Raw genomic sequence first — 60,948 nt, 5'->3', positions numbered from 1 at the left:
ACAGTTCAAATCCCTTAACATTAGCACGTACGGGGAAACTGAAAGTCAATGTAGATTCCGTACTTGAAGGCGGATTTATTTCAAACAAATTTTGTTAGAAATAGCTCTTGACGCCAAACTCCAGACCCCGATTCCGAGAATTTAAGGGCACCTGACTCCGAATCCGACAATTAATCGGACTCCGACTCCCCGACTTCGACTCTGACTAAGTAGGTTTGGCAAAAATTTATACACACGGAGGACAAATGACTGACTCCGATTCTTGGATATTCGTCTCCGACTCCTTTATCCCAAAATGAGATCGACTCCGAATCCGCAGCTATGGTTTTAACTGTGAAATAATTGCTGTTGATATCATTTGTTTTTATTTTCAAGCTAAAATTTTAATTTAGGTATTCAGTTTTCGGCGAATAAACTCGGAATCATTTATGTTACTACATAAAGCTATGCGCAGACGATTTTTTTTTTTTTTTTGACAATGAAAAGTATTTCTTTAAGTTGACATTTTATTGTTTTTATTTATTTTGGCAAGTGCATTAATTCATTGTAATAATTTTTTGGCAACAGGGGAAAAAGAAACAATTTTGTTTTTTGATATGATGTATTTATTTTAATGAGCTTATGAATTTTAATTATTATAATTTCATTTTGAAAGCTGTTAAAGAATTTTTTTAATGGAAAAAAGTGTATTAGCTGCTTTGTTTAAAAGGTGCTGCTATTTTATTTGCATCTAAATTTTTTTTTAGATGAGTGAGGAATATTTTATTCATAGAAATTAGCTTAAAATATTAAAAAATATGTTTGAAACAATTTGCGATTTCAGCTATTTTTGAGAATATTGATCAGGTACTAGAAAGTAGTATGGGTAAACGGGAAAGTAGGCTCGTATAGTTCTAGCTGGAACTTCTTGTTTTAAATTCTAATAGAAAAAAAGTTGGAAACTACTGCTAGGATTTTATCATGCAGGGCAATGAAAGAGTTTTTTTTTTTTTTTTTTCCAATTTACCCAATTGTCATGCACTTCTGAGCCTGCCTAACCATCAAAAAGACCATGTATGCACACATAGTTGATTCCTTATTCCTGAAAATAGCTAAAATAAATCAATGATTAAAAAAAAAGGTTGTGGATGCAAAACAAAAATCTTGCTTGTTTGGTCAATGCCTACTCATCCTTGATGGTCAATTTTGGCAATCTAATTTCATTAAATCATTTCATTTAAGCATAAAGCTTAATATGTTATCCTATGTATGAGTTAGTTCTTTCATACAAAATTTTTCAATGTTTTGGAGGACTTGTTATTACTGGAATCTATAAGATTTATAAATGGCAATAATGAACAAAAATGTTTGCTTAGAAGAATTTGCAACATATTAGTTCAAATAAACTATAGATACTAATTTTAGAACCCAAGTTGCTTTTTGGGTTCTAAAGTCTCAGTAAACCCAGTGCTTCCAAATAAAGAAAATAAATAAATAAAAACTATAAAATAATTTTGCATGAAGCACAGGTTCTAGCATAACATGACAAGTTGCATTACTTTGAATGCTTTTTTGTTAATGCAAAAATTAATGTTATTTAAGCACTTAAAAACATTTTTGAGTGTACTGAATTCAAATTATCTGATATAGCATTAAAAAACTCATCATACCTTTAATAGGAAATCATTTTTAAGATTGGCACTAAAGCTATGGTTTCATGAATAAAAGCATATTTTGTAAAAAATATTTCCATATACCGACAAAAGTAACCAATAATTATTGCACATAGAACATTTCATTAAAAACTAAACTATGATAAGTAGGTAAATAAATACCTTATAGAAAGTCTTAAATAGGCTTCTAACCAAGCACAATTTAAAAACACATTGTAAAACATTTGCTAACAATAAATATTTTATTGTGTCAATTTATTGTGTCTGAGATAATGTGAGAATGAGATTTTGAATAGCGTAGTAATGGAACAAAACTACATAGGATAAACAACATGTAAACATTTTCAATATGTAAATTGTTTATTCATACTTCTAAAATGATAAAAAATACTGACAATATTAACAAAAATACAAATTCTGGAATAAATGAAACCAGTGCAATAAAAACAAATACAACAATTTTAAAATTTTTCAACAAATGTTCAACATCAGTAAAATTTTGAAGCTGTCACTCTTTACAGAGTAGAGAATATTTAATAGCCTTGAACTAGATTAAGTTCAAAAGATTGTCTTAAGATTTACTGTTTACTGCCATCAAAATGTTTTAACTAACAAAATACAACCATCAATTTGGATTAATTTTCACCGTCTTGCAAAACTTTTTTCTCTGTAAAACTTTTAATATGTAAAAAAAAAAAAAAAATTGAGAACAGTTTTATTGAATATAGTTGATGTCTTAATTATACAAGTATAAACATTTAATAATTATTAAACAAACATCTAGTGCAAATTATTTTTTATACATTAAAACATGCAATAAATTTGTGCACGAAATTGTTGAAAACACAACCAGAGAAAGTATAAACAGTATGCATAGTTAAAACTAACGAAGATAAAGAGCTCAAATGCTTTATTTATATACACACATTCACTTAATAAAATACATCATATTATATACACATTTTACATGGAATGTTTGTTGCATTTGAAATATCTACAGATATATCATGCTTTAAATATAAATAATAATGATGGAATGTTTAAATTAAGCCAAAATACGTTTAAACAGAAATTTCTTTCTTGATTTAAATTAAAAAAAATTTCATTAAATGGCATTGCACAATTTTGCATTTTACAATAAGGGAATTAAATTTGCAAATAACAGCCATAATTGAAATGATCACAACAATACAATTATTAAAAAGGCTCTTAATAAAATTGAAGAATGTTAGTGAAGATATTTTGCACCAGAAGAAAGATGGAGAGACAGATCTTAAGATTGTGAATAAAAGATGAAAATGACGATTGATTGAATTTGATGACAAATCTTACATATGCAACAGCTCTAGTGTCATGCTGTGGTATGGAAGTAGAGGATGGGGAGTTGAAAAAAAATTCAGATTCTTTGACTGAAAAAGGACTTTGTAAGTAAAAAATTAAACAGTATAAAGAGAATGAATTTACAAGCAGTAATCTATAAGTTTATGATATAAAATGTTGTACCAAAGTCATATGACCAATTTATGAGCATGCATTAAGGACTTTTCATGTAAATAAGTTTCAGTCCAAGCAATTTTCTTCACCACAAAGGCTTTTGATTACTATTTCATCTATATAGAAGTAACAAACATCAAATAATGACATTATTAGCATGACATGATGACAGATAACAAGCATCAGTCCTGCTTACTTTCATATACCTGTGACCGTCTGCTGTGAAAAACGGCAGTAAATTTTATGACAGTCGACTACAGACATAAAAATTTTTGGGAGACAATCTGAATTTACATTTTAAATCAATATTATGCACAACCTAAATGTACACTTTATTTAAGATTAAAACTTCCGTTTACATTGTATTGAATGGTATTTTAGATTAATTATAATTAGGAGAGAAAGGGGAGGTGAATTTTTATTTATTTCCTAGAATTTTATTATTTAATTTTCATAAAAATTCAATGCTGTTAACTACTTTTCATGCCAGCATTTACCTTGGTCTGCAAACATGGCTTACCAATTTTATTTTGTACAGGAGTGGTACTTATTGTGTTTATGAGGTTCTTTAAACGTGTATTTGTTACTGTGGTAGTCTGAAATCAGGTAAATGTGGACATACCAAATACATCAGCGAAAGACCGATTATTTCTGGCGAGTCACCGGAAATAAGTCCGATTTTGTTCTTTTCCCGAAAACGTCCAATTAATCTTACTCATGTTTCCGTTTTTATATTTCTTAATTTTGTAATGATAAAATTTTTCTCTTAAAAAATATTAAGCAGCACATTCATTCAATTCATTTTGGTGAGTAATGTTAAAATCATTTTATTTCTTGTTTTTTCCAACAAAGCTGCATGTTACTCTCAACACAAAAATGTTCATTGTCAATTGCAAATATCACGTTTTTTTGCTGCAACAACAAACGGTTTAAAAACATGGTATATATACCATTCTAAAATTTCCAACAAAATACCAGTTTAGAGACAGGGTGAAATTCATTTGAGAAAATATACAGCACATCAACATTTGAAATTATTTAATGTAAAAACTTGTTGATTTCTGTCTTGAACCCGACGCTTGGCAAGTTGACCTTCAACTAGAAATAATGATCCAGAACCAAGTTCCAAAAGAGCACCAATAACTGCCAACCCAAAAGACCATGACAAATAGTTGTGATCAGGATCTGGCATCCAATTCCTTTCATCTCCAAAGGCTCCAAAGGTTATAACAGCAACAAGACTGAATACTCCTTTAGTAGAGAAAAGTATTAATTACAATTTAAAGATTAAAAATAAGTTAAACATTAAGTAACAATTGCAAAATGAGTTTAATTAGATATAAAATGAAACTTAACATTGCTTTAAAAAATTAAATGCAGAAAAATACGAGTATTGTTCCATTTGACTATAGTGTAACTGTCAGAGAATAGCAATGTAACTAATATTTCTTTAAAAACTAGGAAAGCAGTTTTTCATAGCTTTTGCACCATTTAAAAAAATATGTTATTTTTTGATGCTGAAAACACTCACAATCTAGAGCCACTGTAACATTAATTAGTATTTCTCTGGAAAAAATGTCTCCATTGCTATGCAAACTAACTCACCATATTTCTTGCGTAAGCTACGTGGCGCTTACGAGAAAACGTGCATAAACTGTCTAAGCGGCGGTTCATCTTCTATAGCAAATAAACAATTTAAAAAAGAAGGAAAACAAAATGTAATGAACTTGAATAAAAATGATCCGAAATGAGTCTCAGGTTTTAATTTTTTTTTATGAAAAGGTTCAATTTTTGAAATCCCAAACTTTGAACCAGAATAGTTTCTATGACGCCTTTTTTTTTAAATTAATTGTTGCTTTTAATTGAATAAAAATTAACAAAATTTTCCTGACGAGTTTCATATAGCATTATTTCCCATGCAGATTTTTTAACAAATTAATTTCTAAGCGATCAAGTATGCAAAAAAGTTATGAATTCATAATTTTGCGTTTGCTGCATTTTTGCAGGAAACCGAACATGTGGTATTATTTCTTCTTGAAAGAATCCATGTTTAAAAGAAAGCTTGTTTTTAGAGCCCAGGTTGCATCACTCAATCTGGCTGGGTTCTAAAAATAGGCACCCTCGGCAGCAACCACGGCAGCAACCACATATTCTGATAAACTATCATATGAATGACTTAAAATACAACAACCTTAGGAATTTGCAATAATTTGAATTAAGGCATTTGGCATTTTTCTTGAGCCAGTTTCTCTTGCATCAAAGGTTCCCAAACAGGGTGCCACATGAAGAGAAGAGGGGTGCCGCCCAGTAACCATAGTAAGATCAATTGTACTGGTGCTGTGGTGACCCGATCAGTAAGGCATCGAAGTAACCAGAAGGTATGGGATTCAATCCTAGCTGGTAGAAGATCCACCTACTTTGTTAATGGTAATTGGGGGGGGGGGGGGGGGGGGGATGTCAGGGTTGTAGTTTTGGCCCTGCCACTGGCAAAAGCAACCAAATCTGGATTTGTCCAACGTAGAGCTGGCCAAAAACTGTATTATGTAAAAGCACATTCATGTACACATACAGTTTGTATGTATAATGTTGCACATTCTAATACATGATTAAAAGATATAGAATAAGTATTTATGATAATTGAAGTAATTGTTAAAACTGATTTATCGATTTAATGCAACTTTTCTTATACTAACATTAAAAATTCTTCACAACAAGGACAAAGGGCACTCGTTTAGTAGGAATACTAAAAAGTCTAAGTAATATTACTTTGATTAAAATTGAAATTCATTTTGTGCACATTAAACAATGAAAAAAGTATATATTGTGCTATTTACACTGTTTGGATTGGATAGTTTTAAAAAATTATCACACATTTCTCCTATGATGTGACTATGAACATGCCATCACTTATTACTTGCATAGGGTGTTTATTTCAATAATGAACAGTGATTGATGATTTTAAATAAGGAATAGGGATTGATGTTTCATATTTCTCTTAATTATGTACTCATTAATTTTGATTTTAACTAGAGATGTACCAAGTACTCAGTAACTACTTGGTACTCGGCTAATACCGAGTAGTTGTAAAAAATGGAATATTGTTAAGACAGATTTTACAATTAATAAAAAAGTGCAACCATGTAAGATACTCCAATCATTTACAATTCAAATTTACAAGTCAAATTTAAATTTTGAGAATAATAAAGTTTGTTATGCTTCATGGAGTAAATCTTTATTTTAATGTCTCCAAAGTTAATACAACTTGTTTATTAAATATGGGGTAGTGTAAAAAATATAAAATATTTATATTATTATGGATTTGGGACTAGAACTATAATAGAATGATATAATTTGTTTCAGTTCCAACTTGATTAATCGTACCTACCAGTGGCACACACAAAGGAGGGGTCCAGGGGGTCCGACCCCTCTCATATTTGCATTTTATTTCCCCCAATTGATTACAATTCTATGCATTGTTTACGTAAAATAACTTCAAACAAAGGTAAAAATAATTTTAGTTCTAACACCTGAAAAAAATAAAATCCTCACGTTAAAATATTCTCAAAAATATTGTGCACTTTTCCATAACGAACTGCCTATAAGAAGCAGAATGTTGATTTAATAACCATGCTTTTAGTTCTGTAAATGAACAGATTAAAATGAGATTCTATGAACTTCTATAACCATAAGGGACTTTCTACAACGATAAATTTGCTTTGTCTTTTCCTTTTTTAAAATATGAGAAAACTTAATGTGTCAATTTTTTGCTTTTTGATAATTCAATTAAGTACATGTTATTAACATTTTTGCAATAAATAATACTAATTATTTATTTAAGTTTATTTTTTACTGTTTTTGTTCTCGAAAATTTATAAAATCAAGTCAATATGTTTGATGGTGTATTGGGGTATGATATGAGAGTGAGACTTTCGAACTTGAACCCCCCCCCCCTAGCAAAATCCCTGTGTGCACCACTGATACCTTTTATTTATGTGTTTATCTTGTAACCTTTGGTACTCGGTATTCGTCCAAAGTGCTACTTGGTACGTCTCTAATTTTAACAATTATTATTTCCTATATTCACGTCCAATGGCCCATACTGTACAAAACAGATTTTATCCGAGACGGTTCTAATTGGTTTTATCCATGGTTGAAACCACCACTGGCTGACACTCTTACAACCCTGTGTGAAATATGCTCACGGTCAAAGTCTTCCAAGTGAATCAATACCTCTCGTGGTATTGGAAAAGGAATTGCTTGGCTTCTGGTCTGGATAAAAAAAATCAGAGCTGTCTTCAGAGACCATTCAACCGGTTAAATCCCAAATAGTGGCAGGCACGGGGAAGCCTGGAGTGTGAAATGTGAAGGTATCGATTGTAAGTATGGTAGGTGCCATGAGAAAATTCTAATTCTTCAAAGGGCATCTCAAATTGGCAAGTCTTGGGAACTCTGACTTTGGCTATTTCAAAAACTTTTGAAATGAAAGTAGTTTTGCTTCTTCTTCTCAGGGGAAGTATTCAGGTGAACCTATCGCCCCAACAGGAAGGTGAAAAAGAAAGGTAACAAATGAAAAATCAGTAAAATAAATGTATACCTGCTGTTAAAACAAGCCCGGACAGCAACCTTAGAACAACTACATCTTTATCTGATACCAGGCACATGGTGAATACCATCAGAACAAGACAGGACAGTATTAAACACACTAACCCTAGTGTGAACAGAACTTGGACAGCAACGAAAAATGCTGGAAATAAAATTATAAGAAAATTAGACTAAGAATTTTTCGGTACAGATGTGATATACCCCCCCATTTGGCGACATTCGATTTTTTTGCACAAAATTAAAATATTTTTCTCGCCAATGAGGCGATAATTTTTTATGCATGGCATCCCTGGCCAAACTAACCTGTGTTTAGCAACCCGAAGGCAATCTTACAGATCTGTTCAAACTTGGTTACTTGGGTTGTTTGGGTTTCACGCAGGAGAGATACATGGTGTTGTTTCGTGCAATATACCTTACAGGAATGCTTATTTTGTGTTAGTTTAAGTTCAGTAGTCGTGTTTTGAAGTAAAAACATTAGAAAATGCCAGTTTCTTCAAACTTGAAGGTTAATTAAAAGTTAACTCCAACGTGGTGTGTATCTGTAACGTGCCATTGTCATATGATGTATTGTTTTAGACTGAGTGTGAATATTTATACCATATAAAAAGGTAAGTTCTTTATTTTAGAATTCAAAAAAAAAAAACCTCTCACTTCCAAAATTCTTTGTTTTTACAAATCCTTGAGGGGTTCTTGTAGTTTTTAACTTTATTTTTACTGTATGTTAATTAATTTTACAGAAATAGTACGGTTAGTTTGTTCTAAAAGTTAATTCTTATCGATGCCACGAATTATTTAGACATTCTATTAACGTGCCTCCTTTAGGTACTGAATTTTATGTTAACAATTGAAAGTTCTTTCGGTTGTACTCTTAAAAATGCTGAATTTTATTAATAAATCTGCACAATAATGGTGCATATTTCACACTTAAAACTGTGTCATTATTGTACACTGAACAGAAGGAGCCACCCTTGGGTGTCTCCATGAAAATATACATAACTGTGACCATACTCTGACTGTAATGTATATTAACAGTCGGAGGGATAACGGACCGAGCGGAGCGAGGTCCTGGCGAGCCAGAGGTCTCATAGTACTTTCGTAATGAGACCGAGGCAGGGCCGGCGAGCCGAGATCTCATTACGAAAGTACTATGAGACAGAGGGCTCGTATCCCAGAGAAATGATGAAAAAAAAAATTAATGCATTAATTTTGACTTGTAATTAATACAATAATTTATTTCATTGTATTTTAATATGTTTACAAAAAACCCCGGCCCTGTACATTTTTGAAGCATATATTCGTGATGTTTTTTGTTGTGCTTTTATGTTGTTTTTATTTATATTGTGTTCTGAAGTGCTTTGATCATGTTTTTTTATCTGATTTTTTCCTGTTGGCGCTAAGAAAGCATCGCTAAGAATGATGTATGACATATGTCGTCATACATCGTTTTCTTGGCGCCAACAGGAAAAAGTCGCCAAGGGTGGGGTATATCACATCAGTTCCAATTTTTCTTATTACAAATTTCATTTTAATGAGTAAAAAAAAATTTAAATACTCATTTTTTAATAAACTATCAATTTAGTTTAAAATTAAAAAATTAACTTTGTGATAAATTAGTGATTCTACTGTATTATTTTGATTTCAAATGAATTCTCTTTTATACAGTATGAAGCACATCATTTTGATTGTTTGATTAAATAAATTCTCTTTTATACAATAAGGTTAGCGTTGCACATTATGATGTAGAAATTCCTACATTGTCCAGACCCATCAATTTTTCTGAGGATACACTCCCAGTAATCCTTTAGAGCAATTCTTTAAGAAACAGGACATAGATAGCAAAAACTAAAATAAGTTAGATTTTTATCAAATTTTGGAGTTTTGTAGCCATACACTTTTCATTTATTAGTATTTTTTTTTTTTTTTTACATTTATGATTTTATTAATTCCAGACAGACAAGTTTAAACAGGTATCCAGAATAGTGCAGTTTATATAAATACATGTTGAGCAAGCAATTTAAGCTCATGAATTATAAAATATGCTTAAGTTTTATTTATTTGTAATCTGTTTCATACAAAAGAGATTATTTATTTTAATATTAATATTGTTAAAATTAAAAAAATATATTTTCCAATTATATTTATCAATAAATTATAGTGAAGGGAATTTATAATGTAATTTTGTTACTATAATAACATTAAAGTTTTCTTTATTCTAAGAATAATATATAGTTAAAAACTAGATATTCTGTTTTTTCTTAGTGGCACACTGAAGAATTAAAGTGATACAAAAAAATGTGTGATATGTTTTTAATTAGTGGTAAAATTAATGGTAGCAGAATTACAAAATGGGTAATGGGATTACATTGCACTTTTTTATGGCATAATTAAACTCAGGGTAATTGCTAAGGCATTATATTTATATAAACAAATTTAGATTGTTTCTTGTTGTATTTAAGTTTTTTTTTTTTAAACTGAAATAATTATTTCGATATAATGTACACTCTTTTGTTATTGTGTCTGATTATGTGTCCCACGATTAGTGATGTAAAATACCCAGATATTTTTTTTAGGGGTAAATACCCAGGGTATATACCTGGGTAAATACCCAAAATGGGTATTTATTTCAAAAATTTATATTCAAATAAAATACTTTTCTGTATGTATTCCACTATGTATATATACAGAGTGTTTTATTTTAACCTTCAAGACCTCTATTTTTGCAACCGTTAGTCCTAGATGCATACTTACAATTGCAAAAATGTTCAAAATCAGATGTAGACTTAAGATATTGAAAGTTTGAAGTAAAAATAAAAATGAGTAAAAAAATACAAATTTTAACTTTTTACACGGGCCCCAGATCCTCTGACTTATTGATATTTAGGGAAATAATCTCCATTGAAAAACAATTGCAAAAAAAGTTTGTCATTAGTATGACCAATATTCACTCAGATATGAAACGCAGCGTTTTGTAACTTACACCATGTTACACTCGCCGACAGTAACATCTTTTGGGGGAAAATATAGCAGTAAATGAGTGTTTATATAAAATTATATGTGTGCAGAGTGATTTTTCAAATTGTTCAAGGTTTTCCAGCGTGTTTTGCATATCACGGCATAACATTTGCATGAATTTTTGAGTAGAAATGAAAAATGTAATACCTTGTGTTTTTTACTTTGCCAACCAGTCATTATTTTGAAAGGGTAATAAGTTCTAATCTCATCTTCTGCATGGTCCCTTAAAACTTTCAAATGGAATATCTCCTTGAGTTTTCATTGCACAAATGTCAAGTTTTTTTGTGTCAGTAAGTTTTAAATACAGATCATTTCTCTAAATATAAGTTAGGGGACCTAGAGCCGTATAAAAAGTTCAATTTTGTAGTTTTTGACTCATTTTTATTTTTGCTTCAAACTTCCAATATATTTACTCTGCATCTGAATATCTTTGCAATTGGAAGTAAGCATCTAGGACTAACTGTTGCAAAAATAAAGGTCTTGCAGGTTAAAACGAAACACCTTGTATAACCAACTATATACAAAACAATAAATTTTTCCCTAAAATTTGTATTTTGATCACATATTTAAAGAATTATTGTGTGAAACAACTCAGCAATCTAATATGATATTCACATTAAATGTGTTGCATATGCCTAATCAATGTTGATAGCCAAATTTCACATATAAAAAGCAATTCTACAAAAAGTAAAAAGCTTAACTGGTTACAAAAAAAAAAAAGCAAACATCTTCTTCAATTATGGCATTGAAAAGAAAGATTCTTTGGTTCGTGATATGTTTCTTTCATAGTTTCATTAAGTCTTTCGATAAAAAATATTACAAACTGTGTAATACATATGTATGTATCAGTTTTACCAATTATTTCATATTTAGATTTAAAAAAAAATTCTCATTCACTTTTTGTATTTTTTTGTAAAATACCCAGTTTTTGGGTATTTACCCAGGCCTTGGGTAAATACCCAGGTAAATACCCAAAAAATATTTACCTACCCACTGGGTATTTACCGGATCCACATCACTACCCACGATAAATATGCTGTAATAATATTTTTGAAAATAATAAGTCAGGAACTAGAAGCTAGACATAAGCAATATGATGAGATAGTATTTTTTCCAATGGAGCATCAAGCCAATTTAAACATAAGTACTTGCTTTGTGCTCTTATCCAGTTGAAAAGAAATATCACTTGGGAGTTTTTCGCCACAAGCCATGGTAAGGGTGCGGCGGTCAATGGGATTGGTGGGATGGCTAAAAGAGCTTTGTCAACAGTCCAGTATTGTCCAAAGAAGAGCAAATACAAAATGCTGCAGATTTTTTTTTTTGTGTGGCCAAAACCAAAATATGAAAAAAATACCGTATATTATACTGTGACAGAAAAGAAATAGAAAAAATATTCAAGATTATAATAAAATATGGGAAAATATTTCACCCATTCCTTATATGCATTATGCTAAAGTTACGAGCAAAGATTTATTGGAAATAAAAAGTATGTCTCTTTCAAGTCACTTGTCACAATTTCAATCCCAATCCTTTCTGTGAGCCTATAAATGAACTCAAGTTGCCAATTTGTAATGGCCAGTGGGTTTAGTTAAATATACACCTGCTTCCTCAAGCAAAAATAAGGGAAACTATGCATCATTACATAGTGATGTTAAAAAAAAAATCTTCTGGGAAACATGTAAAATTTGTAAAGGGAAATGGGGACACTTTTATTTGGCCTTCTGAAGATGACTATGATCATATTACAAAAAAGATGTTTTGATGACAATTTCTGACATAAAAGATGTTTTGATGACAATTTCTGACAAAAAAATGGATTGCAGGGATCATTTATCCTACACAAATGATCAGTTTGTAAAAAAATACAATGTGCAGTAAAATGTTATCAATATTTATGCTGTATCTTCTAATTAAAAATAAAATTATGAGTTTAAAAAGTTTAAGTTTAGCAAGATGTAATTCTGTTACCGTTGATGTAATTCCGTTACTTTGATTTAAATTGCAAATAAAGATATTAAGGAATGACTATATTCTCAGCAACAAATATTTTTTATAATATAACGTGTGGTCAGTTGAACCACAGAAAAAATAAATAAAATTATGATTTAGATTCACAGTAATTTAAGTTTGACTTAGCATCACTTTTAACATTGCCCTTTTTCTGTAATTCTGTTACCAAGCAGTAAAAAATTTCTAGAAAATATATGAATTATTTGTAAACTATTTCAAATGCAAATTTTGTTTGCTATGCATACACTTGTTATTTGTGCATAATATAATAATTAAAAAATAATAACTTAGTCTAATTCTAATAAAAACGCCTGTGGCAGAAAGCTGCCGACACAGCGACATTGTCGCAGAATGAGAGAGAGTTTGTGCAGAAAGATTTTGTACTAAGGAGGGAAAAAAGAGATAGGAGGAAAAAAAAGGTCAGAAAATATTAAATGTTGGTCGGAAAAAAAAGAAAATGTCTTATGACTGTGCACCAACTAATGCATATTTTTTATATCTTTAATCATTTTGAAGACTTTAGTTTGTTTTGAAAGTTTGTTTTGAAGACTTTGTTTTGAAAATATCGGATATTTTTGATATTTTCGAGCCCTGCCCATGAGTATGTTAATTAGTGATGTGCTGGATCGTTAAAAAAGTAGATCCGCGGATACGGATCCAGATCATTAGTGTCAAGATCCGCGGATACGGATCTCAAAATGTTTTTGCCCAATTCAACTATCCAAATGTAAAATTTATTACGGAATGTATTCCTGTCACTATAAAAACAGTTTCTTCAAAAAATGTCATCTACGGCGAAAATATAATAAAGACTATGATTTACTCTTTGAAGAAATCTCCGTTAAAACTGATGGAGAGTTGGAAGGAACGGGTCAGCGCAGCATTAATGCTTAAATAGAATGTGAAAAATTATTTCTATCTTGCTCGGTAGTGTAGGATACAGGAGCAAGAATGTAAAGCTGCTACTGGATAGCCTAGAAATAATTTTTCGCATTTTATTTCAGCATAGATGCAGTGCTGACCCATTCCACCCAAATTACTCCGACCGACATAATAACAGTGCCGAGAACACCTTTACAAACAGTAAATAGAGCCTTTTGTCACACTTTTTTGAAGGATGCCGGGAAAAACCAAAATGAAGAAAAACAGAAACCCCACATCAATAACAAAAACTAATATTAAACTAAAAATGTCTCAGATGGCCGTTGGCTTCTGAAATGATACCTTATAATTTAAATAGGGAATAAAAACTAATTTAAACGAAATTTAAGAGTCTTTTATTCAAATATTTAAAAAATTTTAGAATAGAAAAGATCCGTCAAAAAAGTAACGGATACGGATCTTTATTTTTCCTCGGATATCCGCGGATACGAATATCCGGAACATCACTAATGTACACTTAATATCATGGATGGAAACACTAAAACTACAAAAAAAAAAAAAAAGCAAGGAAGGTGAAATTCCTAGTGCTTTTAGTAAAAAAAAATAGCAGAAACTAGTTTGCTCATTCAGTAAGGTACCGCCCTATAGTCAGGGCTATAGTGCCTAGAAAGAGTAGTGTGCCGACCGGCGCTTTTTTCCCCACGATTCTTGAAGACAAATTGTATGAAAACCGCTAGATGGCAGTGCGGTCGAGATGTACGTTCAATTTCGCGGTGTTTACATTAGTAGATGCGGGATTTTGATTTAATTTAGTTCCACGTTTCTCTTTTTTACCTTTATTTCGTGAATATTTCATGAAACAGCGTTTAAGGCTTTTAATGGAGGCATAAAAGTTGAACATTGGAAGAAATAAAGCTTCATCTTGTTTCGTACCAGGGTGCAAAAGTGGGTACAAAACATGCAAGGAAAAATTACGCTTTTTAAAGCTCCAGCAGATGAAGAAAAACTAAAGGGCAATTCCATGAAAAGTGAAACCAGTAGGTAAAAATTTCATATTGCAGTTATTTTGCTATATTATGCATCATTGTAAAGCTTGCAATGTGTATTTTCAGAATATTGCATTGCTTTTTTAATAAAAATTAAATAATAAATTTTTTTCCTAGTTGGAAGTATGATAGTCGGGTCTTCAAAACAATCAGAAAAAAATACCCCATTTTCAAACGCTTATTTCTAATAGCAAAATAAAAATAAACAAAATTAATTGCAGTACAGCTTAAATTATTAACATAATACTATAATAACATGCATTTATTTTTATTTTTGTACAAAATGAAATTAGGCAATTAAAATTTGTAAAAAATGAAGTTCAATGTTACGTCCGTAACAAAAATTTAGCAAAAGTTGTTGTTGCTTCCTAAAAAATCAAAATTAAAAGAAATCCTTTTTTGTCCTTTTAGCAATTCATCAGAGTAATTGTTTACTATAGTTTAAAACATTAGAATTTCTTTAGTTTTTTAAAAAATGGCGTTACAGACGTAACATTTTTTGTTACGGACGTAACAAAAAGCAGTACGTTACGTCCGTAACACATGTATATTTTCAATTAAAAAGGAAAAAAATACAGGATAAGCAATGAAAATATAGGGTATGACATGTAATATGATATAACAAAACTTCTGATACTGTGATTTTCAAAATTTTATAAATATTAGTGGATATTTAATTTCATTTTTTAAAATTATTGAAATACACATCGTCGCCTCAGAGCAACATTAAGACATCTAATCCTAGGAATAAGACAAGATATCCTACTGTTGCTCTGAGGTGTTCCTCTCAATGTAAGATTTTTTTTGTCCTCCAAATCCTAATTCAATTGGTGTTAATAATTCTAGAATTGCAATTAATGCTTAATAACATGCATTAAAATATTCTAGAGGGTTCCTTAATTTCTTAAACTTTGCTTCATCAATGCACTATGACACAAAAAAAAATAGTGTTCTCCCAGTTGATTTTTGTGAAAATTCCTTGATCATTTAACACGAAGAAATCCAAAGCATTTTGTGCGTAATTTTTATCAATAAAGTTTTTTTTTTAAATTTATATTACAGATATTAATTATAGTTTTTCTCTTCAAACTTCTATCATTCTGAAAGCATAGCCAAATTGATATTACTTCTTATTTAAAAACTAACTTAGAGATAAGAATTTGTCCTGTTTAATAGTTTAAACCAAAGTTACTGAGTTACTTTTTATTGTTATTTACTCTCCACAAAAAAATAATATTTAGATTACTGTTTCGTTGATGTGTTGAATATTTTATAGCTTTAAAACTTAAATTAAAAAGCATAATTAGATTAGAGTTAAAAATACTAAATATTAAACTAGCTACATCTGATCCTCAGATAAGGCAAATTTAGTTTTGAAGCAAGATTTAGATTACTTAGGCAAATGTTGGCCAAAATGCATTTTTCCGATGTCAGTTTCGACAGTTTTTTTTCCACCTTTGGCAAAAACGTGCCAATTCTATTAAAAAGCGATCGAAATCAAAGGCAACCGTTAAACTTTAAAAGAAATTTGGCAGATAATATATTTGTTGAGAGATAGAGAAAATCATCGAAAATTCTTAAACTGAAAAAGTTCTTCCTTGTAGAACCCCCCCCCCCCCCCCCCCCCCCCCCCCGCTCTCCCTCCATGTTCATGTTAAAAATTTGAAAAATTTATCTGTAACTGAAGAATTCCACTTTTGTTTTTGCTTAATTTCCCCTTGGATAATTTCACTTTTTATGACGCACCAATTTATATTTTATATTTATTTACATGGTGGTATATGGACGGGGGCTGCTCCCTACCTCCCCAAATCTTTAAAAACTATTAAAGTGTAACTTAAATGGTCAAAATAATGTGTTAATCTAGAACAATGCACTCTCTTAACAAAAATTATTAGTATACATAAGCTTTTATTTGCTTTGTGCAATTAGTATATCAGACATGTTACGTCCGTAACACATTTTTGTTGCGTCCGTAACAAATATAAAAATTTCTATCATAAATTTTACAAACAGTATCCATGAAAACTTTATGGTTTTAGAAAGCTTAAAATCTCTAGAACAAGTATTTCAAAGGAAATTTTAGAAATCTATGAATAATTCACAGGAATATTGGCAATTGTATGACAATGTATACATTTTGCTGTTTTCTGAGTTACGTCCGTAACAGGTAGTTTTTAATTTTTGTTACTTTTTCTAATAAAGCAATCTGCACCCAAATTTTTGATAGCATTAATAACACCCAACTATACAACAGAAAAAAAAATTGTAGCTTTTTATGAAACCAAATTGAAATTATGAGTGTTTAAAGTCTGATTGTTACGTCCGTAACGGTGGAATTGCCCTAAAGTGAAACTCGTTAATTCCCAGGTTAGATAAAGTTTTTGATAAATATTGCTCATTTTGTGCTCTGCATTTCGAAAAACATTTTATTGAAACGCATTTTAAGCATATTATAAATGGTGAGGAAGTTTTGATTCCTCGGGGAAAACCTTTTTTGAAAGATGAGGCAATTCCGACAATTTTCCCAAATCTGCCAACATACTTTACTAAAAAATTACCAAAGAAAAGGTTCATCAGGAATTATGCAGTTAAAAAAAAATGTTCCCTGTTTGAAAAAAATAAAACTTGATCTTTCCGCAGATGAAATTGAAATAACCACGTCGCTTTACTATTAGTAGAGAAATAAGAGACGCGCAGTTATTGAATACTTAGGGGGCCATTCATTAATTTCGTAAGGATGATTTTGGCAATTTTTGATCCCCCTCCCCCCATGTAAGGGTACGTAAGATCCCCCCCCCCTTATTCTTCCGTAAGATTCCATTTCGTTTTTCAAAATGATAAAATAACAAATCTTGGAATCGTTACATCACTGGAATCGTTATTAAATTCACATTATCAAATTTAACTTTTTGCGTAAAGAAATAGTTACTGAAAAGTTAGAATCTAAACTGAATGTTTTTCCGACATTTTTTTTTTTTTTGATGTAATATTAATTAAAAATAAAACATGCCATACATAATGCGACTCTTTTATTATATTTTACACTATTCATTCTTTGTAAAACAAATAAAAAAACATCTTATCCTAACACGTTTCTTACCTTCCATACTCAAATGGAATATTATCTCTGCCAAATCACTTGCAGTGGCGGATACAGCCAGCGGGCAGCCGGGCATTTGCCCAGTGGGCCGGTCATGCTTTGGGCCGATCAACTAACAGCAAAGTATTTCGGACCTGTCTACTAACAGCAAAATGTAAATTTTGCGCGTATGTGATTAGAATAACGCAAATTCGCAAAACGCAGCGTCAGCTCCTCTTTACGCATGGGCTAAAGCTTGTGGGTGAAGGGAGGCAGGGCCCTCACCAAGGGGGGGGGGATTTCTGAAAAGGAGCTGTCTAGGGCCTGATTACCACACAGGCTGACTAGGCCTAGGTCTGGGGCCCCATTTTCCTATGGGGCTTCATATTTTTCAAAGAATTATGCATAGCATTGCAACAATATGAAAAATACATGTATTTAAAAAAAAAAAATTAAAAATGATGACTTATTAATTGGAAAAAAAGTTCTTTAAAGGGGAATTTTTAATCATTCTGCCAGTAACGAATTTCTTTGGTCAAGATTATGAGGGGGCCCAAAGGGAATTCATAAATGCACACGAGTGGTTTATACATAGTTGTGTGATTAGACAAAGGGGCCTCCAAAAGTGCATTCGTGCTTAGAAAATGTAAATTAAACACTGCATAGTCTTCAGGGAGCCTCCAAATTAATGTAGGCCTAGAGTTTTACTTTTACTTAGTCGAACCCTGGGGCTGCCAATATATTTTTAGTCGTGTAATAAAAAATAAATTAATTAATTTAAAAAAAATAATAGGGAAACTTTAGCGGTCGTAAAAAGAATCATTTTTGAGTTTCTTTGACGTTTTTATTTATAAATGTCAATTCACAATTGCTCTAAAATGTAACTTACAACAAGGGCCGACGTGAGGTCATGTCAGCTTAGTTGGAGAATAGGGTCCCCGCTCGGAATTGAACTCGTGCAGAGAGTAAAATATCCTAATGGCGAAAGGTGTAGAAGGGGGCCTGTGAAAAAAATTGACCTATGTCATTTTTTTCCCTTTTTGCTCTCGGCGACCCTGTTTATAGCAATTGGAATAAAAGAGACAAAATATTTTTTTCCGTAAAATTATTTCAAAAAATGCAATTTTAAAATACCATTGAGGAGCATGAAAGACTCTACATTATTAAGATATTATCAAATCAAAGGCCAAAGGCCGCCAAAATGTGAGTTTCAAACATTTTTTGACGAAACATAAAGTACTCTGTACGCTGTACAAACTCACGGTTTCGGGCCCCTCAGTTTAAAAAGAAAATAAGTTGATAAAAACCAATGTTGAAAGAATTCCGGTGTTCCCCCCCCCCCCCCTCCTAATATCATCGAAGATCGCGTAAATTTTAAATTTTTGGGCTTCAATTTTGAATAACTTCCTAAGAGAATGGTCGAATCCACTCCCGCCATAACATGGAATTCCCGTTTCGAAAATTTGCTGGAGGAAAGCACTCGAACTTCTCCAATTTTTCAAACATTCCCAAAGATGATCTAAAACGGTTTTTAAATTAACAGTTTCAAAAATTTTCTGGGAAAGTGCCCCATCTCCTCCCTTCTCTCGGCATCATCAATGAAGAACGTTTTAAATATCGTTTTTAGTGCTTCAATTTTGAAAAATTTTCCGGGTTAAAACTCCTGAAAATTCCTTTTCCTAACATCACTGAAGGTCAGCAAAAATTTGGTTTTTGGAACTTAACTTCGAGTAACTGCCGGTGCCCTAGTCCTTTACCAAAAAAGGCTTTCAAGACTTCATTTTGAAAATTTTCTGGTGGATGGCTTCGGAATCTATCTCGAATTAAAATCACCAAAGATCTTCTAAAACTGCGGTTTCAGAGCTGATATAAATATTTTTTTAATTTCAGAGGAGAGCCCCCGGAACCGCTCTTCATAGCATATACTCGAAGATAATTTGAAATTCTGTTTTCGGATTTAATCTTCTGAAAAATTGCAGCAGGAGAAACCCTGAACCTACGTTCCCCTGACATCACCAAATATTGCCCAAAATTGAGTTTTTAAGACTACAATTTCGAAAATTTTCCGGGGAGAGGCCCCCCTGAACACCCCTATTTTAAACTCAATGTTAATCTTTCTATTAAGTTTATATTGCCAATACTTTAAATGACTCCCAGAAGACAGAAAGCTAAATCCACTTTCTCTCTTTGTATTGATACATGCGTTTGAAAAAAAAATTAATGGATTCCCAAACTCGTACCCAACCCCTCCCACCAGGTTTTTGACCTCGTATAGATTCTGGGGGTCGTCAGGTTATGGCAGTATAAAAAAAGGGAATGTTTATGACAGGGCCCAGTAATGTGTGTTTGTGTCGCGGGACCCATCACGTTCTAAGACGGCCCTAGTCTTTCACCCATGAACATCGCTAGATCAGTTTCATAAAACAGGGCAATTAAGTTACTTATTATGACTGCAGAAAAGGACATACTAAGCCAAGCAGTGTTATCATTACGGAAATATTCAATCAAGTTCCGGGCATTATAAAAATACTTAAATGGACAATTACAATCACAAATTTTCCTCACAAAATAAGGTTTGCTAATACTGTATCAATTTGTTCACCACTAAAGCGCAGAAGTGTTCCTATCTGTTAAATTTCGTTTGAATAAAACATATTTAGTTGTTAAGAATAATTTCCTCACATTAAGTGATATCCCAATCGTTAGGTAAAATTATATGTCTATAAGAGCTATGGGGCCGCTACATCTCCTAATGCCAGGGCCGATTTTTTCAACCAATCCGCCACTGATCACTTGTTGACTGCGCAATTTCTAATGTGAAATACCGACTTGGAAAATATTACGTAAGAATGAGTTTGCCCCCCCCCCCCCAAAGATACGTAGAGGCTTTTCCAACCCCCTCCCCCTCGGGATCCTTACATATTTAATGAATGGCCCCTTATAGTCTACTATTTTCATTGAAGATAAATTAGCATAAGGTAATTTTATATTCTTCAAAAAATAAATGAACACCCATGTAACAAATAGTACTTATTACAGAATTTGTCTTCTGTGCAGAAATAAGTTCAATCCAAAAAACGGGGCTTTTAAACTGCGAAATGAGCATGCAATCGCCGATTTAAAACGAGTCTGATTGAGGAGCATAACGTACACCTCGAGCGCAGCGCCATCTGGTTTTTCCTCAGATCTGACCTCACTTTTTCCCCGTCGATCGGCACACTACTCTTTCTAGGCACTATAGTCAGGGCTAAGGCAGAGGCTAGGGTTTTCCACCTCCAGCTCAGTCACTCCTATGCTGGGCTGATGAGTGCTAATAAGCACGAAACTGCAGTCCTCGGCTGGAATTGACTGAGCTGGCGGTGTATTTCATGTAGTTTGCTCATGTTTTTAGACCTGTTGGGGAGGAAAATGGAAGATCCCTCAACTTGGAAAGTATCAACATCTAGTAATGATGACGGCAACACATGATGAAAAAACATGGTTGGCAAGTTTTTGACATTTAGTGGTTTCATCCAGTTTCAACTGTCATGTAAAAAAAACCCTTTTGGACATGGTTTTCAACACAATTTCTCTGCTTCTGGGTCCATGAACCTCAAGGTTGTGCTCTTTGGTAACGTCACCACAACTGTAATTTTTGTTTCCACTTGCCCAACAAGGCTTAAAATCAACAGTGGTCCACTGCTCCAAGACCACAAAAACATAATTTGGACCAGAAGAATACAAATTCTAGTGGTCCATGGAATTAGTGAAGTTTTATTCAAATTCTTTAAAAAATTAAGCATCATCATTTTTTGAACTGTTGCGAGGGAGTCTTCACCTTTATTTATAATGTTTAGATTTTCTTTGCACGAAAAAATAAGAGTATACAACTTCTACAGCTATCAACACTGTTTTTACCACTGTATTGCCAAGCTCCGAAAACTAGAACCAGAAAGACGCCTGTAGTTTCCTTTTTGTTCTCCAATCTCTAAGACATGTGTAGATTGAAAACTGCCAGTAGATTCTATTTCTCATGTTAATTTTGTTAACTGGTCAGATGGACCAGTAAATTACAGCTATAATAACTTTTTCTTCCAAATTGCTACCCCTGAGTATATATTTGAATTTGACCAGGCTGGCATACCTGCTAGCTGTTGAAAGCATTTAAATGAATATGAATAAAATTTATAATTACAATAGGTTGGCTTAACTCCAGAAAATTAGGAGCACAAAGTATTCCAAAAAAGTTAATAAGTTAAGTGATTGTGGGTGTTTTAAAAAGTCAAACTAATTAGAAATATAAGGATCGAATACAATACATAGCTTAAATTGTAGGGAACAGCCACAAAATTGCAGGAACTTGATTCAAATTTTTTAAAAATCAGAATAGTTAAAAAATTTTAATTATTCGAAGATGCAACACACAATGCAATGTGTATAACTTTATCACATAAGCTTTTTACTCACGTGGCGACAAAAAATCTTGAATGAAGTTATAGTCTTCATCAAATATCCACTTGCATCCTCTAAATTCTCGATCATAACGGTAATAAATGTCAACAAATCCTTTGAAACAGGCCTCCCCACAATCCTAACCTTTGAAATCTTTCAACGGGTGCTCTTCCATCCGAAACTAACCAGTAGGGTGTAGTAAAAGCTATAACAATGCAAACAATACTGACACCTAAGGTGGCACATGCCAAAAGCATCACAGGATAAAATTTTCCAGTATTCATTTTTGATTTGTATAACTGATACAGTAGCTTACTACCTCAATAAGATTCCAAGCATGTTTCACTATTTAAGGATAAAATACTAAAATGAAGTCACAAAGAAAGTATACATCCGTAGCGAATTTCCAAGATATGATAAATAATCAATGAATTTGCCAAAGATTTGTCAATAACTTTTGTTTCTCGCCAAGTTCGTAACAAAAACAATACCAAACTGGATTAAGTACGTTTCACCACACCCAGCATTGCCATCATTTGGAAATAAAATAAATGTTTAAATTATCGATTTTTTTAATATGAACCCTAATCGATTAATCTTCGGGGTTTTTTTTTTTTTTACCCGAGGAAGTGTCTGCTACTCCTCGATTTTTCTAGCAACCTTTGTAGTAACTTGGCGTGGTTTCAGACGTCCTCGATATTTGGCGATCACGTTCGCGTTGTTTTTTCCAGCGAGCAACAACTGCGCCTCGTGTTTGCTCAGCATACTTTCCTATATGGATAGTATTTTAATGATCTAATTATTGTAATTATGGAGGAATGACTTTTGAAGTAGGGGCGAAGTTTTCCTCATTTGAAAGCTTACAAGACAAATTACGGAAGAAGAGAATTTTGTGCATTTTGATGTGCAAGATACTGCTAAATTGACGAGTGATGTTCATATTCGACACGTTAAAAACATGGAACTGTCGAATTGGTGTATTACAAATTAAAATACACCAATGTTTTTGGCGGGCGAGAGTGCCAAAAAAAGGAAAGAAAACAAAAATGAAAGGAAATCTATAAGTGAGTATAAGTTTTGTATGTTGACCAGTACACCGAACTATAAGAAATATAATCTAATTTTCTTACAAGTTGCTTCCTCTTTAAAAAATAATACTACCTTGCATGTATTAGCTGTTTTATAAGGTTATAAATAAATACACTGCTCAAAATGTGTCGCAATTCATTAATGACCCTAAGTTTGCTGATGATTGGTTTTATGAACCGTATTTAGTCACCAAACAAGATATCTGGTGTTTTGGGGACCTCGATTTGGTGTATTTTTAATCAACATAAATGCAGCTTTCTGTTTGATAATACATTTATTGCATTAACTGCCATTTTTTATACTAAGAGCTCCTACAGCTCAACAGGCAATTAAAATAGCAATGGGTAATTATTTTATACTTAATGCCAAATTGCTTCATGTAATATCTTTTCAATAGTGTTTTTATAGCTCTTTTACTGTGTGTTATTCTTGTTGCACTGTAATGTTTGTATTATATTCCTGGCTTTTTTCTTTTCATGGCAATGCATTACTGGTCCAGTTTTTGTGAGGCTACTTTTATCTAAAGATGGACAGCATCTTGTCGAGTGGATGTAAATAACAGCTAAATCGTTAGTGATTTTGACCTGGAGTTTATGGCAACTATGACGTTAGGCGACTGCAATGGTTTGACACGCATGAACGAACGAAAAGTACCCAAGGATAATTGGTAAGGTCAAATTTTAATAATTAAGTTTAATTTATGTTTCACAAAAGAACTAGATAAGTGCCCAAAAAAACAGTATTGAAAACTTCAATTCTTAAAGAATCAAATATTTATTTAAAAATTGGTGCACCTAGTTAATCTATTACAAAATTGTTTCGCTCGACCTTGCATGTCAATAATATGATTTGATGCGGGTAAAATGTTACAATGTATTTAATATTTCGCTATTGAGGTGTAAATTATGTTTGATGCACTTTTGAATCCATTGGGAGACCTGGAATCCTATTTTCTCAAGTATTAACCTTGAAGTGGCCACTACTGAAGCACTGATCACAAGTGGTGTGTTTATCTTATATGTCTGTGAGCACTCCAGGTTAAAATGCATTGTGTGCAAAGCATTTCCCCGCTTGATATTTGTTATTCTTGATTTTTTTTCTATGCACAGAAATTCATATTAATTTATTATAATTGTTCTCCTTTTGGATGCTATTCTATATTGTTCATCTGAGTAAGTAGAAACCTGGTGTAATAGACAACAGAAATATAACAATTTATTTATGAAAACAGTGAAAATTCATGCATTGCTTACTATTCCATTGTGATGCATTGTAATATTGTTGCATTTAAGATTGAAATTACATTGTTTTTTCCCCCCACAGTTAAAGAAGTATTTTGGGCGTGCAGCTTCAGAAACTGAATTCCTTACTGAATGGTACATGGTAGAGAGATTTGGCTTCATTTACTGTCAGTCATTTCCTCTGCTTGTACTTTTCAGTTTAGCCTGAGCCTGAAGAGTAACAACTGAATCAACAGAAGTATGGATCTGTACGATGTTTCAAGGGTTTTCATCTGTAAGAGGTAATCAAGTAGAAAATCATACAACTTTAGTTGTATGTAGTATTTTTAAAGTAGATTAAGTAGTATTTTTACTTATCTTAGTAGTATTTTTAAAAGTTGATAAATGACACAAGTCTACATGAACTTTTCCCCATGTGTTCTAACTTGTGATTGTTTATTGATTTGTGTTCAAAAAAAGTTAAGCAGAGTAAGCTATTAAAAAACAGCTTGTTAACCTATTAAAACTATTAAATAAATGATTTAATTAGAAATAGATGAGAAATATAATACAGTTGACTCTATCTAACGTCTTTCAGGGGACCGCAAAAAATCGTACTTAAATAGAATACTTCTAAAACTGCAGTGGAGTATCTGGTACTATGAAAAGTCATTTAATAGAATGTCGTTAAACAGAGAACCAACTGCAATTTGATGTCTGAAAAAGGAGAAAAAACAATGCATTGTGTATTATTCCAGTATGATTATGATGCATGGCAATATTTGTGCATTTAAGTTTTAAATTAAGTTGTTTTTTCCCCTTCAGTCCAAGAAGTATTTCGCATGTGCAGATGCAAAAACTGAAAATTCCTGACTAAATGGCACATAGTAGAGAGATTTGGCTTCATTTGCTGTCATTTCCTCTGCTTATGCTTTTCAATTTAGTCTGAGCCTGAAGAGTAATAACTGATTCAACAAAAGTATGAATGTGTGATATTTCAGGAGTTTTAATCTGTAATAAGTAATCAAGGAGGAAATTATTCAACTTTAAAATCATCAAATAACAAGTGTACATGAATTTTTTCCTGTGTTCTAACTTTATTATTCATTGATTTGTGTTATGCAGTTGACTCTAATTCTAATATTTTTTTTTATCTCATAGATTTCATTGGGTCCCTAACTCTTGAGAAGGCTGTGGTTGCTTCCCGTAACTCAAAGGTTACAGCCGTTTTTTTTTTCAGGACTTTGAGTACAGTGATTGAGAGTTAACTGTACTATGTAGTATTTTGTCTACACATCTGAGGAGCAAAAGCTAACTGTGCTGTTAGCAAAAGATAACAGCTCAGGCTCATTGATCTCTCGAATTTAGTGATTGGCATAGCTAACCTAAATAATTTTTTACTGTGTATTTGTTAAATAATTTTTTATACCTTCTGACACCTCTTTACACTCCCCAGATGAAAAAGTGTTACGCAGTTTTACTCCATATAGAGATGTTTGGAGCTTCTTTAGATCACCTGTTTCTTTCAAGTCTTGATATCTCTTACCCCATCTTTGTTAATAGCACCCATAATTTTTGTAAAATAGTTCAAATGAAAAGAAAGTAAATTTTTAAGCTCAATGGAAGACTGTAGGAGCATATTCTTGAAGATTTAAAGCTTGGATCCTCCTTTTTCTAGATATTTGCCTAGAAGCTTGTTAAGACATCTTTAAAGGCATCCTACGTCGAACATTGAAGAAACAGTGTGAAGCAGGATAATGGTAGAACTAACGAGACATTGGGGCAAAATATTGAAATTATTTTGTGTAACTTGTCTGCTTGTCATCAAAAAAGGGTGGAAGTATCTGAAGACATAACATGCCTCATAACAATTCATTTAAGAGGAATTGGTTAATTTTTAAAAGGTTTTTGCCATATTGTTTGGAGGCTTGCTCCATTTCCCTTGAATTAGGATCTTTTGATCAAATCTAATTTGTTAAACTGATATATTTCTGTTTCATTCATAAAGAAATAAAGATTTGATCATTTGAATTGGTACCTACTATGCATATATTTTTGGAAGCTATAAATAAAGTTCTTGTATCAAATCTATGTGTTTGTATATTTTATGTTTTCTACCAGATTGTTAAAAAAATTTCTGCAACCTCTCAAATTAGCTACTATATTTTTTAACAGCTACATCTAGTCATTTCATATAAATCTTAGAAGTGTGGTGGGGAAAAAAAAAACATTTTAATCATTTGAAGTTTGGTTGCTCAAAAGTTTGTTTCTTTCCTCTCTTTTTCAAGATTGTCATTTTTTTCAAGCATTTGCAGCATAGCCCATTCTGGTCAAAAGACCCCACAGTAATACAAAGACCACACACAAACTTTAATTTCACAATTTTACTTGAAAACGCATAAATTGTTGTAACTTGAAAAAAAGAAAAAAAAAGGCCCTGGCATTCATTTGAATTTTGACGTCTTGAATTCAAATTATGTTTTTCAAAATCACAAAGTGCGATAGGACCCTACTTGTTGAGTTTCTATGTATAGAATGGAAGTAAAGGACAAATTCACACTCATCATATCATGACCAATGATTTTCTAGATTAGGTAAAAGGAGGCATATTCTTAAAAAAAAAAAACTAGTAATTAGGATGAGGTAATAAAGAATGACCAAATTGCACTCGTGCACTTTTCATAAAGATTAAACTTACAACGTATAATGTTATACCTTTATCTTTACCAGAATTAAGTATTTTTATATGTTTTTCCTGAAAATACTTGATTTTACACAAAAAAAAAACCTTTATGCAAAAACTATTTGAGGTAAGCCTTGAATGGAAACGATTTGTAACCATGACGACAAAAATTAGTTTCGCTAAATAAATATTTAAAACAAAATTTTTATTCGTTTATAAATATTTTATTAATTCCCTCATTATTTGGGGTTTGAGTATACATATTTAATATTTGTTTTCTCCTATTATGGGAAGAAAAAAAGAAATTTTTTTTTTTGATTAATTTTGTATTTAATGACTCAAGAATCTCAACGGAATATCAATTTTCCTTGATGTGGAGTTGAGATACGTTCATTAATTAGCATATCGATCACTTAAATTTATTTTACCGATCAACCCGTGAAAAGATTATTCTTGGCGCTTTCCCCCCCCCCCCCCCCTACTCTAACCTAAACTCCAAATTCGACCTACAGAATCTGCTTTTCCCACTTCTGTAATGTTCCTAACTATGACATGAACGGAAAAATCGCACTTTTTTTCCTTTCTAGGAATAAATGGTTTTGAGTTTTTTTTTTTTTTTGGACCACCAAAAAAAAAAAAAAAAACTCAACACCGTTTCAGGAGGTGTTTTGTCACCAACCCTAATCTATGCTAGACTGGCTGGAAGTTGCGCCCCCCCCCCCCTTCCCCAAAGGATAAATTAATTTCACTATTTTAGTTATTACTTGACTTTTCTTTTGCATTTTTTACGTAGTTAATTAAAAAGAACACAAAACACACACAGCATATTTGCTTGCTAAGGAAGTATTACTGGAGTCAGAGGCTCAGAGTTGCAGAATACATTTAACTCACTAGTTTCGAATTCAAGGGACCGTATTATCGCGATTCGTCCACTAATTCTTCTTTGATGGAATCAATAATTATTTTGATATTTTTTTTATTTTAATTTTTTTTTTTTTTTTTTTTAAATTTGTAGGTGCTCCTAAAAGTCATTTTGATCGAAGAACCTATTTGCGATTTTTTTTTTCAGCTCATGAAAAATGCAAAATGAAAGAAATCATATGGTAGTTTCTTGGGAAAAACCATGATTTTTAATGGAAACGGCATGTAGTATCAATACGTTATCTCAACTGTATCATGGTTTCAAGAACAAATCAGTAATTGTTTTGAAATTCACACAAATATAGTTTCTGAATTCTTCAGTAAAACTTATATGTTATGATTTTCTTTATAAATTAATTTAAAAAACTCAAGTGAAGTATGGGTTTATTTAATAGCTTTGCTCTTGTGTTATAATCTTAACGGCAATGTTCCTGAGTAAAACTGCTCATTGTCTAGCATCTCGGTGACATTATATTGGGTTTAGTATTTAAATGGCTTGAAACGTTAAAGATGTTTTCGGGCTACATTAAAAGTATATTAGTGCATAATATTCATGTACTTCGAAGTAAATTCCTCGATCTAAAGGAGAAATAAAAAACATGCACTTTTAAAAATAAAGTCATTAAAACTTTGTTATAAAACATCGAAGGTGACGCGGGGGGGGGGGGGGGGGGGCTATTCAATTTTCCGTACCCTCTCCAAATGATTTTTCTGTATCCGCCCCCTGGCTGGTCGTCGCATTCGTATTAGTTATTAAGCACAAAGTACTTTTTTTTTTATCAGGGGCAATTGCCACAATAGACCATATAGTCGTGGGGAGGGGGGGAGGTCAGGCCCGTTATTTGGACAGTTTGGTCTTAAAGGAGGGTAGCCTCCGATTGAAAAAACTATAAGATCTTAAAGGAAAACTCAAGCTCTGGCGGCCCTGTATTGGTAGGCCCAATTTTTTTCTTGAAGGGGCTCTGTTTTTTATTTTACTTTAAACTGAGCAGGACCGGATCTATAAATTTTGTGCCCCAAAATCTGTAGGGTCCTTCCCCTAGTAGTATGTTTGTGACGTAAATCCAGCCCTGGAACCGAGGACACTCATGCTCCCCTCTCCCATTGTGCATATATACAGTAGGGAATTCATAACTATATCGTCCAAATAAGCTGTCGTGCTGTCTTTGTGTAGATCAGAAACACGGTTACAAAGCAAGATTCATGCTTTAGGAACATATGACGTTAACGTAATGCTGACGGCGCGATATTCATACAAAGTCAGAAACCGAAACAGAGGCAGTGTCGGATTAAAAACCTGAAGAAATACTAAAAATGATGCTGAACAAAAAAAAAATCAACAGTTTCGGAATAGCGTTCGACCTTGCCAATGTTCATTAAGATAAAGTATAGTAGTTGACATTAGTCCAAAAATTTTTTTATGACGGGGGGGAGGGGGGCAGTTGACACCTCCCGATCCCCAAAAGAGACAAACTTGGAATGAAGAAACAGTTTAATAGTATCAAAAGAGTGCCTAAATCTTTCTCATGAGCGGTGTCCTAACTCCATTTAACCCCTTGATATATCATATTGATCCCGGAAAATGGGCGCCCATATGCAACATTTTGAGAAGAGGGAGACCAGATATTTTCCCCATGGGTGTAGCAGGATATATTTTCCCCGTGGAAACCGATTTCTGTACTGATTAGAGTTATTAAAATTTGACATTTTTGATAACTTATTCATTAGTAGCTAGAGAAATGTTAATACATTTTTGCAAAGAAAAAGTACTAAAATCAAGAAAGCTCTGATTTCCGAGGGTGCCCACCTGGGATACGGGGGGGGGGGGGGGGGGGTCATGGCGCATACTGCGCCATTAAAATATTTATAGGGAGGGGTATTTTTCTCATTTGGGGGGAGGAGCTCAATATTGAGAGGGGTGCGCCCTTGCCCTTAGGGGGGACGCCTCGGTGAGTTCTAAGGGGGGAGAGCTTGAGCCCTCACTTGCCACCCATATGGGCGGCTATGACCGGAGTACCCCCCCCCCCATAAAGAGAGTCCCTCTAAAATGAGGATAAACATATCACTTAAAACTACCCCCTTAAAAACCTAATTAAACCTAAATAACGTCAACGGTCCTGTTCAAGCGACGCATCAAATTAAGGACAGTAGTCCCTGAAAAGCTTCATTTGAATGACAGGGGTGCTCATCCCCGATGGACAAGGGCGCATCTCTTCTCAATGTCGCAAAAAAAAACACCCGAGCAAGAGTCCCTCCCGAATGAAAAAAATACCCCTAAAAGAACCTCCCTAAAAATGCCATGATCCTCCCCCTAGGTGGGTACCCCTGTGAATGAGGACATTTAATACTCAAGAACTCAAGCTATATTATAAAAAGAAAAACATTCCCCAAAAGCAGGGAGATTAAAGGGAAGGAGATAAATCTTTACTATGCAGAAGTGGCAACGTTTGTTCACTTTTTCCAGAGGGCGCTGTATGTGCACCGCTCCCGTCAATCGCAGCAGATCAATGTAAATGATGTTAAGTTTCTCATTTTTTTAGAGGCAGCTATTAAAGCAAAATAAAGAAAAAACTGCTGGAAATTGGTTGTAATAAGGGGCCAATATAGTGGACGATGTACGGCTTTCGTCTACAGGAAGTTAGCGCAGTATTTTGATGGAAAAATGTATTTTATTTTTCATTACCAACTTGCCGAATTCGTCTGCTACTAATATTGCGCTGTGCGATGTTTTATTTTTTACGAGTGTGAATGTTTCTATTCCTGAAAATAATTGACGAAATGAGAATGTAGTAGAATTAATTACGTAAATACTTTTTTTAATTAGTTATAAATTTCGTGACATGCTTCGAGAACTAATTAAAGCGAAACAATTTTTTGCTTTCACGATCTTTAACAGAAAAAAATAAATGTTAATGTTCTATTCACTTAACTTCAAGCTGATATTGATTGTAATAATTTTATTCACGTGTTTACTCACTGCTTAAACAGAATTGTTATCATTATTTTTTTTATTATTATTGCATTTTTTTCTACAACCACATCGGAAAAAAATCGGGAAACCTTTTTCATTTAAAAAATACACATGATTATTTTCAACAGAAAACCCCACAAACTATCTCAAAAAAGCGTTCCAAGGTATAATTTTTTTGAATGAATAAGGTTTCTCGATTTTTTTTTCCATTTGGTTGTCGAAAAAAATGCAATCTGTTTAAGCAGTGAGTAAACACGTGAATAAAATTATTATAATTAATATCAGCTTGAAGTTAAGTGAATAGAACATTAACATTTATTTTTATCTGTTGAAGGTCGTGAAAGCAAAAAATTATTTCGCTTTAATTAGTTCTCGAAACATGTCACGAAATTTACAACTAATTATAAAAAGGATTTACGTAATTAATTCTACTACATTCTCATTTCGTCAATTATTTACAGGAATAGAAACATTCCAACTCGTAAAAAATAAAACATCGCACAGCGCAATATTAATAGCAGACGAATTCGGCAAGTTGGTGACGAAAAATAAAATAAATTTTTCCATCAAAATACTGCGCTAACTTTCTGTGGACGAAAGCCGTACATCATCCACTATATTGTCCCCTTATTACAACCAATTTCCAGTAGTTTTTTTCTTTTTTTGCTTTAATAGCTGCCTCTAAAAAAATGAGAAACTTAGCATCATTTACACTGATCTGCTGCGATTGTCGGGAGCGGTGCACATACAGCGCCCTCTGGAAATAGTGAACAAACGTTGCCACTTTTACACTAGCAATCCCGTAGGACATTTCTCTCCTTCTTCCTACTCCGTGCCCAAAAGTCTCCATTAGAGTATTAAGAGATCTCCTTTCCAATACATATTCCTCTTAACCATTTCCGCCCTCTAAAAATCTCCGTAGGGACTCTATAATATTAGTTCGAAAACCCATGAGAACTCTAGTAGCCTCAAAGCTTTTGTAACATTGATTCCGAACGTATTTCACAGCACGCAAGAAAAAAATGGCAACCGACAAGATTACTCAACTGTATAATTCGTCATGTAATTTATTTCCTGTAGAATTAGAAGTTTTTCGCCAAAATGAGCGATTATTTTGCCAATAAGTAGTCTCTACTGGAGTAGACTACGTTAGCCAATCATAGCTGCTTATTTTCGAGGAGTAGTAGCAACGTCCTTTTTACCGAAGATAATAAATTTAAAAACACAATAAAAGGAATGTTGATGTCATTTTAATTTGTTGTTTTGTCCCAAAAAATGGTACAGAACTATGTTTTGTTCGAAAAGTTTCTTTAAAATACAAATATTAGCTCTCACGAATTTTTTATTCGAAACTTCTCAACACCTTTGTTTTCCCACGTGTTCATCAAATGTAAACAAAAGTTCAATAATCGGCTGTTAAAGGTTGTAAAAGCATTTAAAAAAGCCATGTTTCTCATGCAAAGGTAGTAAATTTTTTTCATTTCATGATCTTAATGCTTACTATAATCAGAATAACATTTTAACCCAAACTCTGATTTGTTGTTTATTTGAACCTAAGTACAGTATAATCCCAATTTAACGATTGTCAAGGGACTGGAAAAAATTATCGTTAAATCAAGGATAATCGTTAAATCGACGAGAAGCATAGACATTCAATGCAGTCAACTCCAAACTAGTGAAATGTATCATTAAATTGATGATATCGTTAAATCGAAGTTATAATAGTTTGTTTTGTTAATGGAACATAGGTTTACCCCAAGAAATCTATTTAAGAGATGTATCAAAGTTTATTAATTAGATCCCAAAATGGTAAAATTTAATGTTTGGAATATTATACCTAGGACTGATCTGTTTATCTTCATCAGTTAAAGCTTCAAATTGTAAAAAATGCGTTTTCGTAATCTTAAATAAGAATTAAAAATAAAGATCCTTTCAAAACATTTCATCGCAAATGAGTCATTGTCATCGCAATGCACTGTTGTTTGAAGTTTTTCTAAAATTGCAGTGCGTCATAGGAAATAAAGCTTATATTCCTAAGTGTTTGAGCATGTCCAGATTGGAAACTAAGAACCTTCCAGCTGGCACACATATCTGAGAAATTTCGTTTTATAGCTATTCACCGAATTGAACCACAAATATGCGGCGACTTTAATTATCGTTCCCCCTCCCCTAGACCTACCTCTAGTCATTATTTGGAATTTTTCTGGCATCAGTGGTAGCAGTCTGCACATCTGCTGTTTGTATCTTAAAGGCACACACAACTGTTTAAATTTGATTTTTTGTTCCGTTTTATCCTCTTTTATTATTTTAGGCTTAACTATTCAATTTTTTTTTTTTTTGGGTAACGGTTCCTATAAATGCATTTTTAAACGGTGCTCCACTGAAACTTCCTGCTAGAAATATAGAAAATCGAATGCTACAAAACATACTCAAACAGTCATGGAAGGGGCCGCCGAGAAAAGGAGGGGGGGCAGCAGGGGCAAAATCCCCAGGGTCCGGCCCAAGAGGGGGCCCGGGCGCCTCCTCAAAAAAGAAAAAAATATTTCAGAGTATATGATGCTAACTGAACTTCTTTTTTGATGTTGGAAGAGCAAAACATCTCTCATTCAACATTTTAGCCCATTATTCGACATCTGCATGTTCACAGCATCAAGTGCTTGTGGACCAGTTCCTTATGGGGCTCTCTTGCAAAGACATGTCTATTGGGAAGGGAAAGAACTAGTAGTGGAACCACCATGACAAACCGCGTGCTTTCCTCCTTTTAACCTAGCCCGGAACTCGGTTGAGTGACATCAAGGTGGGGGTTTCCAAACTTTGGATCGCGACCCCAAATATTTCCTATGGGGTCGTGACATTATCAATAATACATTAAAAAATATATCACTGCATAGTTTAAATATTAAAATACATGGGGGAAAATAACATTTTAGAATAGTATCAATACTTGGGCGCAGTGGCGAATCGAAGAATAAAGCTATGGGATTGCAGCATGCGCCCCCCCCCCCATAATATACAAATCCAGTTTTCGGATCTTTGCCAAATTTTTGGCACGGCAGTTCTTTGATAATTAGGGATTGTCATTGGGGTTTTCCCCTACCTATGAGGAAAGGGGGGGAAGGTGCGAATACACCCCAGAAGGGGTTTTCGTTATACAAATCGAGTTTTTGTCAGACTTTTTTCCAAACATGGCACAGTGGTTCTTTGATGCTCAGGAATTCATATAAGTTTTTTCTCATCAAAATGGGGTGTGTATGGGACCATCTTGGGGGGGCTTTGCCAGAAAATCCAGAATGATTACGAAAAAATCCAATGATGTCTAAATTTAAATTTTGAGTCATAAAATTGTGCTTTCTAAATTGTTAAACATGTTATAATTGTTAAACATGTGTCACTAGAGGAAATTTTTATTTTCGAGGTAGGCTGTGCAACGTCGGTTAATACAGTTAGTGACATACCCCCTCCCCCTCCAAGAATCTATCGATATATCAAAACATCAATATTTGGAGAGCGATATATTGCAGTATTTAAATTTTGATATTGCCCAGTTCTATTGATTATGCATATGAGGGTATTAAGAGCATAATTATGAATTCTTAAATCTAAAGAAAAATTTTTACTTGATTTTCTTATTGAAATAATACTTTTGTGTCATGGCAAGGTATCCAAGTAATTAAATCATTCACATACTGCAGTTAGGCTTTAAAGAATAAGTAATACATTTTCTTCTACAGTGCAGAACCTTTTATCCGGGAACCAAAAAACCGGTAAACCAGAAAATTGGCAACTTTTTCCCGATTTTCCCGCCATTTTTTTTAAATTAAGCATTTTTGGAAATTTTTGAAAAAATCAAATGGTTTTCCTTTAAGCGGAGCAATATTTCCGAAACATTTTCTTGGTAATAAAGTACATTCGTATGTCTGAAATTTTCGTCTTTTATTTTAACTGAAAGCTAAGGAAATGAATATTGTCTCATTCTAAAATGCAGTATTTTATTGAATGGCCGGTAATTAAAGACGTTTAGCGTAAGTGACGTCGCGAAAGTGCGGGAAACGCCGAAAACCAGATTCGCGAATTTTCCGGATAGTTAGTTGATCGTGAGTTCTAGAAATCTATTAAACGCGAGACTAATACTAATGCTGCAAGAACTCATAAATCAAATTTATGTTGATATTAACGAAATGCAAAAGCATTAGTTATCAATAACTACTGTAATCGCAAACACAAAACCTTGACAGAAAATTTTAAAAAGAAAAAAACACGATCATGAAAGCGACTTAATTTATACACCATACGTAGTAGAAAACTCGCACATTTAGGTTCGAAAACTTACTTTTTGCCCTTCCCTTCATTTTAAAACATCGAAAAGCAGTGGATTTTTTTTTTCTTTTCTTTTCAAACAGAATGTGAGGGTCTCAGGTATTATAAACAACGTAAGTTATTTGGTGTTTAAATTATTCTCTCACCATTAGTTTTTAATATTTCGATATTTATAAGCATTTCTGAACTGTTTTCTTCTCATGTTAATATGCATAACTATTTGTTATAGTAATTTACGTTTTACAAACAATCGGCCAGTAGCGTTTTTAGAGATCCAGAAAACCGGGAAATTCAGATATCCGGGACAGCGATGGTCCCGAACTTCCCGGATAATTGGTTCTCTACTGTATTTCTTTCATCACTGTTCTTAGAAACTAGAAAGTCGCCCATCAAGGTATCACTGGAGAAAATTGCTTCTACCCTTCTACATTTGAACGAAGCAATTGCCTGTTTAGTGATATTTTGACAATTAAAATTATAACCCTAATTCCAGTGGATTAACTTTAAACTCCAGTGGATAGCGTTAATTTTCAACCACTTTTTCGTTTCTTCATTCCCCTGAAATGACTGTCTTACCAGTAAAACAGTTAAGTTACCAGATCGAGTTCAGCCTTGTCACAATAAAGCCCTTCCCTGCATGATAAACATTACCAAAACATATCAGATTATTATGCCGTGGCACGAGTTTCATTATTAAAGCATGCAGGTTACTCAGTCATCGGCTATTTATATGAGGATTGGAAAACCGCCCATCAAGATATGATGGGTGAAAATTGCTTCTACATTTGAACGAAGCAATTGCCTGTTTGGTGATATTTTGATAGTCGAAATTTTAACCCTAACTCCAGTGTATTAACTCTAAGCTCCAGTAGATGGCGTTTATTGTTGACCACTTTTTCGTTTCCTCATTCGCCTGAAATGACACAGTCTTGCCGGTAAAACAGTTAAGTTACTGGATCGAGTTCATCCTTGTCACAATAAAGCCTTTCCCTGCATGTTAAACCTTACCAAAACATATTATTAAATTATGCTGTAGCACGAGTTTGATTGTTGATGACGTCAGCAGTGTTACTCAATCATTGGCTATTATAGATATGAGGATTGTTCATTTTTATTTTTTTTCTCCCCAACTAGATATCTGGGAAGTGATGATGAAGATGCTCCAATATCCAACTACAGCACAGAAAAAGAAAATGATTCCTCAGAGAAAAACGAAAAATCTTCATCCCGTAAAAGGAAAATAGTGCATAACTCAGAGCTCTTAAATTATAATTCTAATAATAATAATGATGATGCAGTGGAACTCGATAGTAAAGCTAAAACAAGCAAAAGAAATTCTTTGAGCTGTCAAAGTTTTCCTGAAAATTCGGTTGACAAGGTAAGCGACGAGTCTGGTTCATCTCATATTAGAAAAAAAAGGAAAAAAGACTTCAATGAGGATAGTTCATATAGTGAACCCAAAAAGAGCAATGAGAAAATAAATAAAAAACAAATTCATACCAAACAAAATTTGGACCATGAAAAGACACTTTTTTCCTCACCAAAAAAGAAAAAGAAAGAAAAAAATTCTGATGAAGCTGCAGTACATGATGCAGTCCATACAAATTATAAGGAAACTACAGAAAAAGAAGATGGAAAAGAAAAGAACAATTCATCTGATAGTAAACCAGAATCCTCTCTTATTAAGAAAAAACACAAAAAGAAGGAATCTAAAAGAAAAGAACTGGAAGAGCCAATTCAGGAATCAATTGAAAGCAAAGACGTAAATAATACAAGCATGAATTTTCTCCCTATAGGTCAGATAAAGCAAAAAGCTGATGAAAATATTAAAGCCGTTCTCCCAAAATGGCTAAGTAACCCAACAGTAATTGAAGTGGATTTAAAAGGAAAAGAAATACCAATTGCTGAACTCAATTATTTAGATGATAATACTAAGCAGAACTTACTAAAAGCAGACATAAAATTTTTGTTCCCTGTTCAACTTTCTGTTATTCCATGGCTTTTACAAAACAAGGCAAGACAAATATCAATTCCTCCTTCTGATTTGTGTGTGTCTGCTCCTACTGGTAGTGGTAAAACTCTTGCTTTTGTTTTACCTATTGTTCAATCTCTTAAAAACAGACTGGTTTGTGCTGTAAGAGCACTTGTAGTTTTGCCTGTAAGTGAGCTAGCAAAACAAGTTTATAAGGTTTTTGAATTGTTTATTCAAGGAACGGACTTAAAGGTCGTTTTACTCACTGGCCAAAAGTCATTTATAGCAGAACAAAATGCTCTGATCGATATGCGATCACACAAAAGTCAAAGTTTAGTAGATGTAATTGTCACCACACCTGGTAGAATACTTGACCACATCAACAGGACGAAAGGTTTTACTCTTCAGTCTCTACGGTACCTCGTGATAGATGAAGCAGATCGAATGATGGAAGAAATACAGCAGGGTTGGTTGAAACAAATAGAAGATGCAGTGTACACAGATTGTCAGAAGTCATGCATCTGTTTTAATCTTGAGAATGACAGAATATCAGCAATGCCAACAACTGCTTGTGATTTTTCATGTGCGAAACAACCTCTGCAAAAATTACTTTACTCGGCCACTCTCTCTCATGATCCCGAGAAGCTCCATAGTCTTTCTTTATACCGCCCAAAGTTGTTTACTGCTTTGTCAACACCTCTTGAAGTTGAAGGAAACTGGATTGGTAAATGCACAATTCCTGGAAGCTTGGAGGCCTTTCACGCCATTTGTGAGGACACCATAAAGCCTATGGTATTATGTCATTTAATAAAAATGCAAAAGCATAAGAAAGTCCTGTGTTTTACAGATACTGTTGAACGCGCTCAAAGGTTGCATATAGTTTTAGAAGAAATGGGTATACTACAAGTTAGAGAAATTTCCTCCTTTAATAGACAAGTACAGCGGAAAATTGTATTAGGACAATTCAGCTGTGGGACAGTAAATGTTTTAGTTTGTTCTGACTTGGTTGCTAGAGGGATTGATATTGAAGATGTTGACTGCGTAATTTCATATGATGCTCCACAGAATATCAAAACCTATGTTCATAGAATAGGACGAACAGCCAGAGCAGGCAAGGATGGTACTAGTATTACTTTGGTTTCAAGTGGAGAATTTCCTGCATTTAAAAAAATGGTTTTATCTGCAGGAATGTCTATACCTAAGAAAATCAATGTTGACTCTGAAGATTTAAAGGAGTATGTTTCTTCCTTCCAGAAAGCCTTGCAAGCAGCTGATGTTAAGCTTAAGTGAGTATCTTTCTATTTCAAACTTATCTATACAAACTCATCATTTAACAATGATGGAATACAAAATTGAAAATATATGTAGGAATTATATCATTGGCACCATGCTAAATTAATGAAATTGTGAAAATTGGCACTTTTCAAAACGGCCAAAGAAATTTTTTTACTCTCACCTGATGCCTTTAGTTATTTTCAATGTTTTAATTTAATAGATAGTAACTTAAAGTGTAAAATTTATTAGACTCAAGGAGCGAAAAACAGGAAAGCCGAGTATTCTGGTTTAGAAAAACCTCTCTAAGTCCTTTCTACAAGCCTAATTATGTTTCTCCAGAATAGTCAACGTACTATACATTATTTTCCCACAAATTTTCTTGTTTTACTTGAATTTCTCTTCCCTGGCAACACTGAGTCTTATCTGATAACACCCGCCATTATGTTTTATTGTTTCTAAAACTGTTCCTGCAGATCTGTGAGGGGTGTGAGGTATTTTTTCATGTGTTTTTGCACTAGGACCACCAAAATAATAAGTTTATATGTGATTTTGTGTTGCACACTGGTTTCAGGGAACAGTTTTATTGTTCGTTTTTCCCTTTGAACACTGATTTTAGTGAATTAGTTGAAATTAGTAAGCTGCCTGACCTCTCACCACTCAAGAAAGCACTGATTATGAGTATTCCAGACAAAAATACCTTTTCACATGGAGAAATTTTGAAAAAACTTCATATTTCCTAAAATAAACTGTCAGCAGAATCAACGTTTCTGTCAAAAAAAAAAAAAAAAAAAAAAAAACATACCAGTTGCCCAAAGAAGCTGGAAAAATGTGGCAGAAAACGTAAAATGTCTCCAAGGATGGAAGGAAAACTTATTCGGATGGTCAAGGCTAACAGAAGTGCTAGTAAATACCTTGCTAACAGTTTAAAGCATTATGGTGTGGAGGGGGACCCATCATTGGAATGGCAACGACACATCACCAATGAGATGCCTGCACGAACACCCCTCAAGAAGGCCAAAATCATCCTAGCTATGGCAAAGAAATAGATTCAGTGTTCTTTTGAACATCTCTTTGACATCTTTGGCCCACTGAATCCTTCTACTTGCCGTAACTGGGATGATTTTGGACTCTGTGCATGGCCTTGGAGCAGGCATCCCATTGGCGATAAGTTGTCGCCAACCAATGATGGGTCCACCTCCACACCACAATGATTAAAACTGCTAGCAAGGTCTTTATTAGTTGCTGTTCTGTTGGCCTTGACCATCCGAATAAGTTTTCTTTCTATCCTTGGGGACATTTTCTGATTTCTGCCACATTTTCCCTGTTATTTTTGCAACTGGTATGGTTTCTTTGACAAACATTAATTCTGCTGACAGTTTTTTGGGAAGTATTACCGTATTTTCGGGAATAAGCGCCGCACCCGGTGTTAGCGCCGCATCGTAATATATTCTCAAAGAAAAAAAGTTTTTTAATGCATGCGCCGCACCCGGTGTAAGCGCCGCACCTTCCATAAGCGCTCACCCTGCATTAAACAACTTAAAAGCACAATCAGTAGTAAAGCAAGCTGGATTAAATGTAAATAAAAAATATTTTTTTATTTCTCGTTAGTATTTTTAATTAACGATAAAGAAATATTTTTAAAAATCCCCATTTTTCACTTCTTGCCTTCGGCATCCCTCGATTGGTCATCACTTTCGATGGTTATTTTATCCGATTTCCAACGACAAACGCATCTCGTCAGTGCCAAACTCTGGCAGCAAAACGATTTCCAATTGCTTCTGCCTTTATAACCTTAAACTTAAAGGCTGCAGTATAACTTTTCAATTGCTAAGGAGCCATTTCAAAAGCAACTCTAAAAAAATTCGTAAAAAAAGATAAGCCAAGAACGCACGAACGGCAGCAAAAGATGCAACACGACGATGTGAGTGAATAATAAAATTAAAGCTAGGAGACAAGTTTCCCATTAGGTTGCTTGACCAAGCAACCTATTTTCGTGAGAGAGGTGGTGAATTCCCTTTACACACTGGACATTCATCCCTCTCTCTTACTAGTACTTTTGCTGCCTCCTCTCCCTGACCCCTTCGCTCCGACGCGATAAGTCTTGCTTGCCCACGTGTATCAACTCTCTTCAGCGAAACACGTGCAATCGCTGACTCACCTTCCCTCCCCCTCTTTGCTTTACTTGTCGCGAAGGTCGAAGGATTTCCTGACCCCTTCGCTCCGCCGCGACAAGGCTTGCTCGCTCACGTGGATCAGCATTTCTCTCCTCAGTGAAACATGCGCAATCGCTGACTCACCTTCCCTCCCCCTCTTTGCTTTACTTGTCGCCCAAGGCCGAAGGATTTCCTGTCCCTTCGCTCCGACGCGATAAGGCTTGCTCGCGCACGTGGATCAGCATTTCTTTCCTCAGTGAAACACGCGCAATCGCTGACTCACCTTCCCTCCCCCTCTTTGCTTTACTTGTCGCCTAAGGGCGAGGGATTTTCGCGAAATGAAAGCAAACGATGTGGTGCCATCTGTTAGCAGCATTTTCCGATTTTTTTTAAACTTGGAAAAAAAAACACTGTATCCGCCGCACCGGCAATTTTTTTTACTTTTTTCTTGTATGCGCCGCGGCGCTTATTCCCGAAAATACGGTAAGTTTTTTTGCAATTTCTCTTTGTAAAAAGGTATTTTGGTCTAACATACACATAACCTGTGCTTTCTTGCCTGGTGAGGGGTCAAGCAGCTGACCCATTTCACAAAATTCACCAAAATCGATGTTCGTAGGGAGAAACGTGAAAACAAACACTCTTCCCTGAAATAAGTGTGCAACAAAAAATCACTTATAAACTTGTTATTTTGGTGGTCCTAGTGCAAAAACAAACAAAAAAATTCTTCACACCACTCACAGTTCTGCAGTTTTAGAAACAACAGTACATAATGGTGGGTGTTATCAGATAAGACTCAGTGAGTTGCCAGAGTGGAGAAACTCAAGTAAAATGGAAAATTTTGAAGGAAAATAATGTATCATACTTTGACTATTCTGGAAAAACATAATTAGGCGTTTAGATAAAATCTATAGGCTATTTTTGAAACGGAATACTTAACTTTCCTGTTTTTCGCTCCTTGAGTCTAATGAATTTCACACCTCTGCAGGTAACCCTTTTTGAGTACTACAGCAAACCATCGAATTTGAAAAACACAATTCACAATTTTTCACATTTGTTCATTTAGCATGGTGCTGACAATATGAACATTCTGTATGTGTACGTACAAGGTCCAGTTATTAATTTCCAGGACTGACCTAACTGAGAACGAAAAGCGGGAGGATGGGGCTAATGATTGTATATTGAAGAGCGTTTTCTGTGCAGTGCAATCCGTGTCATTCTAAAGTAAGTGGTTCTCATGGAAAGGCACATTAAACATAGCTCTCAAATTTCTGTGGTCGAAGTGAAAATGGAGCAAAGAATTAACATTAAATTTTGCTTCAGATTGGGCAAGACAGCTGCAGAAACATACAAAATGTTGAATTTTTGGCTGGTAAGTGTTATCCCACTCAATAACTTTTGAATGGAAACTTTTGGGACGGACGCGAAAGCGTCGATGATGATCCACACACAAGTCGGCCGCAGTCTGTACGCACGCTGAAAGTTTGCATTAGGGTGACAACAGGAATTGAGATGCTACGTTTTAATGTGCCTTTGTACGAGAATCACTTACTTCAGAATGACGCCAATTGCACTGCTCATGCGCAAGAAAACACTCTTCAATATGCTATCATTAGCGCCATCTTCCAGCTTTTCGTTCTCCTGCAGTTACGTCAGTCCTAAAAATTAATAGCCGGACCTTGTATATATTACTTTACATATCATCTCTTTTGTACTTCTCTCAGTTCAAGGTTGATCTTTTAAAAACTGGGCCTAAAATAAAGTAAAAGTTAATGTGTTTCACCTTAGGGCTTGGCGATGCATCTCAAAAAATCCATATACATCCCAACATCATTAAACTGGTTTAGAATTTTTTCTCGAGACCAATGTGGAATGGTCTACGAATCCAAGTCCAAGCATAGCACTGATGTACTTGTACAGACGCCAGTCCAAGGCCCACGAGAGGCCATGTCAGCTTAGTCAGAAACTAGAGGCCTGACTTGAAATCGTAGTAGTAGAAGTAATTATATGTTTTATGGGAGACAGGGTGATCAAACTGACAAGGGGCTTGCCTTGGCTCTCGGCGACTCTGCACTGACCCACAATCATTGCTTTTTTAATCTCCCTTTTTTTCATACCAATGTTAAATTAGCAGTATGTCTAGCCAATCTGGCATAAGAAAGTGTTAACAGTTAGTAAGTCATAGTAAATTTTTCAAACAAATGCTTTGAGAAGTATCATAAGTGTAGAAAGGCTTTCATTGTAATCTCAAAACACATACCTGTAATATTTTTTTGCTATATTGCACTTTCAGTTTTTTTTTTATTTTGAATCATTTTTTTGCTGATGCTAGATTTTTTGTAAATATCTTATATCTTTAAACGAGCAATTCTTGTGGGTACAGGGGTCTGTCCAGAATTTTTCACAGGGTCCGTTTTTTGTGAAAAATCAAATAATTTTGTGAAAAATGAATTAATTTTGAAAAATCAAATAATTTCGCAAAAAAAAAAAAATTGTTAAAACAAAATTTTAGAATTTAGAGATGGCACAAACTGCATCAATTAAACTTAAAGTTGAGTGTTTTACTCTTCTATGTCGAAAAAATCATTCTGAAGTGTTTATCTCATATTTGGCGGGGGGGGGGGGGGTATCGCTCTCTCAAGTATCAATATTTATCTACCATTCTCAGGGGTCTGTCCAGGATTTTTCACAGGGTCCGTTTTTTGTGAAAAATCAAATAATTTTGTGAAAAATGAATTAATTTTGTGAAAAATCAAATAATTTCGCAAAAAAAAAAAAAATTTTTTTTTTATTTAAACGAAATTTTAGAATTTAGAGATGGCACAAACTGCATCAATTAAACTTAAAGTTGAGTGTTTTCCTCTTCTATGTCGAGAAAATCATTCTGGGGCATTTTTCTGATATTTGGCGGGGGTGGTGCATCGCTCTCTCAATATCAATATTTATCTACCATTCTACATTATGTTAAATTATACTAGAAATATTTCTGTGCAGTATATAAAATAACTGTAACAAAAAAATAAATAAATAAATAAATAAAATTCAGAATAGGGTTCAGCATTTAGCTTTTTGACCCAAGACATTCTTAAAAAGCACAGAATTTCGTTTAAAACTTATAAATTCCATGATTTTAACGAAAATAAAAAGATATTTTAATTGTTTACCTCTTAACAAAGCATAATAATCATCAAAAATTCGAAAAATCAGATTCCCATAGCTGATGCAAAGAGATCGCAATTCTCAAAGTGAAGCCATCAAAAGTATAAAAACGGCTTGTAAAAGAAATATTTTTGATAAAATTATTTCAAAATTGCATTTTAGAGTCCTCTGATAAACATTTCATTAATATCTGTGTACACAGTTGACGCAAAAAAAAATAAATAAAATAAATAAATAAATAAAATAAAATAAAATAAACCATCTATTCAGCATTTTAATTTTTGACTCATAACAGAAAATGGAATTTTGCTTTAAAAACTTGAAAAGAGAGTTCTAACAGAAATAAAGAGACTTTTCATTTATTTGCATCCTAATAAAGCGAAGTTAGATTGAAAAAAGAACAAAATATGATTCTCATATTGGATGTTAAAAGATAGCATTTTTCAAAATGTAGACATCTAAAGAAAAAAAACGGTAATTAAAAGAGTTTATTTAAAGTTAATCATCCTTGTTAGCATCGAAAAATCAAAACCCATATAGTTTTCTCCCAAAATAACAATTAAACATAGCACCGCATCCGTAAAAACGCAAATATTGACAAACTGGTAAAATGATGAGAATATTTTCTAATCAAGTCATTATAAAGGTTCAATGCCAGACGCTAAGTGAAGATAATTTTGAAGTTAGTAACCCTATCTGAAGCTATCATATTTTTTCCCCAACCATATCCCCCTTTTCCCTATCCCTTTGCAGTTCTAAGTTCATTTCGCAGATATATATTATTATTGTTTATTAAATCATGAGTGGGGAGAAAAGTGCTTACCAATGCCTTTTCAGAAAAGTTTACAACAACACCGCTGCTAATTAGCTGTGATAAAACAAACAACCATTATATTTAACGAATAAATACCTTTGTGCTGAAAATTCAAAAAATCAGTAATTTAACGTCAGAAAGCACAAATATTTGTAAAATATTGCAGACACGTGTTTCGGTGTTACAAGGAACACCTTTTTCAATGCAAAGAAATGTGAGCTTCTGGATGAAAAGTCATCCGAGAAAAGCAACACGGTGGAACAAGAGATAGTATAAATATCAAAAACTAGAAATTAAACAAAAACAAAAAAGATAAAATGACACCTGGAGGCAAAATTTATTATATAATTCCATCAGGAAAAAAACCGTTAAGTAATAAATTTTCCAAGAAAACCCATAAACAATGCAAAAAGTCCAAAAATGAAACCACTCTGAATAAATTCTCCATTTGATACATTGCTTTCACACATAGTTTTTCCCGCTGGCAAATTTATTGCTAATTTATTCAGAGTGGTTTCATTTTTCGACTTTTTGCATTGTTTATGGGTTTTCTTGGAAAATTTATTACTTAACGGTTTTTTTCCTGATGGAATTATATAATAAATTTTGCCTCCAGGTGTCATTTTATCTTTTTTGTTTTTGTTTAATTTCTAGTTTTTGATATTTATACTATCTCTTGTTCCACCGTGTTGCTTTTCTCGGATGACTTTTCATCCAGAAGCTCACATTTCTTTGCATTGAAAAAGGTGTTCCTTGTAACACCGAAACACGTGTCTGCAATATTTTACAAATATTTGTGCTTTCTGACGTTAAATTACTGATTTTTTGAACCATTATATTTATTTGGCAGTAGCAATTATTTATCGCTAGCAGGAGCATCGCAAGAGTGCCGATTTTTTTTTTTTTTTTTTTTTCAAAATTAGCTGATTTTGTATAAGCAGATCCCTCTAATTTGATTTTAAAAAAGGTTCCAAAAATTATCGGTTTATATATAGAAATATGCGGTTTATATATAGAAATATGCGTTATTTTGCTTTCAGATTTGCTCTTTCAATAAGCAATTTGTGAAAGATCCGATCTTGTTTATCAGAATTTTGTGAAAGGTTCGTTTTGTTTGATCGGGATTTTGTGAAAGGTCCGTTTTGGTTGATTGGATTTTTATGAAGGGTCCGTTAACGGACCCAAATATCCTCTGGCCAGACCCCTGATTCTACATTATTTTAAATTATACTAGAAATATTTCTGTACAGTATTTAAAATAACTGTGACAAAAAAATAAATAAAATAAAATTCAGAATAGGGTTCAGCATTTAACTTTTTGACCCAAGACACTCTTAAAAAGCACATAATTTCATTTAAAGCTTTTAAATTCCGTGATTTTAACAAAAATAAAAAGATATTTTAATTGTTTACCTCTTAGCAAAGCGTAATAAACGTCAAAAATTCGAAAAATCGGATTCCCATAGCGGATGCAAAGAGATCGCAATTCTCAAAGTGAAGGTATCAAAAGTATAAAAATGGCTTGTAAAAGAAATATTTTTGATAAAATTATTTTAAAATTGCATTTTAGAGTTCTATGATAAACATTTCATTAATGTTTGTGGACACAGTTGACGCAAAATAAATAAATAAATAAATAAATAAAATAAAGTAAACCATCTATTCAGCATTTGAATTTTTGACTCATAACAGAAAATGGTATTTTGCTTTAAAAACGTGATATGAGAGTTCCAACAGAAATAAAGAGACTTTTCATTTATTTGCTTTCTAATAAAGCGAAGTTAGCTTGAAAAAGAACCAAATATGATTCTCATATCGGATGTTAAAAGATTGCATTTTTCAAAATGTAGGCATCTAAAGAAAAAAAAACGGTAATTAAAAGAGTTTATTTAAAGTTAATCATCCTTGTTAGCATCGAAAAATCAAAACCCACATAATTTTCTCCCAAAATAACAATTAAACATCGCACTGCACCCTGCACCCGCAAAAATGCAAATATTGACAAGCTGGTAAAATGATACGAATATTTTCTAATCAAGTCATTATAAAGGTTCAACGCCAGATGCTAAGTGGTGATAATTTTGAAGTTGGTAACCCTATCTGAAGAGATCATATTTTTTCCCCACCCTTACTATCTATCCCTTTGCAGTTCTAAGTTCATTTCGCAGATATATATTATTATTCTTTATTAAATCATGAGCGGGGGGGGGGGGGGGTGAAAAAAAAGTGCTTACCAATGCCTTTTCCGAAAAGTTTACAACACTGCTGCTAATTAGCTGTGATAAAACAAACAACCATTATATTTATTTGGCAGTAGCAATTACTTATCACTTGCAGGAGCATCACAAGAGTGCCATTTGACTTCAAAAAAGGCTCCAAAAATTATCTGTTTATACACAGAAATATTCATTATTTTGCTTTTTCAATAAATAATTTGTGAAAGATCCGATCTTGTTTATCAGAATTTTGTGAAGGGTCTATTTTGTTTGATCGGGATTTTGTGAAAGGTCCGTTTTGGTTGATCGGATTTTTGTGAAGGGTCCGTTAACGGACCCAAATATCCTCTGGCCAGACCCCTGGGGTATATATATATTTCTTATCTCGGAAACGGCTCTAACGATTTGGATGAAATTTTGGATTTAATTGTAGTTTTGCATTCTAAGTTCATCTACATCAGTTTTTTTTTCTGTAAAACGCGATTTTTTACAAAAAACAGTTTTTTAATATAAAGTCAAATTGAGTTAAGCCTTGAAGTAAACTGTGAGTTGACGCATCAGGCAGACGATTTGCAACCATAACAATGAAAATTTGTCTCTTCTTGCTTTAAAATTTTATACTTGCTTAGGGTTGCCAGGCTTGGCTGAAAACAAATTCAAAAGCATTATGTAAGTCGATGTAAGGCTTTTTTTCTTTTTTAAGTGAAATTATTGCTTGACCATCCTATTTTATTTTATTTATTTATTTTCTTTTTACACTTCAGATAGTTTAACATGTTTTTTAAATCACGCATCTAAATTTTATTTTGAAGAAGTGTATGTCTTGAGAATGTTTATGTTTTGTTAAGACATTTGTTATCATTTGTTGGAATGGTTTGTGGATCATCAGTTTTGATGGATATCATGATGTACGTAGCATTTTCTGGCGTAAAAACTAAAAGTACTTATTAAAAAAGAAAATCTCGATTGGGATAAAATTGTGAAACGCATCATAGTATGAAAGGAAGTATTCGGTTGAAAACCGATTTCACCATAGCAAAACTAAGGTCAAAATATTTCAATTACTGACAAGAAAAGTGTATAGTGGAAACAAACGTAACAGATAGTTTAAAGCAAAATGTTAATTTAATTACATTCAGAATCTTCTTTGTTTGGTACTTTAGTGTTATAAGAAGGTCGAGTGCATAATATTTCGCTAACGTGAAGCTTTTCAAGTATATTTGGAAAAGTATTGAACCTTAAAAAAACACAATTTGACAAAAAATAATTCTTTTAAAGCCGAGCGAGGCTCGGTCGTCCAGGTACTATATTTTAAATCTAATGAAATTTAAACAAGCAAGTAAAAATTAAAAAAAAATAAATAAATAAAAATGTAGTGATGCAAGGTTGGCGATGCATCATGATGTTAAAATTCCTTCGCCGCCCAGCTCTACTTTACCTTTCATTTATATATTATTTTCAGCAGGCTGTTGCAATGGAAAATTGTAAAAATAGTGATTTTTACCGCGAAGTAGAGGACAAAACGTATATAGTGTAGAACCCCGATTTTACATCGTTCATTTCATATTTTATGCCGCTTCAGACATCATTTTCTATTTGCCCTGCTATACTGCTATATTTATATATACAGTCGAGCCTCCATATATCGAACTTCCACATATCGAAATTTTCTATATATCGAAATCCCAGCAATTTTCTATGTTCATTACATAGAAAAATTGTTTCTATATATCGAAAAAATCTCTATACATCGAAATTTTTTTCGAGACATTCGTAGATTTCTTTTCCACTTCAGATTGTCTCATGAAAAATGAAGGTTGGGGGAGAATATTATGTTTACTAAAGGTTGCTAAGAAACTCATAAGAAATCTGGGATTGAGGGGTGTGTAGATAGGTCGTTGTTCCGTTCTGGAGTTTTTTAATTCTCTCAAGTTTATTTCAAATCTTAGTTGTAACCAGTAACACTGTAAAATCAGTTTCAAGTTTTCCTTTTTGTCTGTTGATTATCAGTAATAGTCTTTTTAGCTTCAGTAAAAATCTTTCAAGTTAAGTAGATTGATTTTTTACTTTTCTCTTGATTACATTGTCCAACGAAAATCCCCTCACGTTGCGAATCAAGTTGAACTTCCGAAGAATGAAGATGTATGAAGGCACAAAAATGAAATTTCTGTTAATTTTTCAGTTATTAATTTTCGTTTAATCCGATGATCGTATAAATTAGAAATTGGGTTTCATGCACGAAAATTAACTTTAATTTTAATGTGTTAGGAGATTTGTATGATAAAATAAGATTGTTTCTATATATCGAAATTTCTATATATCGAATTTTTTCCCGGCAATTTGCTACTTCGATATATGGAGGTCCGACTGTATATATTTGTTGCTGGGGGAAAATATTAAACCATTCCTTGATAATTTGTTAAAATTTTGCTCAGTCATTTTGTTGTAGCCTTTTTGTTAGTAAAGAAAGATGTAATTTAGATTTATCATTGGTTATCCTCAAAACAGAAAACGAAGAATCATTCACTTACATTCTTTGTATACCTGCTAACTTCTTTAACTCACACGTAAAATGCTGAATCTGAGAGAACAGAACTAAAGGAAAAAACAACATTTTTTCTGACTGCATTTTGATGCTTGCTTTGAATCAATTTGCACCAAACACTAAACATCAACTCAAATGAGGGTGGAATGTGTGGGGAGAGGGTTTACCAAATTTTGTTTGAATCTATTTTGAACGTTGAGTCCAATACTTCATTTATATTTAATACAGAAAATGAAGAAAAAAGGGAGAAAACTGACAAAAATGGTTTAAAAGTGTTTCTTAGAATTACAAAATATATAAATATCGCAATTTCTTGTAATATTATATTCAATTTTCATAAAATCTGGTTCTAATTTTTTATGGAATGTATGGGTATTATTTGCAATATCAAAAGTGTTTCTGTTCAAGTTTTATTTGTAGCAATTTTTAATGTTTTTTATTCTAAAAATTGAATTGATCTCTTTCAGAAAAATTAAATCTGTTGCTCAACAAAGAAAACACAATAGAAGAAAAAAGAACTTGAAGACTTTGTAAAACAAACACTCACACACATTATATATTTTTTTTCCTCTGTGATATATTTTAAAGCTATAAAATGTGTTTATTTAGAGTTGCTTTTAATTTTCTTTACTGTTTCATCAATTAGGTACTGGATATGATTTACACCTACTTTTATATCTCTTTAAACTGAAATATAACTGGTAGAAATTTATCTTTAAGCAAAAAGTTCTACTTGATTTTCTATTTTAATTTGATTTCTTTAATAAAGACTAGCTATATTGCCCGCTCTACCTTTAAAATAAAAGTTATGTCAAGTAACATATATTCAACAATGAGGCTTAAACAAAAGAAGAAAAAAAACATGCAAAGTTTCCCTTCCAAATTAAAATGAGAAAGATGAATTTAAAAAGCATAAGTATGGAACACAAAATAAAATAAGTTTAAGAACTTAAAGTGAGAAAGATGGAAAGAAACAATGGATTCAAAAAGCGTAACCATGAAAACGCGAAAATAAAATGGTTACCATCTTGAATGCAGATGAGATTTTTTGAACTTGATTTAAAAAGGCTTGTAACTTTTTTCCCTTTGAAGATAGAAGCTTAGTTTTTCGACCAAAGGTCGAGATAGATCTGGAGTAAAAAATGTTGCTCTGTTCAATGGTGTCAAGAAGAAAACTGTGGGACAATTCCTTCATTTTTTATTGATGTTTTTAATGAAGAAAGTAGTGCCTAAATTTCAGCTAAGTATAAAAAAATTCGAGCTAAAACCTCAAATAACTCCATCGTAATTAAATTAGAGCATCAAAACAAATTGCGTAGAATGCGAAAAATTCTATTCTTTTCAATGATATGTAATGATAATACATGCAAGTAATTTCTCACCCCCGCATTCAAGAATTTGTGAAAATTAGGTCTAAATTGGAATAAAAAAGACTACTCATCGAATTTTTATCGAACTGGTCTGCAAACCTTTCCGGTGCTGAAAGATATTGCTGAAAATTTCAGCTAAATGGACCAGGTAGTACTCGAGTTTTGCATGTTCACACAAACAGACGTTTTTTGGAGACTTCGTTTTATACTATGTACACTATAAGTGATTATAGTGAAGACTTCTGAATAGTATTAAATGGCGGACATGCTGCAATATTTAAACTAGTATGTTGTGGCCATCACGAAACTTTCTTCTATATTTTTCCTTTTTCTGATCCCTCCCCATGCTTGACAAGAAAGCAATATTCCTAACAAAAACATAATTGCACATGCAAAAACTTGACGACCATCCCAATGTCTGAATAATTGCAAAAGCAAAGCAAAGAGCGAAAATTGAAAGTTATTTTAAAAGCCTTGCTTGAATTAATTACAAATATTTTATTTGTTAACAAACATAAGATGGCAACAGTTAAAAATTTTAAATCATTGAGATAATATTTCCGATTATTTCCATACAATTAAAATCACGAGAAATACGCAGACGACAATCTATTACGATTTATCTTTCTTATTGTTGCATTAATAAAACTATTTTTATTCACAAAAAAAAATAATGATAATAAAAATAAATCAGCACCTCTTGGCGCGATTGGCGCCAAAATTGAACCAAAGCCTGTTTACATATGGATTCACATATATCCCAAATTTTAACCAGAACGTAGCATTACTTCTTGAGATAGGGCACTCACAATGGAAAAAAAGAACGGGCGATTGCGCTACCCCCCTTTTTAGCTGTTGACACCAAAATAAAATCAGCTCTTATACCCACTAAGGGCTACTTGCCGATAAATTTTTCTTTCATTCCGTTCGTTATTTCTTGAGATTCAGCAGTCACAATTGACGACAAAAAACGTTCTATAACTCAACCCCCGTTTGAGCTATTGACACCAAAATTGAATCAGCACCTGCTCCTGTTAGGGGCAACATATGGACCAAATTTTATTTGATTCCGCCAGTTACTTCCTGAGGAATAGCAAGCACGCGTAACTCAAAAAACGTCTCATTGCTCCACCCCCCTTGGAGGAATTCGCGCCAAAAATCAATGGGCACAAGTTCACATAGGGGCACATATGTGTACCAAATTTCGTTCAATTTCATGCGGTAGTTTTTGCTGTAGAGCGGTCACAAAAAACTGGTCACACACAGACGTGACACACATACACACACACAGACAGACAGACATTTTCCAAAAATAGTCGAAATGGACTCAGCACACCTCAAAACGTTCGAATCCGTCAAAATTCGAAATTCGAAAATTTGCACGACTCCAGTACTTTCTTCTATATATTAGATATAGAAGAAAGTAAAAAATGAACTATATTATTTCTAAAAAGATGTTTACTTTGTTTTTATGAAACTGATGTGAAAAGTTGTATCCGTCTCCGGCTCGAAAATTTGGATTGCCCGTACAACACTAATAATTAAAAAAATTTTTTTTTTTTCATCAGTGTTTGAAATACAAAAACATGAAAATTATTTTGTTTCAAATACATTGCAAGAAATTTACATTAGGATTAAACATAAGTTAAATTTAGCAAACGATTAAATAACAAAATATAGCTGAAATATAAAATAAAACAGATAGAATAATTCTATTTATTTTACTTTATATTTGCTTTTTTTGTTGCTCAGACAAACTTGATTGATACAGAAAGGCTCAGATTTTCTTTCTGATAGTTGCATTTCATTCTTATGAAATAAAGTTAATAGATTTTTCTTGTGCAATGCAAAATTGTTTTAATTTGAGGTATGTAAAAGAATCAAGTTGTATCATTTATAGCAAATCTAATTTTGTATCAGTGGGGCTATTGTACGTTTTGATTGCCAGCTTTTGTTTGTATGTTATATTGAACCGAAATTTCAGCCATTATAGAATTCACACATGAAGACTTGTTTTCGATATAATTTCTGTAGCAATCATTGTTTTGGTTCTGAAAATTACTATATCAAGGCTTTACTGTTAGTGCAAATTGAAATATTTTTTATGAGATATTGTGGGGGCAGATCGAACATTTGCCCATGAACTTAGTATAAACTTGGCATAAACAGAAAGTTAAATAATTTTAGTATCTGTTTTAATTAATATTTACAGCATATTTTGTAATCAACACTGAACAAAAATGTAGGTATTCAACATTTATCCTGCCAATGAAATCAAGCATAAAAATGATTTATCAAATTAAAGTGAGGTTTTAACATTTTTTTAAAAATAAGCTTAAGTTGCATTTTCACTTTTATAAACAAAGGCAAAAAATTCTCAATGATTCTTCTTGGTTTGAAATTTAAAAAAGAAACAATTACAGGGTTGGTAAAATACTGTTTTTTTTTTTTTCAAAAAAAACCAAAAAAAAAAATTTTTTTTTTGGTTTAAACCAGGTTTTTTTTGGTTTAAACCGGGTTTTTTTTATTTAAATACTATTTGCGAGAAAAACAATTAATTTTTGGAAGGTAATTAAGGTTCCATGTAATTAAGTTATTCAATAGTCACATTATACCTAATTTCTTGATTGCTTAAAGAGATTAGAACAAAATCTTGTAACTAAATTAAATAATTAAAATAGCTTTCTGCGGGGAAATGTTGATTGAAATGTTTGACTTGATTAACATATTAGTATGCATAGACATTCTTTTTAAAACAATATGAGTAAGTAACTTTTGTAAACTGCACAGGTTAGCAAAGGCAAAGCAAATACCAAAATCCCAATTCCAATGAATAAGGGGGGGGGGGGGGGACTAAGAATTATCTGCACCCAATAGGCATAAAGCAGCATAGGTGTATAGCCAATAAAAATCTTTTGAGCACACAGAATCCCCCCCCCCCAAAAAAAAACACCAATGGAGAGTGTAGTTTATGTGTGAAGATTTAAATATTTCTCAATCAATTTTTACACATACATTTGCATTTTGTTCTGGGAATTTAAAAATTTGTCTTTTAATCTTCCTACATTATAATATAAGGAACTATTATGTATCATAATATGAAGTATAAACATTTTTTTAAAATTTGATTCAAAAAATATTATTTGTGTTCACCTGCAGAACAAATCTTAATTTTTAGGTGCAAACAATTGAGTTAGACTGTTGATTACCTTACAAGTCAAAGTTAAAATTCCAGGAAAGTGCATATAAATGGGCAAAAATGTCACACCCCTGCAACAGGAGTGAGCAATATAATGGATTGCATCTACAACAAAAGATTCAATCCTTAGTAAATCTTAACTAATCATGCAAATTAAGCATAATGATGGAAGTTGACTGAAATCTGCTTTATGGCACATATATGAAATAAAAAATATATTAATTTTTTTTTTTTCGATTAAAGCTTGTAATACATTTTGAAGAAGCAACTTTGCAGTTTTAGTATTTATCTCTGCAACGTAGCTAGGAACTTAGCAAAAATGGAATTTTACATTTTTCAATATGTGTGGGGAAATCAATGTAAACCTGTAAAATGGATTTTTTTTTTTTGGCTTTTTTAAAAAAAAAACCATTTTTTAAAAAAACCGCATGGTTAAAAAAAAAAAAAAACAATTAAACCAAACAACCCTGCTTAATTAGACTAGATTTAAGGAAAATTGAATTCACACTAACTTTCTTTAGAAAATGTGCACATAACAATATGGTGTTTCACTTTAATATCACCACTTGCAATGAAAATACATTAATGCAATAACTGAAGAATTTACACCAGCTATTGAGCAGATTACTTGAAACCAGTGGTGCCAAACCTTTTTTTACCCTAGGGCCACATCTTGTATTCAGATGAATGTCGCAAGCCAGAACACATACAGAAGTTAAACTGAAATATATAATATCTGAATTTTTTTCGTAAATAACAAGGGGAAAGTACGGAAAAATAAAGGAAATTACGAAGAAAAATTGTTATCATTACAAAAAAAAAACATTTTAATTAAAACAAAAGATGGTGTGGCATAGTAAAATACAAATTATGATTTAAATACCAGATAATCTTATGTGTAACACCTGCCATCATATAAAATCCAGCTTTATAACATATTCTTTAATTTTTAGAGATGCTTGCAGTATAACATTTACCCTTGACTTTATGAAAGAGTTAATACAATTTTTAAATTGTTTAGAAAGTGTAGAATATCAAAACATCTAGATGAAGCAGAAAATAATTTATTCATGGATCAGACTTTAATGGTGGAACTGAGGATACAATGGAAAACAAATATGATAAACTATTTCTTTATTGAACAAAAATGAAAATTATTAATTTAATAAATAATTTCCATTTCAGTCAAACAACATTTAGGTTTATGAACATCTCCATTTTTTGTTCTTTTTTCATTAATTTTTAATCTATGATATTTATAATCATCATTTAACACACTCTCATAAGCTTCAATTTTATTTTTCATGTCAAAAATGTGCATCATACACTGCAATATACAGCATGTTTTTCAACAACAATAAAGTATTAATTACATATAATACCACAGATATAATCAGGAGTTTATATTCAAAATAAACTTATGTCAGTACTTTTTTGTTTACAAAATGACCGGTATTTCTTTTGAATAACCCCAGCTTCAGTTTCAAATTTTTATTTTATTCTCATACTGACCATATATAGTTTTTTTTTTTTTTTTGGGGGGGGGGGGGGTAGCTGAGCTGACATCAGTGTCCAAAGAGAGAACAGAGCCTGAAACGTTGAAAACCCTTGTTTTAGCTAGTTTTATTTTAAGATGTTGAATTCCAGTTTGTTCACTGTCTAATTTCATTTTTATAGGCTCACTTTCTGAATTACAATGAGGAAAAGAAATGTTTAACTGTTTCTCTCCAAATAGCATTTTTTTTAGATGTTTCAGAACTGAATTAATATTTCCAGAAAAGTCTGAAGTTTCAGCCTTATGGCTACTTATGTAATCCTACATTTGATTTAATGCCAGATAATAACAAGAAACTGCAATTTTCAATGAAGTATTGAAATAGCAACATATTTCATTTCATTATTTTCCAGTAATATGCAAAATTTTAGCTTGAAACTAGCAAAATATTGATAATCAAAATAATAATAAATAGCAATTCTAATACTGATTGCTAAAATTAGTGTTTGAATAAGCTTAAGCTACTGTTCTATTAAAGAGCAAGCAATGTTAGACAAATGAAAAAGATTGAAATCAAGTGTCTCTAAATAAAATGCATACATCCCAAAACGATAGAAAATTAATGACAAAATAAGAAAATAGGCAAACATTGCTTTGAAAAATCAGCTACAAAGACCATTTCTTGAATGTTAGAATAAATCATAACTTTTCTTGATTATGTATATTAAAAACTTGATTACTTGTACTTATATTATTATATATTCTGCTATTTATTACTTCTTTCCAAAAGGTCAAGTTTTATTGAATCCAATTATAAATTTCTCCACTTTTGATCACATTGTTAAATTGGCAAGTTTAGGTATAAGTAGGCTGAAAAGATGCCCTTATAAATTGCAATAACTTTGACAAAAACTGTCCAAGAAAGCCTAAAACGTACATGTTATTTATGCCTAAATTGTAGATTTTTCAAAAATCTATCTTGGTATGTGTGGAAAAGAATGAATGATAATTTAACATGTTGATGATGAAAATACTCTAAATTTTTGTCAATTCTATGTAATAAAATAATGTACTCCTTTCATATTGTTCTGACACAAAATTTCTCTTTAAGCACGGTACAACATCTTTTTACAAAAAAATCTCACATTCATTAGAAACGAAATTACCGCATAATATATGATGGAAAATATTTACATTTCAAACAAATAAATCTTTTGAGCAATCTAAAACAATTTTACTTTGAAAGTAAAAGCAAATATTTATGAATCCAAAATTCATTCATGTAAATCATAAAAGAGCTATTTACATAATGTACATTTGCCTTGAGTAATACTGTAGAAATAATTCATTTTTCACTTGCTTCCTCCATCTGCAAGACAAATCAATTAAATGCAAGAAATTTAAAAACTATAACTAAGATTAAAAACAAAGAGTGATATAAGTAACTCTTTTAGTCATTATGTGAATCGTCACACATGACTTACCATTTAAAATTCTACACTTTTTTAGAAACTAGGAGGTTTTATTCAGATTTGACACTGGATGAAATAAAACATCAACAGACAGAAATTTAATGGTATAATAAAGCACATTTATGTAGCATTAAAAAATTTCAATGTAAAATACTACACTATTATTTAGCACAAAACTAAATGAGCTTTTTTATAAAACTAATAACTTATGCAAGATTTCATTTTTACTTAGAAGAATTTTGTAATGGAGTGGATTTTAACAACAACTGTTTCTGCCAACAGTATACAGATATAAATGTGTGTTGGAACACAACTTGGAAATCGGATAACAACCGGGAAAAAATGCTCGCAACACAAATGGACCACTTAGAAATGCGCAAGCAAGTTCAAAATTGTACTTTATTTCCGAGTTTGTGCACTCAAATCTGATCAATTCGTGATCTGGCAAATCAGTATTGATATGGGTGTCTCAATAAATCAAGGACTTCAGGTTTAGTCAACAGTGCAGAATTGCAAGTAACAAAGCCAAGGCCAACAAAAAGCTTGGGTTTATCGATTGATATATTTTTCAAACAAATCTAATAAGGTTCTTCTGCCTTTATATAGAAGCTTGGTTAGACCACATTTGGAGCATTATATTTAGTTTTTGTCTCCTTATCTCAAGAAAGATATTTTTAATGAAGAGGGTTACTGGGCTAGTAAGGAGACTTTCAAATTTAGATTATAGTGCCAGATGAAAATATCTTCAGATAATTTCGTAGAATGTAACCCAGGCTTAAAACAAGGTCTGCTCCACCAATTGATAAATTTGAATAATAATGAATTTTCAATAATAATACTGCCATGTTAAGGGCAGAAATTGTATTTGCACCTGCTACCAAAATAGAGCTAGTGATCAGATGTTTTCGTAATATATCTTACCTGAATACAATGTTTTGGGGGTCATTTATGAATAGGAATTGTTTGAAAAAAAAAAATTTATTTTAAGAGACATCTGAATTAAGTATGTGGACACATACAATACAAATTTGTCATACAACTTATAACACAATTTCTTATTTTAAGGTCAGCTGCAAATACTTCTTATGGGTTTAGTATGGCAGAATAAAGTAATAAATAATCAAGTTGCACAAATCAAACAAATATATGCATACTGCATAAAATATGGCAAATTATAACAAATGTTTTGTTTTGGTTAACGTTACTTAAAAGCGGAACTTTTTACTTTTTACCAATCTGATCTTCTTTTACTTGAAAAGAAGTGATTTTCTTTACTTTTAAGTTCAAAAAATAATTTTATAACATTCAGTCATACTGGACAATATTCATTACAAATGATACACCAAAAAATAAGGTAACATTTTTGTTCATGTACCTTCTAAACTAACTGGAAAAAAATCGAACAAAAACAGGTTTGAGTGTAGTATTAATAATTACAAACATGATTGTCAGAACGTTTGAGTGAATTAAAAAAAGGAATGAAAAGAAACATATCTGATTAGGTGTAATTTTTGCAGATTCTTATCATTTTTAGTCGGGTTCGAACTCAAGGCTTTGTTGTTTGTAGCAGTTTTTAAAAATAATTCTAGAATGTTCAGCAAAGTTTTGTTTGGCAAAAAAAAAAAACTTTCGTGTTCAAATAGTCGTGCCAAATCGTGTTTGGCAGCTTGGTGATTGAAAATTATAATTTTCCCTGATATTTTGAAAATTTTTTTAAATACCGTGATAATTCCCTGATTTTCAGGTTCTGTTACTACCCTGTAAAAAAACTCAATTTGATTTGGCATCTACCTTAATGTGCTGAAACTGTTTTTCTTTCTAAATCGAAGAAAGTAAACATTTAATTTGCATGCATAATGAGCAATCGCTGCACCCGATTCAAGTTATAAAACCTTAATGTCGGTTATTCCATATTTCTATACTACTCGCAGATAGGTGAACATAAGTGAGTTTCAGTAAGAAATGCTGGGATAGCATGATTTACCTTTTAAAACGAAAATAGCTTTTATGATTCTAATCAAAATACTAAATAAATTTTTATCAATGTTATGTTGACACATTTTTGTGATTATTTGAGCATAACAGTTCAGTCCACATTTCACATGATATTCTGCCATGAAATTTCCAGCAGAAGGTAAAGGATAAAAAACGTGTACATATGAGGCATTGCTGACGCAAAGAGGCTCAACAGTAAAAAGCATTTTTCTAATGGGGGAAAATGACTCAACTTAGACTTAAGTAAGAAGTAAATGATTTTTTAAATGAAATTAATTAGGTTTTTAAATGAAATTAATTAGGTTTAAGTTTTATTGGGCTTTGAAAGTTCATTAATTGATTTTAAATTTTCAAACACAACTTAAATAGAATGGAGAATACTTTAATTTCAAAAAATATTTTTATTTAAAATTTAGTTAAGTATGAAAAAAAAATTATGTCAATCAAAAGGCACACCTATGCTATGCATATGATTCTGCTCATGAGAGGGCCCATTTTTTACAGGTCGGCGTTTGTGTTCGACATGCCCTTTACAGTGTTCACATTCATCATCACTTTCTGACGAGCTTTCACCAAATTCTCTGGGTTTTTCATAAATACAGCAACCTATTTAAAAAAATTTTTTTATTAGGATTATTTCTTTATTCAATCTTAAAAAGAACTTGAAATAAATAAGGTTGGCAAAAAAAAAATCTAAAAAATGAAAAACTTTCAATTGACAAAAAATGTAGAGTGAGACAAGCTATATTACAAGTGTAGAAGTACACAAAATACAGGGCTTTTAAAACAATGCAATTTTATTGGCTTGTTTCTAGGAGAAAAGTAAATGCTGTTATAATTCAGTGTAAAATGCCGAGGTATTTATTTTTAAGGGTAAATACCCTGGATATTTAATTTCCTGAGTACTCTATTCAGGGGTGAAATCATTTCTTGTATTCATTTTGAAACAGGAAATCTGCAACTTTTGTGTCAAAGCAATCACTCTTTTATTGGTAAAAATGCAAATTTTGTATCAGGTGAACTTACTGCTTTGTAACAGAATCTTAAAATTTTGTCTCTATACAAATTGAAGCAAATAGAAAAAAAAAAATGTGGCAAAAAATACATAAACAATTTCAAAAACTTAATTTTGTAGCAGTACTGTCACTTTCAAAAAATATGCCAGGTGAAGGGACTGGAATGGTCAGAAAAGAAAAAAAAAGTGGGGGGGGGGGGGGTAGTTTTGGTTTATTTCCGCTCACCAAGGGGCATTATCGGAAAGGAAACATGCATGTCTAATAATATATTTTGTACTTTTCAAATGGCTGCATTTTCAGTTAATCTTCAATCCAAAAAAAAAAAGGTTTTATTCATCAAGTTTGAAGCACAGATAAGCCGCTGGCTGATAATCAGGAGTTCACTGCATTAAAAACACCAATGTTTGAAAACATTGATATTTTTTGGCCAATATATCAATATCATTGATGTTTTTTTTAATTTCTAACATTATTGTATTGCTATCCATATCACATTCTTAGTTTCCCATGGTAAATTTTACTTTTATGGTATATTAATGAAACTTCTATAAAATACAAGTACTGGTAGAAAAGTACTTGACTTTTTTTTTTTGCAAAAACCTGATGAATATGAATCAAGCTGACCTTGAATTTTTGTGAGCATGAGCATGGGTGAATTTTCCTCCGTCTGCCAATAGCATCAATGTGGAGTGCTCTTGTTGAATTTTTTTATTTCAAAATAAGTGACAGGATGAAGTGTTACTCAGTGGTGTTCCCATGGGGTATACTCGGTATACTCTAAACATTTTTCAGATTTATAGCGTATACCCTCAAGTGGGGCCTCGGTATTGCAGTTGGTTGGTGCGTCATTGTAGTAAT

At 32.5% G+C, this 60,948-nt stretch overlaps 3 protein-coding genes across 5 annotated transcripts in view; 1 reads left to right on the top strand and 2 right to left on the bottom strand.

Moving 5' to 3' along the window:
* Positions 1-2,000: 2,000 nt before the first annotated feature.
* LOC129219978 (uncharacterized) lies at positions 2,001-22,730 on the bottom strand. The gene is given in 4 exon segments (XM_054854299.1): positions 2,001-4,397; positions 7,741-7,890; positions 22,227-22,341; positions 22,343-22,730. Coding segments are annotated over 4 exon segments (648 nt in total). The 5' UTR covers positions 22,496-22,730; the 3' UTR covers positions 2,001-4,167.
* Positions 22,731-32,438: 9,708 nt separating this feature from the next.
* On the top strand, positions 32,439-50,149 carry LOC129220284 (ATP-dependent RNA helicase DDX51-like). Its single transcript, XM_054854672.1, has 3 exons — positions 32,439-32,558; positions 36,547-38,670; positions 50,011-50,149. The coding sequence occupies exons 1-3, from the start codon at positions 32,542-32,544 to the stop codon at positions 50,075-50,077; spliced, it is 2,208 nt and encodes a 735-aa protein (XP_054710647.1). The 5' UTR covers positions 32,439-32,541; the 3' UTR covers positions 50,078-50,149.
* A 4,401-nt stretch (positions 50,150-54,550) lies between these two features.
* Positions 54,551-60,948, bottom strand: part of LOC129219659 (E3 ubiquitin-protein ligase PPP1R11-like) — a 10,206-nt gene continuing 3,808 nt past the window's right edge. For 2 of the 3 annotated variants that reach the window (XM_054853936.1, XM_054853933.1), the window contains exons 4-5: positions 59,531-59,680; positions 55,161-56,976 (exon numbers count right to left, since the gene is read on the bottom strand). In XM_054853936.1, the coding sequence (XP_054709911.1) occupies positions 56,960-56,976; positions 59,531-59,680 (167 nt within the window). In that variant the 3' untranslated portion in view covers positions 55,161-56,959. Of the gene's footprint in view, positions 54,833-55,160; positions 56,977-59,530; positions 59,681-60,948 lie in introns of those variants that run through there. The other variant, XM_054853935.1, reaches the window with a different exon arrangement.

This window comes from Uloborus diversus, chromosome 4 (genome assembly GCF_026930045.1).
Source record: "Uloborus diversus isolate 005 chromosome 4, Udiv.v.3.1, whole genome shotgun sequence".
NCBI lineage: Eukaryota > Metazoa > Arthropoda > Arachnida > Araneae > Uloboridae > Uloborus > Uloborus diversus.
Note: the sequence above shows the minus strand (reverse complement) of the source record. Positions and strands in the feature narration are given on the sequence as shown.

Bases quoted from the DNA above. Each gene is read 5' to 3' on its own strand.
- LOC129220284 (XM_054854672.1), top strand. The intron at 38,671-50,010 runs GTGAGTATCTTT...GATCTCTTTCAG, and splicing joins GCAGCTGATGTTAAGCTTAA to AAAAATTAAATCTGTTGCTC.